Genomic DNA, 72,089 nt, shown 5'->3' on the forward strand with positions numbered 1-72,089 from the left:
CTGTTGTCATTACTGTTGTTCACATTGTTACCGTTCCCGCATTTCCCTGGAGAGTGTTCCAGAGAGACAATGTCAAGACCACCTTTGAATCACCACATGGACTTTGCACTATCACTTCAGTCCCTCAGGGACTCAAGAACTGAATGTATGGGGCATGGGGGTGGGTATATATATATATATATATATATATATATATATATATATATATATATTTTAGCATGATGAGTGTTTAGCTCTCCTTATGGGGATATTGTGAAGCCTAAATGCAATACTGGGGTTTCATCAGGCGCCCGTATGGAAAAGTTTAGTGCCTGTTCTCTAGGAAGTGAGAAGTCTAATGACCTCTTTGTATGATTTGTATAATGATGGGAAAGTAAGTGATCACTGGACGATTGTAGAACATGAGTATATACATTTTAAAAAACATTCCAGAGGGAAATTTAAAGGCCCAAGAACCTCATCATATAGCCCTTTGGGCGGAGCCCATTATTTTGATCAAGTCTAATTCTCCTGTATCAAATTCTGAATATCTGAATCTGATGAAGATACAAAAGTATTAATACTCAAACTTTGATCAGTAGGACTTTATTTCTCTGCAGTTTTTTAAAATGCAGAGAAAAAACCTGGAAGGCAGTAGACCACACATTAAGTGTTTGTCTCCTGAGTGTGAAATTCTAGATAATGCCCAAATAACCATTTAATGTGCTGTATCTTCATTGTTACGTAGCCAGTTTTTCAATTATAATTTTAAAATAGTTTTTCTGAAGACCTGTTCTCTTAGGTCTCTTGACGTTTCAAGATTAAAAAAAAAAAAATGTTTTGGTATCCTCGCCGAGTGAAAACCCAGTCAGCACACTTAAGTGAAGAGTATGATCTTTGGTACAGTTGAGGGGGGGGGTGGGGGGGTGGGGGGAAGCAGAGAGGTCCTGATGGAAGGTTAGCTAAGTCTGCAAGCGTTGTGACAAAGGCCACGGACGATGTAAGCCCAAACCAAACAACAACTCACAGGTCCCTAGGAAGAGACTGGTGTTGTATCCACATAAGTGTCTGTATTAGGACTTCTTAGACCTTTGCTCTTTTGGCTCCCGTGGCGCAGTGGGGCAGCGTGGGGCGCTTATAACGCAGTCCTGCTTTGACCCAGGCTGTGGATGAGAGTCGCAGCCTCCCCTGCGGCACCGCCCCTTCTGTGGGCCAACTGGAGCACTTTTCTTGATGCCTGGGAGCCTCCAGATTCAGAAGGGAAGGGAGACAGAAAATACGTAGCTCAGTAGGTAGATCCGACCCTCCCAGGTAGAGCCATGCACAGCAAGTGAGATGCAGGTGCAGCTTGGTGCAGTAACCCGCTGGGAATTAGCAGAGTTGGATTGGGTGACTCAAGGAGGAAATGTGGACGTGAATGCAAAGGGGAGTAACCACATTAAGAGGGGGTAAACAGCTATAATTCCCATTTCTGTAACAGGGTAGGGTACTCCATTATTGTTGGGAGAAGGCTCCCTGGTCTGAGCTCTGGGAGGGCGTCAGGGCACTTTAGTGATGAGCGTTCTGAGGAACCGCCATCAACCCTAACCAGGGGGCGCTGAGTGTCTGAAGGCAGGAAGTCTCAGTCCTTACCCCTAACAGACACAGACAGCTTCTTAGCCCTGCTGAGAGTGGTGCTATGGCACCTGAGGGAAGCTCAAAGTTGCCCTCTAGCAAAACTACCAGTGCTCCTTATGTCCTAATCCAGGTCAGGGTGGCTGCCCAGACAGCTGTGCACTGATCTGGGTAAGTCTGATGGTATCTCTGTGTGTGTGTGTGTGTGTGTGTGTGTGTGTGTGTGTGTGTGTGTGTGTATGTGTGTGAGTGAGTATGTGTGACAAACAGTGACTTTATTCATTGAATCATTCACCAAGCTCCAACTATGGTCAAGGCACTGTGCTGGATGATGTCTGGGGATACATTAAAAAATTAAAAATTGGTCAGCTGGGTATCTGCTCAGTCCGCTGACTGACAAGGACAAGGAGGAATCCTAGATACTGAATGACAAGCCTGTGCCAGGCCTTAGAAGGAGTGAGAGGCAGGACGTGGGGGAAGAGCAGAGAGGGTCGAGGTGGGGCAAGCAAGGAAGTAGGAGGACCGTGTGAGGGGCAGCTCCGAGTGGGGCTGACGGCCTCACCTGGACTTGACGTGCCCTTCCTAACTGTGCTCATGTCCCTGACTCCATGGACACCTGTGCCCTGGGCACAGCATCACAGACTCCACTAGCAGCCTGCGTTCGTTCAACAGTCCGTCGATTGGACACGTAGTTGCGGGGCCTACGCTGGGCACCAGCCACTTGCTAACTTGGGAAACATTCAGTGAACTGACCGGTGCTCTAAGGATCTTGACCCAAGTTCCACTGTGAGGCCAGAACTGTGGCTGATGGGGCAACAGAGTGACCCACACGTGTGTAATGAACGTTGCAGCCTCTTTGATTGGGAGTTTCCGGAATTAGGGATCGTATGCAAGGTGCAATGCTCCTCCCCCCACCAAAGGGAAGAGAATCTGACTCGAGATACGCCCTGTTTGCTCCATTCTCCTGTGTCATTTTTAACACAGAAATAACTGATCCAAGAAGAGCTACCCTTTACTGACCAAGTGCATTGAGTTGAGGTCCCTCATTCATTGAGGAAACAAGTTCTAAGCACCGACCAGACACTAGGTCTCCGCTACTGGGGCCAGTTAGGGATGATGGGGGCTGCAACCTGCAAGCAGATGACTGCCCCCTGTTGTGTGAGAAAAGCCATGGCAGGATTTAAATCATGGAACCCTAGGAACCCAGAAGAGAGCCTCTGACCCCTGCCATAGTGTGCGGGGTCTGGGGGGGGGAGGGCGGGTGTGTGTGTGGTGTGTGTGGGTGTTTGGTCGGGACACACTTCTCAGGGGTGGGGAGGTTCTTCAGGTGTCACTTCGATCACCCACAGTTTACAGACACAAGCTGAAGAGCAGAGACAGGAACACAGGTGGAGCCAGGTTTCCATTCTCAGTCTTTTGGCTCCAGACCACCATGGCAGCTGGGTCAGCTCCAGAGCGGTCATGCAGCCACTAAAATCACTTCCTCTGCCTCTGCTTGCCTCTCAGTTCCTTACATCTGATAAATAGAGTGAGACTGGTGGAGACGTAACTGGGGGAGGGTTGATTGCAAAGCCTCTCTGGTATGGCAGAGTGCCTCCCCACAGGGGAGGTTGAAGCCCTGCCGGGCCGTTGGCTCTGAGGCGATCCTTCTGCGCCGGTGGACTCCAGTTTCTCGGCTGCAAGGCAGCTCCTGCGAAGGCAAACACAGAGAGGGTCTTAGAACCTTTGAGGGTGGCTTTGCCCTACTGGGTGCCTGCATGTCACAGGTGGACATGGTATTGGGACAATGATGACTTTCCCGTCACGGAACATCTGCATCTCGGCACCTGAATCACAAGCCAAGTGGGTTGTCGTGACCGCAAAGAAGACGGGCTTTGCAGCCGGGCAGAACTAGGGCTTGACGCCCAGGTCCAGCCTTTACTGCATCGGTGACCTAACCTCTTTGAGCTTGTTTCCTTGTCTATGGAAGGCGGGGGTTGATGCTTCTCTGGATCTGTGGGAAATAGAACCGCATAGGCCCGGCTCCCATTAGCTCAGTAACTAGGCTCCGGGTGAACCATTTTACACTGCGCCCTGTGTTAGGGACACATCAGTGTGGAGGCAAGCATGCCGGGGGGCCTCTGGGCATCTACTCCACCCTCTGGCTGGCGTGGGGGTTGGGGTGGTGGGGGTGGTGGAACTGGTGCCATTTCCATCTTTTTAACTGTCTTTACGTATCAGAGGCACACACTTCATTTCATGCTTAGGTGTGCTGTGCTCAGAGGAGTTGTACTGAATGAAGTCAGTCCTCACAGTTGAGTCTGTAGCAGGCAGAAGCAGCAGTGGGGGGGACACCTAAGGAGTTGCAGGAAGGTGCTGTCAGATTCCCTAAGAGGGTCCCCATACTGAGCGCGCAGCTGATCCTTGCCTCCCTGATGGCCACAGGGGACTAGTAAGTCAAACCCTTGCATAGGGAGGACCCGTCAATATACTTTCTCCTGTCCTAACAGAAACTCGGACTATAAACTGTAGTGAACATCTCATCAAAACAAAGTCCATGGGCAGGGCGGTTCAAAGCCTGTTCAATTTACTGGGTCACAGATACCATAAAGTGACAGATTTTTTCCCCCATTGTTCAGCGTATCCCTGCTCACTGTGAAGCAGGTGTTCCCCCTGGATCCCTCTGTGCTTCCAAAACCGTGGCCACATTCCAGAGGTCATATTCAGAGGCAACAGTGGGCCCGTATAACGTGAGGCGAGAGCTTTCCTGTCTGTATCCTGTTCTTAGCAAGGAAGCCTTTCCCAGAAAAACGCAGCCATCAGGTTGCATTTCAAATCAGCTCATTGTGAACCACAGTAAAACGTGTGTCCTTGTGGGGAATTCATAATGAAATCTCCATCACCTTGCATTCGGTAAAAATACCAAATCTGGTAGCTGTGACTTTTCATCCAGGTACTCCCCAGGAAAGATGGAAATTGCTCTGCCCAGCCTGACGGCTGAACCTAAGAAGGAATCAGACAGATGAGGAGGGAGGAAGGGCACGTAAGATGGAGGAGGGAACAGCACGTGTGAGGTTGTGACATCTGTGGGTGGGTGGTGGGGGCCGGGGGGTAGGTGGGGGGCAAGGGAGGACGAGCGTGAGCACACCGGCCATCGGATGAACAGAAAGAGGTCTGGGTGCGCTGGAGTATCAGGTGGGGCTTGGAGCAGAAGGGGGCGGGGTCTGGTGAAGATCAGGCGTTTGGGGGCAGGCAAGGCCTGCTGTGCTTAGTCCAGGAGGCCGGACATTATCCTAAGAGCAGCGGGCAGCCCCTGCAGAGTTTTGAGCAGGGGTGTCATGCCCAGGTTAGGACTTAAGAAAGCTTCCTCAGGCAGTAGGATAGACCATGCGTTGGGAAGCATCAGGACTGCTGGTGGTGGTCAAGGAGAGAGAGGAGGGTGACGTGGACTAGGGAACTCACTGTGCCGATGGAGGGAAGTGTCAGGATCTTACTCAGCAAGAGGCAGAAAGGTGGGGCTTGATGATTGAGAGGGTGGTGAGAGAGAGGCAGCAGGCAAGGGTGGCTTTAAGGATCTCTGGCCTAAGCAGCTGGGGAGAAGGCTGCCCTGCCCTGAGTTAGGCAACAGTAGAGGAGATGCAGCTGGGTGAGGAGGGGATGTGGATGGGTTCAGTTTGGACTTGTTGCGTATTCGTTGCCTTTGGGGCTCAAACACATATTACCTGAGTGACTTGGGGGAGCTGACCTAACCTCTCTGTGCCCAAGATGCCTCAACTGTGATAGGGGAATGAGACTAATACTTAAGAAAAGGACTAATTTCTGTTTCACTTATTTATTTATTAAAGAAAACATTTTTTTAATTCTTACAGCACAGTGCCTTGAAAAGTACAGTAGTACAGTACAACAGCTGGCATACAGGGGCTGGTGTTTCATTTGTGTAGGTTATGAGAACGTCCTCCTTTTACACAGCAGTGCTGTTTTACTGTCAGGTACTCCCTAGGTATAATGGGAATGTATCTACTTTCCCATATATCTGCTTGGTTTTACATACCTGCTTTGTGTATTTTCACCATGTAGCATGTATTGCCAACTGTAAAAGAAAAATAAATACATTCAAAGTAACAACTGTTTGTCACGTGCGTGCAGAATGGCAGTCCGTCAGCCTGTGTCTCAGAGAAATAGCCCCCCTTCAGACTCTCCAATTCCTCCTCCTGTAGCCCCTTCACTCCCTCCAGGGAGTGGGCACAGGGCCTTTGGGACCATGTTTGTCTAACACTTCTCTTCCCTGTGACGTCATCTCCAGTGTCCGAGAGGTTGCCTAGCACCTGTTGAGTGCAGTCTCCCTGTGGACCTGTCAGTTGACTAGGGAAGTCTGTAGTTTAGGAGAGAGGATCGAGCCTGATCTGTGGAACTGGAAACCATCAGTGTGTGGCTGCCTAGCAGGGAGGTGATGAAGCCACAGCCACAGATACCTAGATTTGAATCGAGGCCCCACCACTTATTCCTTCTGTGACTTTGGGCAGGTTACTTGACCTCTCCGTGGCTCAGTTTCCTCAACGCTAAGATGAGGATGATGGTCCTATTCTGGGATGATAACTCCTTTTTGCTTCCTTCATGTAGATCACAAACATAGAACCTTTTGATAACTATACACCGTGCTGTTCGAGCGTCGATTACTTCCAGGGCAAAAAGGGAAGCTCTCTGCTTATAGACTTATCTGCTTGGACAGGCATGAAAGATGCCTGGCTCATGGTTTACCATGTTGACAAGGTTGAACTTCACCTGAGTGAGCCCTGAAAACAGCCACAGTAAAGAAATCTCTGCAGACTTTTGTGTTCCCGAAATGCCTTACTGCAAAGGACCACCCTTCCCCTTATGACTCAAGGTAAGGCTTCTCGTAAGCCTCAGGCGACTCCTGGGTTTACCTGCTACAAGGCCAAATACAGACCTTCCTCCTTGTCCTTAAAGGGCAGCTACAGACCCTCCAGCTCCTTGTTTTTTGTCTCATGACTAGAAACCGAGATTAAGAGTCAGTCCTCCTGAAACTAGCTAGTCACAAAGATAATCATTTCCTGTTCAGTTGACTGAGACTTCCCCTGAACGGTTTTCCCACCTGCAAAAGTCCCTACTGTAACTTGCCCACTACTCTCTATGAAATGAAGTACAGTGCAGAACCACCCTGCTGACAGTCTGATCTTCAGATCTGGGGTGCTCTCCCAATTGTAATGGGTAGAATAAAGTCAGTCTCTGTGTTAGTTTGTGTTTTGTCTTTCCCAGTGTGATGTATCACACGGGGTGTGAGTGGTAAGAACTAGGTAAGAAAATAATCAAGTAACAGGAGCTGCTTCTCACGTAGGCAACGCAACAACACAAATTACCAGGCAGTCAGGGAGAAGCCCGCCCCCACCCCGCTTCCAACCCCAGTAGCCCAAAACGACCATGCGTCGTCTGCGAGGTCATCTCCAGCAGCCGGAAGCTCTTCCTGCGACTCCAGAAGCGATCGTCCCCTTCTGCTCTCCAAGCTCCTGGGAGAGGTGCTCCGGTGCGCGGCCGGGAGGGGTGGGCACTGCCTTCTCTTCTCCGAACCCCCCAGCCCTACCGCCGCCGTCCCCGGGGAGGAACCAACTCTCCTTCAGGCCACTCCCGGCTCCCTCCCGGCCCACTACAACCCAGGGGAGGCCCTGGGTTGTAGACCCTACTTCTATAAGGGGCGGGGGTGGGGTGGGGTGGTGGTGGCTGGGGGTGGGTGGGGAATGTCTCATCCCTATGACTTCAGACGCAGGCCCGCAGACTCCTCCTCCCGTGGAGGGCGGGTAGCCTCTATAGGACGCCGGAGGACTCCTCCCCTTGGTGGTCTTAACCCTTCTATTCCCGGCGCGCCGCCGCCCCACCCCACCCCCACCCCCACCCCCCCGCCTCCCGCCGTCCCGCCAGGCCTGAGGATGGGAGGCGGTGCACTGGGGTCCAGATGGCGGAAACCTGATCCCGGGAAAGAAGGGGCGAGAGCTAGGGATGGAGACAGGGACAGACACGCAGACAGAGGGAGACTTCTCCCTAGGACCGACCAGGTGTGCGTTAGCGTCCCAGGACCAGAATCCTTCTCTTTAGCCGATTGGGAGCGGTGCTCTCTCTGAGAGAACAGTTGCTTTCCGCAGATGCCCTACCTCTTGAGTATCAGAATTGCTGTTGGACAGTCTGTGTGTGGCTTATTTCTCTTTCTCTAGTTGGGGATTGCCATTTTTAAGCCGAAAGAGACGATGTTGAAACTTCCAATGGGCCTTGGTCGACCCCCGGGATAACTGGGCTAGAATCAGTGTTCAACAGGTCCAGAAATAGTTTGTCTGTTTCCTTGGCATCACCTCCCTCCCCACCTCATGTCCCACCTCACAAAACGAGACAAAATAATTGAAGTGTCTTCAAGGCAAATGCGTTTCCTGTGTTGAAAGCATCAGAGGAATTCTTCCTCGAGAGTGTTGTGAGAGAATTGGGTCATGGTGTGACACAACTAGGAATAGGCACATCCTTTTAACAGGCTCTTTGATTCCTGTGTTGGTGTGGAATGCTTTTGAAAACGTTTATCACATGAATCGACAAGCAGCAGTGTATAATAATTAGAAAAGGCCCCTGTGCCTTACAGTCCTCACCTGAAAATGGGTTAATTATTCTTAATAACGATACGAACTGAGGAGGGTTGTATTTGTGAGTATGGAATGAGGCACGTAGAAATGTGCTGGCACGTTCCCTGTCATAACAACTACTGACGCTGCCAACGGGGCAGGTTGTAGGTCAGGCCTTACCTGCAGGAGCTCCAGGAAGAACTTCAAGATCACGTTAGACATCTGTGTGCAGCCCTAGAGGCTCTTTCTTTCTCTGCCACGCTCCTCGAGCTTTTCCCTCACACCTGGATGACCCCTCACCAGAAGCCTGGCTCTTCCGCTGGGCGTCTTCCCACCTGGAAACCACAAACGGGCATCATCTTCTGTTGTGAGCGTCCTTCAGTTCATGCCAGTTCTGTCCTCAGATGGGTTGGGGCTGCTTCCATTGCGGGAGGATGGCCAGGGCTGGTAGCGAAGGGTGTGATGCTTTGCTGCTCCCGCATGGCACTGAAAACTCTGTGGGACCTGTCCCCAAACTCCTCTCCCCAAAGTCATCTCCCCCCACCCCAGCATTCCCAGTTTACACTCAAGCTGGGTTCCAGTGCAGCCCCTGCCAGCCAGCCCAGTCACTCTCCTTCAGCCTCCAATTCCTCATCTGTAAAATGGCAGTAACTCTGCCCGCTGTTGAGGTTTGTTGGGAGACCTAAGGGAGATAAAGGATGTAAAACACCTAGCGCCCATGACCTGACACGTGGAAGGCACTAAGAAAAACAGCAGCATCCTCCATCGCACTTCTTTAATCCACATCACCTGGCGCGGGATAATATGGTGACTCAGGCAATGTCTTTGGGCTGGACTGAGAAAGATGTGACATATTGGGGGCGTATTATTCAGGCGTCTCCAGAGAAACACAACCAATAGAGATTTATTTTAGGGAATTGGATCATGGGGTTGTGGGTGCTGGCAGTTCTGGTATCTATAGGGCAGGTCGGCTGGCTGGACCTCAGGTTGCAGTCTTGAGTCCGAAATCTGCAGGGGCAGGCCAGCAACTTTGAGTCTCACGCAAGGTTGCTCGGCTGCAGTCTTGAGGCTAAATTGTTTCATTCTCGGGAAGCCTCAATCCCTGCCCTTAAAGTTTTCAACTGATTGGATGAAGCCCCCGGCACACACACACACACACACACCGCCCCATTATGGAGGGTGACCTGCTTCACTTAAAATCTACTGATTGCGATGTCGATCACAGCTACAAATACCTTCCTACGGCACCATCTAGTTACTAACGTCTGAACAACGGGGCACCAGAGCCAAGCCAAGCTGACTTTTAAATTATTCATCATAGTGGGGAAGCAGTACATGGAGAGACATCACCTCCCAAACTGAAGCTCTGACCAGTGGACTGTCTCTCTGGCTTCACTCATCTCAACTAGAATCTGTTCCCTGTCCTCAGAAGCCACGTGAGATGACGAAGGAAACTCGAGGCAGCGGTGATTTAAACAGAGTTGGTGCAAGATCCTTATTCATGTGGGGCAAGTGACTGTGGAAGGAATGAAATGGGGGTGAGATGATGAATGTATTGCCCCAGCCACCCCCCTGCCCCCAGGTAGCCGACTTCAATAGGGCTGGTTGGGGTTAATGCCTTGTGTAGAGGCTCACGAGTAGTGTCGCGTGTGTGGTTTGAGAAACTCGTGGGGCACATACAGATAGCATGGCCAAATATTCATTTCACAGAGTGGATGGAGGGTGAAGAAGAGAGAAAAGAAAGATCAAACGTGGGTTAGTTGTGAGTCGGTTTCTAAAGTATCAGTATTTTTTTTACAAGGGGTGTGTGTGTGTGTGTGTGTGTGTGTGTGTGTGTGTCTGTCTGTCTGTCTGTGTGTGTCTGTCTGTGTGTGTGAAATCTTTTCTTTATTTGAGAATTGACTTTCTACGTGAAGAAATATCATCTTGAGAGACTCCTTGTGACACGTGGAAATTGGCTGGGTGTTAATTGGGTTAAGATCATTTTCCAAATGTTTGTATAACAGGATGGCGATGGCCCAGAAGAACTGAACTAACTGGTTGAAATACAGATCTCAGTGACTGAAATGTGAAGAGACTCTTTCTGGGAGGTGTGTTCATCTTAGCCTGTGCACACAGGCAAGTCATGGGATTCTAACCATGTCTCAGTAATGTCCTTTTGTTTCTTGCCCTTGAATGTGCTGGGAGCCGCCGTTTGGTTACTAAAGTTCGTAAGTAACAGTTCTCTGAGAAAACTAGCTCTCGAGAAAAGAGCAGTGCCCGGGCAGCTGATCTAAAGTTCTCATATAGCATTTGATGTAATTTTTGTTAGCTTCACCCAAGGTATATTTATTCAAAGAATATAGAGAGATGCACCTACTTCAAAATCTACCACTGGATTTTTCAAATTAGCATACAGTAAGATCGGCCTGGTTTTCTTTGTGTTGTTGTTTCTTGTAAATGTATTTATTTTATTTATTTAATTTTGCTGCGCTGGGTCTTCGTTGCTGCGCGCGGGCTCTCTCTAGTTGCAGCGAGCGGGGGCTACTCTTCGTTGCGGTGGGCGGGCTTCTCATTGCGGTGGCTTCTCTTGTTGCGGAGCACGGGGTCTAGGCCCGCGGGCTTCAGTAGTTGTGGCACGCGGGCTCAGTAGTTGTGTCTCACGGGCTCTAGAGCGCAGGCTCAGTAGTTGTGGCGCACGGGCTTAGTTGCTCCGCGGCACGTGGGACCTTCCCGGGCCGGGGCTCGAACCCGTGTCCCCTGCATTGACAGGCGGATTCTTAACCACTGTGCCACCAGGGAAGCCCCCAGCCTGGTTTTCTTCTGGTGTACAGTTCTCTGAGCTCTAACACACGGAGAGATTCAGGTGACCACCACCGTGACCAGGGCACAGGCCAAGTCCATCAGCCCCGAAAACGCCCAGGTGCTGCCCCTTGGTTGTTTCCCCTTCCTTTGGGATGTTTCCCAATCCCTGACAGAAAGGATCTGCCCTCCTTCACTGCAGTTTGTCCTTGGCAGGGTGTCCTGTAAAGGGAATGACGCAGTCTGTAGCCTTCGGAGAGGGGCTTCTCGCATGTAGCACGTGTGGTGCACCATCTTGCATGAAGCTGACAGGCACCTATCGACAGTCTGTGCTTTTTCAGTGCAGAGCAGGTGGCCATTGCATGGGATACCATTTGTTTATCCATTCATCCACACAAGGACATTTGCACGGTCTCCGTTTGGGGGCAGTTGTGAATAGAACAGCTCTAAACGTGCATGTTCAGGCTTCTCATTTCTCTAGGGTAAACACCCAGGAGTGGGATTGCTGGGTCATAAGCAAATGTATGTCTAAGTTTCTAAGAAACTACCAAACTGTTTTTCAAAGTGGCTGTGCTGTTTTGCATTCCCACCTGCTAAAAGTGTGAGAGTTGCACCCTCACCAGCGCCGGGTGTTGCCAGGACTTTTGATTTTAGCCTTTCCGATACGTGATTCGGTGTCTCATCTTGGTATTAATTTGAAATTCCCTAAAGGTTTATGATGTTCAACACTGTATTACGTGCTTATGTTTAGTCCCTATCCCACTTTCTAATTGGGTTGTTTGTTTTCTTACTGTTGACTTTTAAAAATTCCTTACATGTCCTGAATATAAGCCCTTTGTCAGATCTGTGATTCGCAAGCATTTTTCTCCTTAATAAATAGCTTCCCTTTTCGTTCGGGAGGCATGAGTGATGCAATCTACTTTTTCTCCCCACCCCCGGAGTCCAATGTTGTATACCACGCGAGTGCCCATGAGATTCTTCTGAACTGAAAATGAATTCTGCTCTCTGTCAGTCTGTGCTTTTAGGCTAGTCCCCTGAGCTGTATTTCTGCAGAAATCTACGAGTCTTCTGCAGACAGAGGCGCTTGAGAGAGCAGGCAAGTTGATTGGATTCGGAACTCGTGATCTCATCGGAGAGCTTGGGAGCTCAACCATCCTGCCAGGCTTGTCTCCCAGCTCCAAGGGAGAAGGTAAGTCAAGCAGGACTTTTCTTCTTGAAACTCAAAGGCCTGAACTCAGACAGTCACTGGGGGTGTGATTAGCACGGGTCACATGGCATTTCACGTTTGTCGATCCTTTCCCAGGTATCAGACAATATTCAGTGTATTTCTATCACCTTATTTAATCTTCTCTCGCAGACCCATCATTTTACAAGATATCAATCCTAACTGATGACGGGACTTCCCCGGTGGTGCAGTGGTTAAGAATCCGCCTGCCAATGCAGGGGACACGAGTTCGAGCCCCGGTCCGGGAAGATCCCACGTGCCGCGGAGCAACTCAGCCCGTGCGCCACAACTACTGAGCCCGCGCTCTAGAGCCCGTGAGCCACAACAGCTGAGCCCGTGTGCCACAACTACTGAAGCCCGCGTGCCTAGAGCCCGTGCTCCGCAGCAAGAGAAGCCACCGCTATGAGAAGCCCGCAATGAAGAGGAGCCCCCGCTCGCCGCAACTAGAGAAAGGCCGCGCGCAGCAACGAAGACCCAGCGCAGCCAAAAATAAGTAAGTTAAATAAATTAATTAAAAAACAAATCCTAGTTGATGAGGTGGGAAAGCAGACTACAGAGAAGTTAGGGGAGCTGCTCAGAGTCACACAGGCCGTCAGAGGAGGAGCGTCCCACAAACCTAGGCATACTCGATTCAGAGCCCACACTCTTTATTTTTTTAATTAAAACCGGCATACCATATTATATTAGTTTCAGGCGCACAACAAAGTGATTCCACATTTTTAAACATTAGGAAATGAATACCGCGGTAAGTTTGGTTACCATCTGTCACCATACAGACGTATTACAGTATTATTGACTATATTCCGTGTATGTACATTTCATCCCCATGACTTATTTACTTTATAACTGGAAGTGTGTATCTCCTAATCCCTTCACCTATTTTACACAACTCCCCACACGCTCCCCCTCTGGCAACCACCAGTTTGTTCTCTGTGTCTCTAACTCTGTTTCTGTTTTGTTCCCTGTGCTCACTTGTTTTGTTTTTGAGGTTCCACATACAGATAAAACCGTGTGGTATTTGTCTTTCTCCGTCTGCCTTATTTCAGTTAGCATAATCCCCTCTAGGTCCATCCATGTTGTCAAAAATGGCAGGATTTCATTCTTTTTTATTGCTGAGTAATATTCCATTTGTGTATATGCATACCACTTCTTCTTTTATTGATCCATCTATTGATGGGCACTTCCATATCTTGGCTAGGGTAAATAATGCTGCAGTGAACAGAGAGGTACATACAGCTTTCGTGATTGGTGTTTTTTGTTTTCTTCAGATAAATACCAAGAAGTGGAATTGCTGGATCATATGGTAGTTCTAGTTTTAGGTTTTTGAGGAAACCCGCACTGTTTCCATAGCGGCTGCACCAATTTACATTCCCACCAACAGTGCACGAGGGTTTCCTTTTCTCCGCATCCTCGCCCACATTTCTTACTTGTTGTTGTCTTTTTGATAATAGCCACTTGACAGGTATGAGGAAGCACCTCATTGTGGTCTTGATTTTGTGATCCCTGATGATTAGTGATGTTGAGCATCTTTTCATATGCCTGTTGGCCATCTGTATTCTCTTCTCTGGAAAAATGTCTATTCAGTGTTTTGCCCCACTTTTTTTTTTTTTTTTTTTTTTTTTTTTTTTTTTGCGGTACGTGGGCCTCTCACTGCTGTGGCCTCTCCCGTTGCGGAGCACAGGCTCCGGACGCGCAGGCTCAGCGGCCATGACTCACGGGCCCAGCTGCTCCGCGGCATGTGGGATCTTCCCGGACCGGGGCACGAACCCGTGTCCCCCGCATCGGCAGGCAGACTCTACCACTGTGCCACCAGGGAAGCCCCGCCCCACTTTTTAATCGGGCTCTTGGTTTGTTTTTTGTTTTGTTTTGTTTTGATAATGAGTTCTATGAGCCCTTTAGATGTTTTGGATATCCACCTCTTTTCAGATTTATCACTTGCTAATATCTCCTCCCATTCAGCAGGTTGCCTTTTTGTTTTGTTGACGGTTTCCCTTGCTGTGGAAAAGCTTTTTAGTTTGATGTACTCCCATTTGTCCCTTTTTGCTTTTGCTGCCCTTGCCTGAGGAGACATATCCAAAAAATTATTGCTAAGACCAGTGTCAAAGGGCATACTTGGCTATGTTTTCTTCTAGGAGTTTTATGGTTTAAGGGCTTACAATTTAGGCTTTAATCCATTTTTTCTTTATTTTTGTATGTTGTGTAAGAAAGTGGTCCAGTTTTCCCAGAACCATTTATTGAAGAGGCAGCCTTTTGTATACCCTAATGTATATTCTTGGCTCGTTTGTCATAGGGGTTTATTTCTGCCAGAGCGCACACTCTTAAGCATCCCCAACTGTACCCTCCGTAAAGGCTGGGGAGAAGTGGGAAGAGCCGGTGACTTCAGTGTCCGTTCACAGCTGGTGGCACCAAGTCTGGGTAAGATACATCATTGATCCTGCCCACAATGCACTGGGGTGGGGATAACCATTCCAACCTGGCATGAGTTCACCAGGGTGGTGATGTCATGGGCTCACTCCAGCAGCCAACCCAGGTCAATCCTGCCAACCACAATCAACCATTTAGCCAATCACGAAGGTTTTCACTGTATCCGTTACATCCCCCCACTCCACGCCAGGCTGGCTGTTGGGACGGGGAGGTGAGGAGGAATTGCAGAGCCAGTGCCTGCCCTCGGGAGTTGAGTCATTAATCAGAGAGAGATCTGACACCCATAGATGTGGTGGCAAAGCGCGTCATTGATCCCCTGTGAGGCTGGCTTGCTAGGAGACGGACGAGAGGAGTGACAAGGATCAGGGTGGGATGAAGTGGACATGGCGGCGGGGGTAGGGGTAGCGGAGCAGGGTATGCTGGGTACTTGCCGAGGCCAGTCCCAACTGCAGAATTACCCACAGCCTGCATGAGGGCGCCGGGAGGATGGATGGGCGGGTGTAAATGAGGGAATCAGCAGCGCCACCCCATCCCCACCTCAAAGTCTGTATCCCCAACCTGTGTATTGGCTGTAGGTGGTCCGGGGATTCCCATATGAGACAGCATACTCTCCCAAGTTACAGAGTAGGAGCCGGAATCCTGTGATGTCCAGAGATGTCCAGCATGTCAAATTCTAGGCCAGAGACCGAGCCACAGGCACCAAGAGGCCAGAAAATATTGGATGGGAGTTGGCTTAAAACGCAATGGCCGGTGCTTTTGCGATGACCTAGAGGGGTGGGATAGGGAGGGTGGGAGGGAGGCTCGAGAGGGAGGGGATATGGGGCACATGTATGCGTATGGCTGATTCACTTTGGTGTACAACAGAAGCTAACACAGTATTGTGAAGCAATTATACTCCAATAAAGATCTATTTTTAAAAAGATAAAACAAACCGCAATGGCCAGATGACAAGTTGGAATGTACCTATAGCAAGTAAAGATATCGAGCCATTAATTTAAAAACCTTCCCACAAAGGGAAGCCCTGGGCCTCCTGGTTTCATCGGTGAATTCTATCAAATGTTTAAAGAAGAAATAATATCCATCCTTCACAGACTCTTCCTGAATAGACAGGAGGGAGGAGGGAGCACTTCCTAACCCATCCTGTGAGAACAGTATTACCCCACTATCAAAGCCAGACTTGACATCACAAGAAAGCTATAGACCAATATCTGCCATGAATAGTGATACATACATCCTCGACAAAATATTAGCAAACCAAATCCAGCGACATTTGCAAAGGGCTATGCAGGATTTATCCCAGGATTGCAATATTGGTTTAACATTCAACTTCAGTTAAGGCAAGCGCCATGTTAATATAATGAAGGACAGCAACCACCTGTCATCTTGGTAGACAAAGAAAAAGCATTTGACACGGTTCAAGACCCATTTGTGATAAAAACGGTCAACCAACTCGGGATACGAGGGATCGTCCTCATGGTGCTGAAGGACATCCCCGAGAAACATCCAGCTCTCGTCCTGTCATATTTACTAGTGTTAGAATGAATGCTTTCCTCTTGAGATCCAGACCAAGGCAAGGATGTCTGCTTCAACCACTTCTACCCCACATTGACTAAAGGTTCTAGCCTGTGCATCGTGCAAAGCATGAACTTCTGCTTTCTGCTACAGCATGGGTGAGCCTCCAAAGCATCATGCTAAGTGAAAGAACTCAGACACAAAAGGCCCCTTCCTGCAGGAGTCAGTTTATATGAAATGCTCAGAAAGGGCAAATGTACAGAGAGAGAAATTAGATTAGAGGATGCCTGGGCCTGGAGGTACTATTGGGGATTGACTGCTGATGGGTACACGGAATCTCTTTGTGGTTCATGGCAACGCGCCACAACTGGATTATGGTGATGGTTGCACAACTGCGTACATTTACGAAAAGTCACTGCATTGGGTGCATTAAATGGGTGTGATTTGTGGTAAGTATATTATACCTCAATAAAGCAGTTTAGGAAATGTCATGCAGATGTCCAAGTAAGTCATGCGGGAAATGATATGCCATTGCTTTTGTCACAATGAGGAATCCCCCCCTTCCATGTTCGGGGTCCGGCCTCCTCCATATGTGCTAGATGCTCCCTCCAGAAACAGTCACTGTGCGCGTCAGGACAGAATTGCTAGTGAGCACACATGTCTAGCGTGTCTGTGTGTTCATGCACAGGCGCCCTTCATGTGAAGCACAAGTCAATGGCTCTGGGCAGGCTCCCGTAATCCATCCTGCGTCTGAAATTCTACTTAGCTGTTTTTCCATTCTTCTCGAACCCCATGGACCCAGCTTGCGTTTCTCCGGTAACGGATCTCAGCCCTTAGCTCCAACTTCTGGTCACAGGAATGGGCACGTAGCCTGGGCATGAGGCCCCCTGCCTGAGCTCAGCAACCCAGGGGGGATGCTCAGCAGAGTGGTAACCAAGACAACGGAGCCCCATCCAGCCTCCTTCTGCCCCCAGGACTGAGGTCCGTTCCCTCCCCTCCACCTGCCTGAGTGTCTGATAAGGAAGGGGATTTGGAGGCATGACACACAACCGAGTCATTGAAATTGTTCTAAATATGGCTGTGAAACAAATATGGCAAAAATAGCTCTCAGGGGACGTCCGTGGTGGTCCGGTGGTTAAGAATCCGCCTTCCGGGCTTCCCTGGTGGCGCAGTGGTTACGAGTCCGCCTGCCGATGCAGGGGACGCGGGTTCGTGCCCCGGTCCGGGAGGATCCCACATGCCGCGGAGCGGCTGGGCCCGTGAGCCATGGCCGCTGAGCCTGCGCGTCCGGAGCCCGTGCTCCGCAATGGGAGAGGCCACGACAGTGAGAGGCCCGCGTACCACAAAGAAAAAAAGAGAAAGAAAAAGAAAAGAATCCGCCTTCCAATGCACGGGACGTGGGTTCGATCCCTGGTCGGGGAACTAAGATCCGAAGCCGGCGCGCCACAACAAAGAGCCCGCACGCCACAACAAAAGATCCCGTGTGCGGCAACGAAGATCCCACGTGCCGCAACTAAGACGCGATGCAGCTAAATAAATAAACATTAAAAAAAAACAGATCTCAGAAGACACAGTTTAAAACTTTTTAAAAATTTCATTAGTAACAAACATGGCTCTGAAGCTCAAGATTCTTTGTAAACCCAGGATAGGTGAAGCACCATGCAATTATGCTTCTCAACCTAAGCTGTGCATCAGATCTCCCGTGGAGAGGCTTTAAAAGCAGGACATCCCCAGAGAGTCTTAAGTAGTAGGTCTGGAATGTGGCCCCAGCACGAGCATTATCTGAAAACTTCTCTTATGAAAGCCGAGATTGCAGCTGTGGAACAGAACCATCCTTACAGGAGGAAATCATTTTAGATTTGAAATTTGAGAGTCCTCTCTACAAGGAAAGCAGGTGTTCACCATGACCCGCTATGCTTCGCAGATATCTTAGGCTGAGGACAGGGACAGCATGTCCAACGCTTGTTTTAACACTGACCTTGTACTTGCTCTGCTCCACGTTCCTGAATCCAAAATTTTACAGTTAAAATCCGGCTTTTGCTAATGAAACTTAGTACTTTTTAGTTCTCGTCAGGATCCCTTGTGCTTAGTTACTTGAAAACATTTCTGAAACATTGTGGAGCTAACTTCATGACGACAGATCAGAATAGTTCTTTGAAAATTAAAGATGGCTGAGAATTGTAACCATTGATGCAGAAGGATCAGCTGTCGGCTTATCTGCTGAGTGTGCTGAGTTGCATTTTTAAACTTTTTAGTGTAATTTAGGTTATCAGATTAACTCCCGTGCTCAGATAAAGGCCAAACAGGACCAGGATGTTTATTGTGAAAAGCACAACTGAGCAATCCCGTGTTCCATGCACACCCATGAACACCCACCTGCACAAACGTTCTCTTTCAGGGATCTCTTCTGGATATTTATCTGCACATTCCCCAATGATGGGCTTACTCTGCTATGTCCTGACTCATCGTCTTGCTAAAGACAAGGCTTTCAATCTAGTAGGCGTGTTACAGTGCCCAGGTTCTCCTTGGAGATCCAAAACAGGGTGTAGGCCTGCGCTCAGGACCCGCTCAGAGTGTGTCTGCCAAGAACGAGGCCTCGCAGGGGAAACCTTCCACATCTGTGGCAACATGAAGATCACGGGTTAGCCTTTTCCAAAGCAGGTCCAGGGGAGTCATGGCACGGTGGAGATCACACCCAACAGCATCCCCGGGATTTCGGTTTAAGGAATTGGGTAGATGGCACTGCCCATCCATGAGATGGGGAACATTGGTTTGGGGCCAGCAGCAGATTTGCAGGGCTTGTGGGAGGTCTGAGTGCAGACGTCCCATAGGTCTCAGCCTGTGGGAACTCTGGGGCCCAGCTGAGATTTCTTAGGTAGACTTGGTGATGGGCAAAGCCATCAGCGCACAGGGGGATACAGATGAAAACAAGTCAGATGGGTAAAAGCTCTGGGGGGTGATGTGGCCACCCAAAGATCATGTATAGAATGGAAGAGCATGGGGCAGAGGTTGGAAACCAGAGGAAAAGAAAACCAAGACTTAGGAGGGGATCAAAGTAAATGGACAGACAGTGAGGCTTAGAAGTAATGGACTGAGAAGTAGGAGGAAAGCCAGGATGAGCTGCTGTCACAGACTCTGACACAGGAAAGCGTTTTTAAGAACGGAATGTCTCTGTGGCCAATACAGCACCGGGGTACTACGGTTTGGCACATAGAGCTCTTGGGAGATGTTAGCAAGGGGATGTCCCGTGGATGGGGCACATGGAGGAGGAATCGAGAGGTAACCAGATAAGGATGCTCCTGGAGCCTACACTTGCAAGAAGCTTGGCTTGAAAGGAATCAAAGACGCAGGGTAGTAGAAGCAGAGGGCTGTGTGCTTGCAAGGTATGTAATTTTCTGTTCCCCAAACCAAAAAGACCAGGATGAAGGTTCCAAAAATTCCTAAGAATCCTCAGGACTGTTGAATAGATGACAGAGTCGAGAGTTGGGATGATCCTCACAGGTGATTCTTCAAGTCGAGGAGTGGGGAGTGGTGGTCTCAAAGCAGCAGTGGAGTTGCCGGAAGACTTCCATCCTCCCACTCCAGGCCCCACTCTTGCCTCTGCGACCCATGGTCACAAGAGGAGCTGGTGGGGAGGGGTTGCTGAGATCACAGACTCATTCATGCTCCTCAGACTCCACGGGCACTTTGGTGTATTTACTCTCCCTGGCTGATCTGATCTTCATCACGAGTGTCCACCCTCCAAACTGGTTAGTAAAGGGGGAAAAAACCCACTGGCTGAATTTACTTCTAATCTGGAAAGTGTGGTTGGATGCAATAAAGTGAATGGTCCACATATACAAATGCTCAGTCTGTTTTGGTGAAAATGCTCAGTCTCACATTTCCACCCCACCTCTCTTCTTTCCAAGATGGGGAAAGGGTATGTTTGTCGTACATCTGGCAGTAATGTGGGAAGGGTATCTACGACAGGACACACCTGTGTTGCTCACGGTGGCCTGGGTGGTCCCTGAGGGAAGGACGGCTCTCCTCTCCTGGGTCCAGCTGGCGATGATGCCCTGCACGGCCCAATCGGAACGGTTCTCTTTCTTTTTTGTGGTCCTTACTGGCATCAGCCTTAGTTTCCTCATCCGGGTTCTCTAGAGGTCGGCGAGGAAAGCTGGCAGAATGGATACATTTTCTTCCGTGCTTGTGGCGTTCGGTTTCTCTGGTCTGCAGGTGGCAGTGTTGCTCGGTGCACCCGCTCGGCCCGTTTCTCCCCCGCCCTTCGCTCTTGAAAAAACTCCGCGGGGCCTTTTACAGCAAGAAGTGGCGGATTTCCCTTGTGCCTGTGCGCGTTGGCTGGTTGAAACTAGATCTGTCTGTTTCTTGGAGCCCTTTGTGAAAAGTTTCTGAGCAAAGACAGTTAAAATTACAATAAAACAGTATAAGCTACAGTCCCATCAGCCACGGATGTCCATTAATAGTATTTTGTGATCAATTTTCCCAGAGGCTTTTCTTCAAAATGTGTATTTTAAACATACTAAACTTCATTTTTGCATCGAACCTTAACCTCCCTTTTAAAGGCAGTTGTAGAATTTTTAAAATTATTTTCATAATTTTAGTCCTTTTACTGAAAACTAATGAAAACACAGTCTAAAATGTTGATTTCTTTTTGCAAATCATTGGTATTAAGTACATTCACATTGTCATGCAATCATCACTACCACCCATCTCCAAAACCCTTTTCATCTGCAAAACTGAAGTTGTGTACCAGTTGAACAATAACTTCACATTCCCCCCAGCCCCTGGCAGGATCATTCTTTTTGTCTCTATGAATTTGACTACTCTTGGTACCTCATATAAGTGGAATCATACAGTATTTGTCCTTTTGTGACTGCCTTATTTCACTTAGCATATGTCTTCAACGTTCATCCATGTTGTAGCATGTGTTAGAATTTCCTTCCTATGTAGGGCTGAATAATATTCCATAGTGTGAATATGCCACATTTTGTTTATCCATTCATCCATCAATGGACTCTTTGGTTGCTTCCACATTTTAGCTATTTTGAATAGTGCTGCTATGAACATGGGGGTACAAATATCTGTTTGAATCCCTGCTTTCAATTCTTTTGGATATATACCCAGAAGTGGAATTGCAGATCATATGGTAATTCAATGTTTAATTTTTTTGAGACATCAATGTACTCCCAACATATTTTTTTACAGAATCTCCTGCTTGTGACTGTGGTTTTCTCCAGGTTTCATAGAAATGATCTGGAGTAATCAGACCATCTTTAATATTAGATACGTGGATGAGAGCAAACTGTTTGGCATACTGGTCAGCCAAAGAATTTTCTTTTGTCTCATGGGTTTGTTCCCTAGTCTGAACTTTGAATATATAGATAAGACTACATAAAAATAAAATCTGTGCATCTGAAAACCTGTAATATAATTAAAAGGCAAAAAACAGAAAAAGTATTTGCAATATGTATGACAGAATGGGGGGTCAATTTCTACACCTCCAAGTATTAAAGTCAATAAGCTAATTATTTTTAAAACATTAATAAATTCTGGTGAGGATATGAAAACTAAAAATTCTCATAGAATGTCAATTGCAAAACAAATGGGTATTATGTTTTGGCAATGTGCACCAAGAGTGTTAAAAGTGTTCATGCCGTGCCACAACTACTGAAGCCCACGCGCCTAGAGCCCGTGCTGCGCAACAAGAGAAGCCACCACAATGAGAAGCCTGCGCACCGCAAGGAAGAGTAGCCCCCGCTCGCGCAACTAGAGAAAGCCCACGGGCAGCAAGGAAGACCCAACGCAGCCAAAAATAAATACATAAAATAATAAAATAAAAATTTAAAAAATTGTGCATGTCTTTCAGTCTACTCCTGGAAATCTATTATAAACAGAGATGGTAAAAATATGTATGTACAAAAATATTATTTTCATTTTTCTGGAGGGATAATCTTTGAAGAAGGTACCAATGTGTTTTCCTTGTATATATTTTCTTGACTAAATTTCCTTACAAATTACTAGTGTGAGTTCTCTATCAAAAAGCAGAAATGGGTAGTTGAAGAACAGATACCTGCTGTAAGTAAGTTTAAAGAGAACATATTTATCACACTGTGTCTTGTGGCTAGAAAATGTTTACCTAATACACATTATAGCAAATACTGACGATAGCACCAACAACAATAACAGGATAGCTACAAGTGCCAAGCTAAGAACCTGATGGGTAATTGATGCTGTACACCACCCATGAGGCAGATGCTATTACTGCCCTCATTTTATGCCTGTGAAAACTGTGGCACACAGAGAGTCAGCTGACAAGGGTCTCAGGGTTTCTCAATGAGGGTCCTTACATTCAGGTCCCAGTTCTGTCAGACTGTAGATTGCACACTGGTTTGCAGGATGCCTTCCTGCCCCCAATACAAGAATGAAATAAAATACTCACTGGGAAAGATGGTAAAACAGCCTGCAAAACTTTTTAAGAAGTGTATTTACTCACAATAAAATGCTAAATGACAGGGGGGAAAAGCCACATAGAAATGGTTCATACACTACAGTATTATGACATGATAACATATTTACAAAGAAAAGCACCTGGAAGAAATCAGCTACTTGTTCGTTAATTCAACAAATATATATTGAGAACACACTGCCAGGCATTGTTTTGTTAATGCTGCAAATACAATGGTGAGCAAAAACAAAGCAAAAATTATAGCACCTGTCCTTAGGACGGTTACATTATATTTCCCTTTGAGGTAGAGGTTCAGTGGTTATTCCTTCTTTCCATCTCAGTCATTAAATATACTTTTTCCCCACTCTTTCATACTATGTATTCTTTTAGGAAGAGAAATGAAAAATTTTTTTCAAGTCTCTTCAAATGATTTTTTTGAACAGGTAACTCATGCTATATCTGAGATTAACAAAAGATGGTGAAGTCACAATGCAATATATGAATCTCATTGTGTTTAAACTGCACCGTTATAGATTTAAAATCTCTAAGGAAATTTATCACAAAGTAGTATTCATGGTCATCAGTGGGTAATAGGACTCTGGCTTAGATATATTTCTTTACTATATTTAATCTGTCCTCAAAAACTTTTTACAGGGAAGTTAAGTGACGCGTAATTTAAGAATATAGTTATGACGTCCATGAAACAACTGGGGAAAGCCAAAGACAGTACCATTCAGAGAAGCACAAATACAAGTTGCTAAGCAAACTAGGCAGCTTCTTAGTAGAAAACCAATTTGAAAGGCAAAAATGTTTGGGTTCTGGGCAGAGAATTTTGTCTCTGGGCCCCCTTGAAAGTGCATACTTCAAGTTTGAACCAGTAGGCCAGCAGGAAAAATCCGCCACTTCTTGCGGTAAAAGGCTCCGCGGAGTTTTTTCAAGCGCGAAGGGCGGGGGAGAAACGCGCCGAGCGAGTGCACAGAGCAACACTGCCACCTGCAGACCAGAGAAACCGAACGCCACAAGCACGGAAGAAAATGCATCCTTTCTACCGGTTTTCCGCACCGATTGCTAGAGAACGTGGACGCGGAAACTAAGGCTGACATCAGTAAGGACCACAGAAAGGAAGGGAACCGTTCTGATTGCCGGCGGAACCATCCTTAGTAGTGCAGCCTCCCCCTAGTCCCACCCCCGCAACCATAGCAACAGCGGCAGGAAGTCAGGGCTCCCGGGAAGATCCGGCGCCCGGGGGGCGGGGCTGGGATCCGATTGGCTAGCTCTGGGCCTGCGCGCGGGAGCCTAGTGAGTTTCGTGACAGTCTCCCCGCCCCGGTCCGCCGGGCGCTTTCTCTAGGGCTTTGTCCGGGTCCCGTCGCCCACTGCCCCAGCCCCCCCACGTGCGGGACTGGTACCAATCCCCTGGTCATTCTCCTCCCTCCCACCCCCGGCATGTAAACGCCCTCGTCCCATGGCACATTCACCGTGCTCCTGTCAGCCCTCACTCTTCTGATCCGTCCTGGCGACCTCAGTGCCCGCGAGGCTCAGCCGGTCGCCCCGGGGCCTCTCCGACCTCAGCGATGTTCTTCTCCTCCCCACCCGAGCATCCCCCTTGCCCACGGTCACGCCCTGGGCATCAGGAAAGACCGCGGCCCTCATGGTGTATAGCATCCCTCCCTCTCATCACCCCCAGCACGACGTCCTGTCCTCCAGCTCCCTCGCTCTAGTGCGCCTGCATTGATAGCCCCAGCCTCCTGGAAACCGCCTGCTCACCGACCACACATCCTTCCACACCATCCGCCAGGCCCCTCCTTACTTCGCGGACCCAGGGCTGGAAACTGTCCCCCACAAGCACACCTCCTGTGCTCCTTGCACCCTCCTCCCTACTCACCCCCTGCCTGTATCTGAGCAACTCAGCACTGAGGACGAAATTTGAAACTTTACGGAATTGTTTTATCTTAAATCCATGACCAGGGGAGAATTGCTTTTCATTTTCACTCTCACCTACAATACTACATTACACACTGGCAACCCTCCTTCATTCTAATGACCACCAGTCTCCCCCCTGCCCCCACCCCCAATAATTCGTGGAGAAGACCGAAGCAATCCCGTGGGATTTCTCAAACTTCCCAAACTGCCAGTTTCTGCCCTGTCACTCTGCTGCCCCTCGGCACACGTGCTCCTTGACTGCACACAGCCCCTCACCTCTGCTCAGGATCTCATGCTTTGCACCTCCCCAGGGACTTTGGGCTTGCAATTACCACCCCTCTCTCCAGAACCAGCACCTGCTCCCTCTACATTGGGGCATTCCACAGCAAAGGGGGAAACCCACCCTCTGCCACCACCCCATTCTGAAGCTACTGGCACATTACTGGTTGCCCTTCAAAGCAATACTGCTTCAAACTCTGCTGAGATATTCTCTCCTCAACCCCCTTCAATGGAGCTTTTGTTCCAATCACTCCACTGTAATTGGCCTTGGCAAGGCCACCATTAATATTCATACTTCCTGATCCGAGACAACATCTCAGGCACCTTTGGCATATTTGACCCTTGTCTTCTTTATCACTCTTTTTAAATTTGCCAGGGGAGGGGGGGAGGGCTTATGTGAGAACATATTCTCCTAATTGTACTCGACAAGGTACACATTCTACAGTATGCCTCTTTTGACCTGGATATTGCATGGGAAGTCTTGGGTCAAATGAAAGACAAGCCAAAGAAAAGTGTCCCAGTCACAGTGGGGAACAGCCCACAGAGGCAGTGGCAGGCAGAGGTAAGACAGCTCAGACAAGGGAGGTGCGTCAAGAAATGAAGAGGAGCACCAAGGACAGGAGGACTTCACCCCATACACACTTGGAACTCACAGGGGCACACGCTGTACAATGGCCCAACAGTGTCTTTGGGCAGAGGGGTAGCTGGAGTTAAGGAATTTAATTTTCTGGAGCTGATCTTGGTTCGTGCTGTGGTGCAGGTGAGATCCAAGGAAGGGATCTGCATCCCCTGAGGGAAGAAGGTAGAAAGTGAGTGAATCCAGAGTGAGCCTAAGCAGGCAATGGGCAAGGTGACCTTGCAGCTGAGGCTGTGGAGGGGACAGCCCTGCCCAGGGGTGGGATGGAGGATGAGACCCAGATTCAGAGGGGTCTGCAGGTGCCAGCAGAGTGAGCTGAGGCTGAGTCAGCCAGGGAGCACCAGGACCCGACCAAGAGAAGAGAGACAAAAATGCAAGTTTCACCAGCCCCACCCATGGGCAGTGCAGGGCATCATCGCCAGCTGGACCCAGGAGAGGAGAGCCGTCCTTCCCTCAGGGACCACCCAGGCCACTGTGAGCAACACAGGTGTGTCCTGTCGTAGATACCCTTCCCACATTACTGCCAGATGTACGACAAACATACCCTTTCCCCATCTTGGAAAGAAGAGAGGTGGGGTGGAAATGTGAGACTGAGCATTTTCACCAAAACAGACTGAGCATTTGTATATGTGGACCATTCACTTTATTGCATCCAACCACACTTTCCAGATTAGAAGTAAATTCAGCCAGTGGGTTTTTTCCCCCTTTACTAACCAGTTTGGAGGGTGGACACTCGTGATGAAGATCAGATCAGCCAGGGAGAGTAAATACACCAAAGTGCCCGTGGAGTCTGGGGAGCATGAATGAGTCTGTGATCTCAGCAACCCCTCCCCACCAGCTCCTCTTGTGACCATGGGTCGCAGAGGCAAGAGTGGGGCCTGGAGTGGGAGGATGGAAGTCTTCCGGCAACTCCACTGCTGCTTTGAGACCACCACTCCCCACTCCTCGACTTGAAGAATCACCTGTGAGGATCATCCCAACTCTCGACTCTGTCATCTATTCAACAGTCCTGAGGATTCTTAGGAATTTTTGGAACCTTCATCCTGGTCTTTTTGGTTTGGGGAACAGAAAATTACATACCTTGCAAGCACACAGCCCTCTGCTTCTACTACCCTGCGTCTTTGATTCCTTTCAAGCCAAGCTTCTTGCAAGTGTAGGCTCCAGGAGCATCCTTATCTGGTTACCTCTCGATTCCTCCTCCATGTGCCCCATCCACGGGACATCCCCTTGCTAACATCTCCCAAGAGCTCTATGTGCCAAACCGTAGTACCCCGGTGCTGTATTGGCCACAGAGACATTCCGTTCTTAAAAACGCTTTCCTGTGTCAGAGTCTGTGACAGCAGCTCATCCTGGCTTTCCTCCTACTTCTCAGTCCATTACTTCTAAGCCTCACTGTCTCTCCATTTACTTTGATCCTCTCCTAAGTCTTGGTTTTCTTTTCCTCTGGTTTCCAACCTCTGCCCCATGCTCTTCCATTCTATACATGATCTTTGGGTGGCCACATCACCCCCCAGAGCTTTTACCCATCTGACTTGTTTTCATCTGTATCCCCCTGTGCGCTGATGGCTTTGCCCATCACCAAGTCTACCTAAGAAATCTCAGCTGGGCCCCAGAGTTCCCACAGGCTGAGACCTATGGGACGTCTGCACTCAGACCTCCCACAAGCCCTGCAAATCTGCTGCTGGCCCCAAACCAATGTTCCCCATCTCATGGATGGGCACTGCCATCTATCCAATTCCTTAAACCGAAATCCCGGGGATGCTGTTGGGTGTGATCTCCACCGTGCCATGACTCCCCTGGACCTGCTTTGGAAAAGGCTAACCCGTGATCTTCATGTTGCCACAGATGTGGAAGGTTTCCCCTGCGAGGCCTCGTTCTTGGCAGACACACTCTGAGCGGGTCCTGAGCGCAGGCCTACACCCTGTTTTGGATCTCCAAGGAGAACCTGGGCACTGTAACACGCCTACTAGATTGAAAGCCTTGTCTTTAGCAAGACGATGAGTCAGGACATAGCAGAGTAAGCCCATCATTGGGGAATGTGCAGATAAATATCCAGAAGAGATCCCTGAAAGAGAACGTTTGTGCAGGTGGGTGTTCATGGGTGTGCATGGAACACGGGATTGCTCAGTTGTGCTTTTCACAATAAACATCCTGGTCCTGTTTGGCCTTTATCTGAGCACGGGAGTTAATCTGATAACCTAAATTACACTAAAAAGTTTAAAAATGCAACTCAGCACACTCAGCAGATAAGCCGACAGCTGATCCTTCTGCATCAATGGTTACAATTCTCAGCCATCTTTAATTTTCAAAGAACTATTCTGATCTGTCGTCATGAAGTTAGCTCCACAATGTTTCAGAAATGTTTTCAAGTAACTAAGCACAAGGGATCCTGACGAGAACTAAAAAGTACTAAGTTTCATTAGCAAAAGCCGGATTTTAACTGTAAAATTTTGGATTCAGGAACGTGGAGCAGAGCAAGTACAAGGTCAGTGTTAAAACAAGCGTTGGACATGCTGTCCCTGTCCTCAGCCTAAGATATCTGCGAAGCATAGCGGGTCATGGTGAACACCTGCTTTCCTTGTAGAGAGGACTCTCAAATTTCAAATCTAAAATGATTTCCTCCTGTAAGGATGGTTCTGTTCCACAGCTGCAATCTCGGCTTTCATAAGAGAAGTTTTCAGATAATGCTCGTGCTGGGGCCACATTCCAGACCTACTACTTAAGACTCTCTGGGGATGTCCTGCTTTTAAAGCCTCTCCACGGGAGATCTGATGCACAGCTTAGGTTGAGAAGCATAATTGCATGGTGCTTCACCTATCCTGGGTTTACAAAGAATCTTGAGCTTCAGAGCCATGTTTGTTACTAATGAAATTTTTAAAAAGTTTTGAACTGTGTCTTCTGAGATCTGTTTTTTTTTAATGTTTATTTATTTAGCTGCATCGCGTCTTAGTTGCGGCACGTGGGATCTTCGTTGCCGCACACGGGATCTTTTGTTGTGGCATGCGGGCTCTTTGTTGTGGTGCGCCGGCTTCGGATCTTAGTTCCCCGACCAGGGATCGAACCCACGTCCCGTGCATTGGAAGGCGGATTCTTTTCTTTTTTTTTTTTTCTCTGCGGTACGCGGGCCTCTCACTGTCGTGGCCTCTCCCGTTGAGGAGCACGGGCTCCGGACGCGCAGGCTCAGCGGCCATGGCTCACGGGCCCAGCCGCTCCGCGGCACGTGGAATCCTCCAGGACCGGGGCACGAACCCGCGTCCCCTGCATCGGCAGTTGGACTCCCAACCACTGCGCCACCAGGGAAGCCCGGAAGGCGGATTCTTAACCACCGGACCACCACGGACGTCCCCTGAGAGCTATTTTTGCCATATTTGTTTCACAGCCATATTTAGAACAATTTCAATGACTCGGTTGTGTGTCATGCCTCCAAATCCCCTTCCTTATCAGACACTCAGGCAGGTGGAGGGGAGGGAATGGACCTCAGTCCTGGGGGCAGAAGGAGGCTGGATGGGGCTCCGTTGTCCTGGTTACCACTCTGCTGAGCATCCCCCCTGGGTTGCTGAGCTCAGGCAGGGGGCCTCATGCCCAGGCTACATGCCCATTCCTGTGACCAGAAGTTGGAGCTAAGGGCTGAGATCCGTTACCGGAGAAACGCAAGCTGGGTCCATGGGGTTCGAGAAGAATGGAAAAACAGCTAAGTAGAATTTCAGACGCACGATGGATTACGGGAGACTGCCCAGAGCCATTGACTTGTGGTCACACGAAGGGCGCCTGTGCATGAACACACAGACACGCTAGACATGTGTGCTCACTAGCAATTCTGTCCTGACGCGCACAGTGACTGTTTCTGGAGGGAGCATCTAGCACATATGGAGGAGGCCGGACCCCGAACATGGAAGGGGGGGATTCCTCATTGTGACAAAAGCAATGGCATATCATTTCCCGCATGACTTACTTGGACATCTGCATGACATTTCCTAAACTGCTTTATTGAGGTATAATATACTTACCACAAATCACACCCATTTAATGCACCCAATGCAGTGACTTTTCATAAATGTACGCAGTTGTGCAACCATCACCATAATCCAGTTGTGGCGCGTTGCCATGAACCACAAAGAGATTCCGTGTACCCATCAGCAGTCAATCCCCAATAGTACCTCCAGGCCCAGGCATCCTCTAATCTAATTTCTCTCTCTGTACATTTGCCCTTTCTGAGCATTTCATATAAACTGACTCCTGCAGGAAGGGACCTTTTGTGTCTGAGTTCTTTCACTTAGCATAATGCTTTGGAGGCTCACCCATGCTGTAGCAGAAAGCAGAAGTTCATGCTTTGCATGATGCACAGGCTAGAACCTTTAGTCAATGTGGGGTAGAAGTGGTTGAAGCAGACATCCTTGCCTTGGTCTGGATCTCAAGAGGAAAGCATTCATTCTAACACTAGTAAATATGACAGGACGAGAGCTGGATGTTTCTCGGAGATGTCCTTCAGCACCATGAGGACGATCCCTCGTATCCCGAGTTGGTTGACCGTTTTTATCACAAATGGGTCTTGAACCGTGTCAAATGCTTTTTCTTTGTCTACCAAGATGACAGGTGGTTGCTGTCCTTCATTATATTAACATGGCGCTTGCCTTAACTGAAGTTGAATGTTAAACCAATATTGCAATCCTGGGATAAATCCTGCATAGCCCTTTGCAAATGTCGCTGGATTTGGTTTGCTAATATTTTGTCGAGGATGTATGTATCACTATTCATGGCAGATATTGGTCTATAGCTTTCTTGTGATGTCAAGTCTGGCTTTGATAGTGGGGTAATACTGTTCTCACAGGATGGGTTAGGAAGTGCTCCCTCCTCCCTCCTGTCTATTCAGGAAGAGTCTGTGAAGGATGGATATTATTTCTTCTTTAAACATTTGATAGAATTCACCGATGAAACCAGGAGGCCCAGGGCTTCCCTTTGTGGGAAGGTTTTTAAATTAATGGCTCGATATCTTTACTTGCTATAGGTACATTCCAACTTGTCATCTGGCCATTGCGGTTTGTTTTATCTTTTTAAAAATAGATCTTTATTGGAGTATAATTGCTTCACAATACTGTGTTAGCTTCTGTTGTACACCAAAGTGAATCAGCCATACGCATACATGTGCCCCATATCCCCTCCCTCTCGAGCCTCCCTCCCACCCTCCCTATCCCACCCCTCTAGGTCATCGCAAAAGCACCGGCCATTGCGTTTTAAGCCAACTCCCATCCAATATTTTCTGGCCTCTTGGTGCCTGTGGCTCGGTCTCTGGCCTAGAATTTGACATGCTGGACATCTCTGGACATCACAGGATTCCGGCTCCTACTCTGTAACTTGGGAGAGTATGCTGTCTCATATGGGAATCCCCGGACCACCTACAGCCAATACACAGGTTGGGGATACAGACTTTGAGGTGGGGATGGGGTGGCGCTGCTGATTCCCTCATTTACACCCGCCCATCCATCCTCCCGGCGCCCTCATGCAGGCTGTGGGTAATTCTGCAGTTGGGACTGGCCTCGGCAAGTACCCAGCATACCCTGCTCCGCTACCCCCACCCCCGCCGCCATGTCCACTTCATCCCACCCTGATCCTTGTCACTCCTCTCGCCCGTCTCCTAGCAAGCCAGCCTCACAGGGGATCAATGACGCGCTTTGCCACCACATCTATGGGTGTCAGATCTCTCTCTGATTAATGACTCAACTCCCGAGGGCAGGCACTGGCTCTGCAATTCCTCCTCACCTCCCCGTCCCAACAGCCAGCCTGGCGTGGAGTGGGGGGATGTAACGGATACAGTGAAAACCTTCGTGATTGGCTAAATGGTTGATTGTGGTTGGCAGGATTGACCTGGGTTGGCTGCTGGAGTGAGCCCATGACATCACCACCCTGGTGAACTCATGCCAGGTTGGAATGGTTATCCCCACCCCAGTGCATTGTGGGCAGGATCAATGATGTATCTTACCCAGACTTGGTGCCACCAGCTGTGAACGGACACTGAAGTCACCGGCTCTTCCCACTTCTCCCCAGCCTTTACGGAGGGTACAGTTGGGGATGCTTAAGAGTGTGCGCTCTGGCAGAAATAAACCCCTATGACAAACGAGCCAAGAATATACATTAGGGTATACAAAAGGCTGCCTCTTCAATAAATGGTTCTGGGAAAACTGGACCACTTTCTTACACAACATACAAAAATAAAGAAAAAATGGATTAAAGCCTAAATTGTAAGCCCTTAAACCATAAAACTCCTAGAAGAAAACATAGCCAAGTATGCCCTTTGACACTGGTCTTAGCAATAATTTTTTGGATATGTCTCCTCAGGCAAGGGCAGCAAAAGCAAAAAGGGACAAATGGGAGTACATCAAACTAAAAAGCTTTTCCACAGCAAGGGAAACCGTCAACAAAACAAAAAGGCAGCCTGCTGAATGGGAGGAGATATTAGCAAGTGATAAATCTGAAAAGAGGTGGATATCCAAAACATCTAAAGGGCTCATAGAACTCATTATCAAAACAAAACAAAACAAAAAACAAACCAAGAGCCCGATTAAAAAGTGGGGCGGGGCTTCCCTGGTGGCACAGTGGTAGAGAGTCCGCCTGCCGATGCGGGGGACATGGGTTCGTGCCCCGGTCCGGGAAGATCCCACATGCCGCGGAGCAGCTGGGCCCGTGAGTCATGGCCGCTGAGCCTGCGCGTCAGGAGCCTGTGCTCCGCAATGGGAGAGGCCACAGCAGTGAGAGGCCCGCGTACCGCAAAAAGAAAAAAAAAAAAGTGGGGCAAAACACTGAATAGACATTTTTCCAGAGAAGAGAATACAGGTGGCCAACAGGCATATATGAAAAGATGCTCAACATCACTAATCATCAGGGATCACAAAATCAAGACCACAATGAGGTGCTTCCTCATACCTGTCAAGTGGCTATTATCAAAAAGACAACAACAAGTAAGAAATGTGGGCGAGGATGCGGAGAAAAGGAAACCCTCGTGCACTGTTGGTGGGAATGTAAATTGGTGCAGCCGCTATGGAAACAGTGCGGGTTTCCTCAAAAACCTAAAACTAGAACTACCATATGATCCAGCAATTCCACTTCTTGGTATTTATCTGAAGAAAACAAAAAACACCAATCACAAAAGCTGTATGTACCTCTCTGTTCACTGCAGCATTATTTACCCTAGCCAAGATATGGAAGTGCCCATTGATAGATGGATCGATAAAAGAAGAAGTGGTATGCATATACACAAATGGAATATTACTCAGCAATAAAAAAGAATGAAATCCTGCCATTTTTGACAACATGGATGGACCTAGAGGGGATTATGCTAACTGAAATAAGGCAGACGGAGAAAGACAAATACCACACGGTTTTATCTGTATGTGGAACCTCAAAAACAAAACAAGTGAGCACAGGGAACAAAACAGAAACAGAGTTAGAGACACAGAGAACAAACTGGTGGTTGCCAGAGGGGGAGCGTGTGGGGAGTTGTGTAAAATAGGTGAAGGGATTAGGAGATACACACGTCCAGTTATAAAGTAAATAAGTCATGGGGATGAAATGTACATACACGGAATATAGTCAATAATACTGTAATACGTCTGTATGGTGACAGATGGTAACCAAACTTACCGCGGTATTCATTTCCTAATGATTAAAAATGTTGAATCACTTTGTTGTGCACCTGAAACTAATGTAATATGGTATGCCGGTTTTAATTAAAAAAATAAAGAGTGTGGGCTCTGAATCGAGTATGCCTAGGTTTGTGGGACGCTCCTCCTCTGACGGCCTGTGTGACTCTGAGCAGCTCCCCTAACTTCTCTGTAGTCTGCTTTCCCACCTCATCAACTAGGATTTGTTTTTTAATTAATTTATTTAACTTACTTATTTTTGGCTGCGCTGGGTCTTCGTTGCTGCGCGCGGCCTTTCTCTAGTTGCGGCGAGCGGGGGCTCCTCTTCATTGTGGGCTTCTCATAGCGGTGGCTTCTCTTGCTGCGGAGCACGGGCTCTAGGCACGCGGGCTTCAGTAGTTGTGGCACGCGGGCTCAGCAGTTGTGGCTCACGGGCTCTAGAGCGCGGGCTCAGTAGTTGTGGCGCACGGGCTGAGTTGCTCCGCGGCACGTGGGATCTTCCCGGACCGGGGCTCGAACCCGTGTCCCCTGCATTGGCAGGCGGATTCTTAACCACTGCGCCACCAGGGAAGTCCCGTCATCAATTAGGATTGATATCTTGCAAAATGATGGGTCTGCGAGAGAAGATTAAATAAGGTGATAGAAATACACTGAATATTGTCTGATACCTGGGAAAGGATCGACAAACGTGAAATGCCATGTTACCCGTGCTAATCACACCCCCAGTGACTGTCTGAGTTCAGGCCTTTGAGTTTCAAGAAGAAAAGTCCTGCTTGACTTACCTTCTCCCTTGGAGCTGGGAGACAAGCCTGGCAGGATGGTTGAGCTCCCAAGCTCTCCGATGAGATCACGAGTTCCGAATCCAATCAACTTACCTGCTCTCTCAAGCGCCTCTGTCTGCAGAAGACTCGTAGATTTCTGCAGAAATACAGCTCAGGGGACTAGCCTAAAAGCACAGACTGACAGAGAGCAGAATTCATTTTCAGTTCAGAAGAATCTCATGGGCACTCGCGTGGTATACAACATTGGACTCCGGGGGTGGGGAGAAAAAGTAGATTGCATCACTCATGCCTCCCGAACGAAAAGGGAAACTATTTATTAAGGAGAAAAATGCTTGTGAATCACAGATCTGACAAAGGGCTTATATTCAGGACATGTAAAGAATTTTTAAAAGTCAACAGTAAGAAAACAAACAACCCAATTAGAAAGTGGGATAGGGACTAAACATAAGCACGTAATACAGTGTTGAACATCATAAACCTTTAGGGAATTTCAAATTAATACCAAGATGAGACACCGAATCACGTATCGGAAAGGCTAAAATCAAAAGTCCTGGCAACACCCGGCGCTGGTGAGGGTGCAACTCTCACACTTTTAGCAGGTGGGAATGCAAAACAGCACAGCCACTTTGAAAAACAGTTTGGTAGTTTCTTAGAAACTTAGACATACATTTGCTTATGACCCAGCAATCCCACTCCTGGGTGTTTACCCTAGAGAAATGAGAAGCCTGAACATGCACGTTTAGAGCTGTTCTATTCACAACTGCCCCCAAACGGAGACCGTGCAAATGTCCTTGTGTGGATGAATGGATAAACAAATGGTATCCCATGCAATGGCCACCTGCTCTGCACTGAAAAAGCACAGACTGTCGATAGGTGCCTGTCAGCCTCATGCAGGATGGTGCACCACATGTGCTACATGCGAGAAGCCCCTCTCCGAAGGCTACAGACTGCGTCATTCCCTTTACAGGACACCCTGCCAAGGACAAACTGCAGTGAAGGAGGGCAGATCCTTTCTGTCAGGGATTGGGAAACATCCCAAAGGAAGGGGAAACAACCAAGGGGCAGCACCTGGGCGTTTTCGGGGCTGATGGACTTGGCCTGTGCTCTGGTCACGGTGGTGGTCACCTGAATCTCTCCGTGTGTTAGAGCTCAGAGAACTGTACACCAGAAGAAAACCAGGCTGGGGGCTTCCCTGGTGGCACAGTGGTTAAGAATCCGCCTGCCAATGCAGGGGACACGGGTTCGAGCCCTGGCCCGGGAAGGTCCCACGTGCGCCACAACTACTGAGCCTGCGCTCTAGAGCCCGTGAGACACAACTACTGAGCCCGCGTGCCACAACTACTGAAGCCCGCGGGCCTAGACCCCGTGCTCCGCAACAAGAGAAGCCACCGCAATGAGAAGCCCGCCCACCGCAACGAAGAGTAGCCCCCGCTCGCTGCAACTAGAGAGAGCCCGCGCGCAGCAACGAAGACCCAGCGCAGCAAAATTAAATAAATAAAATAAATACATTTACAAGAAACAACAACACAAAGAAAACCAGGCCGATCTTACTGTATGCTAATTTGAAAAATCCAGTGGTAGATTTTGAAGTAGGTGCATCTCTCTATATTCTTTGAATAAATATACCTTGGGTGAAGCTAACAAAAATTACATCAAATGCTATATGAGAACTTTAGATCAGCTGCCCGGGCACTGCTCTTTTCTCGAGAGCTAGTTTTCTCAGAGAACTGTTACTTACGAACTTTAGTAACCAAACGGCGGCTCCCAGCACATTCAAGGGCAAGAAACAAAAGGACATTACTGAGACATGGTTAGAATCCCATGACTTGCCTGTGTGCACAGGCTAAGATGAACACACCTCCCAGAAAGAGTCTCTTCACATTTCAGTCACTGAGATCTGTATTTCAACCAGTTAGTTCAGTTCTTCTGGGCCATCGCCATCCTGTTATACAAACATTTGGAAAATGATCTTAACCCAATTAACACCCAGCCAATTTCCACGTGTCACAAGGAGTCTCTCAAGATGATATTTCTTCACGTAGAAAGTCAATTCTCAAATAAAGAAAAGATTTCACACAGACAGACAGACAGACAGACACACACACACACACACAGACACACAGACACACACACATCCCTTGTAAAAAACATACTGATACTTTAGAAACTGACTCACAACTAACCCACGTTTGATCTTTCTTTTCTCTCTTCTTCACCCTCCATCCACTCTGTGAAATGAATATTTGGCCATGCTATCTGTATGTGCCCCACGAGTTTCTCAAACCACACACACGACACTACTTGTGAGCCTCTACACAAGGCATTAACCCCAACCAGCCCTATTGAAGTCGGCTACCTGGGGGCAGGGGGGTGGCTGGGGCAATAAATTCATCATCTCACCCCCATTTCATTCCTTCCACAGTCACTTGCCCCACATGAATAAAGATCTTGCACCAACTCTGTTTAAATCACCGCTGCCTCGAGTTTCCTTCGTCATCTCACGTGGCTTCTGAGGACAGGGAACAGATTCTAGTTGAGATGAGTGAAGCCAGAGAGACAGTCCACTGGTCAGAGCTTCAGTTTGGGAGGTGATGTCTCTCCATGTACTGCTTCCCCACTATGATGAATAATTTAAAAGTCAGCTTGGCTTGGCTCTGGTGCCCCGTTGTTCAGAGGTTAGCAACTAGATGGTGCTGTATGAAGGTATTTGTAGCTGTGATCGACATCGCAATCAGTAGATTTTAAGTGAAGCAGGTCACCCTCCATAATGGAGCGGTGTGTGTGTGTGTGTGTGTGCCGGGGGCTTCATCCAATCAGTTGAAAACCTTAAGGGCAGGGATTGAGGCTTCCCGAGAATGAAACAATTTAGCCTCAAGACTGCAGCCGAGCAACCTTACGTGAGACTCAAAGTTGCTGGCCTGCCCCTGCAGATTTCGGACTCAAGACTGCAACCTGAGGTCCAGCCAGCCGACCTGCCCTATAGATACCAGAACTGCCAGCACCCACAACCCCATGATCCAATTCCCTAAAATAAATCTCTATTGGTTGTGTTTCTCTGGAGACGCCTGAATAATACGCCCCCAATATGTCACATCTTTCTCAGTCCAGCCCAAAGACATTGCCTGAGTCACCATATTATCCCGCGCCAGGTGATGTGGATTAAAGAAGTGCGATGGAGGATGCTGCTGGTTTTCTTAGTGCCTTCCACGTGTCAGGTCATGGGCGCTAGGTGTTTTACATCCTTTATCTCCCTTAGGTCTCCCAACAAACCTCAACAGCGGGCAGAGTTACTGCCATTTTACAGATGAGGAATTGGAGGCTGAAGGAGAGTGACTGGGCTGGCTGGCAGGGGCTGCACTGGAACCCAGCTTGAGTGTAAACTGGGAATGCTGGGGTGGGGGGAGATGACTTTGGGGAGAGGAGTTTGGGGACAGGTCCCAGAGAGTTTCCAGTGCCATGCGGGAGCAGCAAAGCATCACACCCTTCGCTACCAGCCCTGGCCATCCTCCCGCAATGGAAGCAGCCCCAACCCATCTGAGGACAGAACTGGCATGAACTGAAGGACGCTCACAACAGAAGATGATGCCCGTTTGTGGTTTCCAGGTGGGAAGACGCCCAGCGGAAGAGCCAGGCTTCTGGTGAGGGGTCATCCAGGTGTGAGGGAAAAGCTCGAGGAGCGTGGCAGAGAAAGAAAGAGCCTCTAGGGCTGCACACAGATGTCTAACGTGATCTTGAAGTTCTTCCTGGAGCTCCTGCAGGGTAAGGCCTGACCTACAACCTGCCCCGTTGGCAGCGTCAGTAGTTGTTATGACAGGGAACGTGCCAGCACATTTCTACGTGCCTCATTCCATACTCACAAATACAACCCTCCTCAGTTCGTATCGTTATTAAGAATAATTAACCCATTTTCAGGTGAGGACTGTAAGGCACAGGGGCCTTTTCTAATTATTATACACTGCTGCTTGTCGATTCATGTGATAAACGTTTTCAAAAGCATTCCACACCAACACAGGAATCAAAGAGCCTGTTAAAAGGATGTGCCTATTCCTAGTTGTGTCACACCATGACCCAATTCTCTCACACACTCTCGAGGAAGAATTCCTCTGATGCTTTCAACACAGGAAACGCATTTGCCTTGAAGACACTTCAATTATTTTGTCTCGTTTTGTGAGGTGGGACATGAGGTGGGGAGGGAGGTGATGCCAAGGAAACAGACAAACTATTTCTGGACCTGTTGAACACTGATTCTAGCCCAGTTATCCCGGGGGTCGACCAAGGCCCATTGGAAGTTTCAACATCGTCTCTTTCGGCTTAAAAATGGCAATCCCCAACTAGAGAAAGAGAAATAAGCCACACACAGACTGTCCAACAGCAATTCTGATACTCAAGAGGTAGGGCATCTGCGGAAAGCAACTGTTCTCTCAGAGAGAGCACCGCTCCCAATCGGCTAAAGAGAAGGATTCTGGTCCTGGGACGCTAACGCACACCTGGTCGGTCCTAGGGAGAAGTCTCCCTCTGTCTGCGTGTCTGTCCCTGTCTCCATCCCTAGCTCTTGCCCCTTCTTTCCCGGGATCAGGTTTCCGCCATCTGGACCCCAGTGCACCGCCTCCCATCCTCAGGCCTGGCGGGACGGCGGGAGGCGGGGGGTGGGGGTGGGGGTGGGGCGGCGGCGCGCCGGGAATAGAAGGGTTAAGACCACCAAGGGGAGGAGTCCTCCGGCGTCCTATAGAGGCTACCCGCCCTCCACGGGAGGAGGAGTCTGCGGGCCTGCGTCTGAAGTCATAGGGATGGGACATTCCCCACCCACCCCCAGCCACCACCACCCCACCCCACCCCCGCCCCTTATAGAAGTAGGGTCTACAACCCAGGGCCTCCCCTGGGTTGTGGTGGGCCGGGAGGGAGCCGGGAGTGGCCTGAAGGAGAGTTGGTTCCTCCCCGGGGACGGCGGCAGTAGGGCTGGGGGGTTCGGAGAAGAGAAGGCAGTGCCCGCCCCTCCCGGCCGCGCACCGGAGCACCTCTCCCAGGAGCTTGGAGAGCAGAAGGGGACGATCGCTTCTGGAGTCGCAGGAAGAGCTTCCGGCCGCTGGAGATGACCTCGCAGACGACGCATGGTCGTGGTGGGCTACTGGGGTTGGAAGCGGGGTGGGGGCGGGCTTCTCCCTGACTGCCTGGTAATTTGTGTTGTTGCGTTGCCTACGTGAGAAGCAGCTCCTGTTACTTGATTATTTTCTTACCTAGTTCTTACCACTCACACCCCGTGTGATACATCACACTGGGAAAGACAAAACACAAACTAACACAGAGACTGACTTTATTCTACCCATTGCAATTGGGAGAGCACCCCAGATCTGAAGATCAGACTGTCAGCAGGGTGGTTCTGCACTGTACTTCATTTCATAGAGAGTAGTGGGCAAGTTGCAGTAGGGACTTTTGCAGGTGGGAAAACCGTTCAGGGGAAGTCTCAGTCAACTGAACAGGAAATGATTATCTTTGTGACTAGCTAGTTTCAGGAGGACTGACTCTTAATCTCGGTTTCTAGTCATGAGACAAAAAACAAGGAGCTGGAGGGTCTGTAGCTGCCCTTTAAGGACAAGGAGGAAGGTCTGTATTTGGCCTTGTAGCAGGTAAACCCAGGAGTCGCCTGAGGCTTACGAGAAGCCTTACCTTGAGTCATAAGGGGAAGGGTGGTCCTTTGCAGTAAGGCATTTCGGGAACACAAAAGTCTGCAGAGATTTCTTTACTGTGGCTGTTTTCAGGGCTCACTCAGGTGAAGTTCAACCTTGTCAACATGGTAAACCATGAGCCAGGCATCTTTCATGCCTGTCCAAGCAGATAAGTCTATAAGCAGAGAGCTTCCCTTTTTGCCCTGGAAGTAATCGACGCTCGAACAGCACGGTGTATAGTTATCAAAAGGTTCTATGTTTGTGATCTACATGAAGGAAGCAAAAAGGAGTTATCATCCCAGAATAGGACCATCATCCTCATCTTAGCGTTGAGGAAACTGAGCCACGGAGAGGTCAAGTAACCTGCCCAAAGTCACAGAAGGAATAAGTGGTGGGGCCTCGATTCAAATCTAGGTATCTGTGGCTGTGGCTTCATCACCTCCCTGCTAGGCAGCCACACACTGATGGTTTCCAGTTCCACAGATCAGGCTCGATCCTCTCTCCTAAACTACAGACTTCCCTAGTCAACTGACAGGTCCACAGGGAGACTGCACTCAACAGGTGCTAGGCAACCTCTCGGACACTGGAGAAGACGTCACAGGGAAGAGAAGTGTTAGACAAACATGGTCCCAAAGGCCCTGTGCCCTCTCCCTGGAGGGAGTGAAGGGGCTACAGGAGGAGGAATTGGAGAGTCTGAAGGGGGGCTATTTCTCTGAGACACAGGCTGACGGACTGCCATTCTGCACGCACGTGACAAACACTTGTTACTTTGAATGTATTTATTTTTCTTTTACAGTTGGCAATACATGCTACATGGTGAAAATACACAAAGCAGATATGTAAAACCAAGCAGATATATGGGAAAGTAGATACATTCCCATTATACCTAGGGAGTACCTGACAGTAAAACAGCACTGCTGTGTAAAAGGAGGACGTTCTCATAACCTACACAAATGAAACACCAGCCCCTGTATGCCAGCTGTTGTACTGTACTTTTCAAGGCACTGTGCTGTAAGATTAAAAAAAGTTTTCTTTAATAAATAAATAAGTGAAACAGAAATTAGTCCTTTTCTTAATTATTAGTCTCATTCCCCTATCACAGTTGAGGCATCTTGGGCACAGAGAGGTTAGGTCAGCTCCCCCAAGTCATTCAAGTAATATGTGTTTGAGCCCCAAAGGCAAGGAATACGCAACAAGTCCAAACTGAACCCATCCACAACCCCTCCCCACCCAGCTGCACCTCCTCTACTGCTGCCTAACTCAGGGCAGGGCAGCCTTCTCCGCAGCTGCTTAGGCCAGAGATCCTTAAAGCCACCCTTGCCTGCTGCCTCTCTCTCACCACCCTCTCAATCATCAAGCCCCACCTTTCTGCCTCTTGCTGAGTAAGATCCTGACACTTCCCTCCATCGGCACAGTGAGTTCCCTAGTCCACGTCACCCTCCTCTCTCTCCTTGACCACCACCAGCAGTCCTGATGCTTCCCAACGCATGGTCTATCCTACTGCCTGAGGAAGCTTTCTTAAGTCCTAACCTGGGCATGACACCCCTGCTCAAAACTCTGCAGGGGCTGCCCGCTGCTCTTAGGATAATGTCCAGCCTCCTGGACTAAGCACAGCAGGCCTTGCCTGCCCCCAAACGCCTGATCTTCACCAGACCCCGCCCCCTTCTGCTCCAAGCCCCACCTGATACTCCAGCGCACCCAGACCTCTTTCTGTTCATCCGATGGCCGGTGTGCTCACGCTCGTCCTCCCTTGCCCCCCACCCACCCCCCCGGCCCCCACCACCCACCCACAGATGTCACAACCTCACACGTGCTGTTCCCTCCTCCATCTTACGTGCCCTTCCTCCCTCCTCATCTGTCTGATTCCTTCTTAGGTTCAGCCGTCAGGCTGGGCAGAGCAATTTCCATCTTTCCTGGGGAGTACCTGGATGAAAAGTCACAGCTACCAGATTTGGTATTTTTACCGAATGCAAGGTGATGGAGATTTCATTATGAATTCCCCACAAGGACACACGTTTTACTGTGGTTCACAATGAGCTGATTTGAAATGCAACCTGATGGCTGCGTTTTTCTGGGAAAGGCTTCCTTGCTAAGAACAGGATACAGACAGGAAAGCTCTCGCCTCACGTTATACGGGCCCACTGTTGCCTCTGAATATGACCTCTGGAATGTGGCCACGGTTTTGGAAGCACAGAGGGATCCAGGGGGAACACCTGCTTCACAGTGAGCAGGGATACGCTGAACAATGGGGGAAAAAATCTGTCACTTTATGGTATCTGTGACCCAGTAAATTGAACAGGCTTTGAACCGCCCTGCCCATGGACTTTGTTTTTTTTTTTTTTTTTTTTTTTTTTTTTTTTTTTTTTGTGGTACACGGGCCTCTCACTGTTGTGGCCTCTCCCGTTGCGGAGCGCAGGCTCCGGACGCTCAGGCTCAGCGGCCATGGCTCACGGACCTAGCCGCTCCGCGGCATGTGGGATCTTCCCGGACCGGGACACGAACCCGCGTCCCCTGCATCGGCAGGCGGGCTCTCAACCACTGCGCCACCAGGGAAGCCCTGGACTTTGTTTTGATGAGATGTTCACTACAGTTTATAGTCCGAGTTTCTGTTAGGACAGGAGAAAGTATATTGACGGGTCCTCCCTATGCAAGGGTTTGATTTACTAGTCCCCTGTGGCCATCAGGGAGGCAAGGATCAGCTGCGCGCTCAGTATGGGGACCCTCTTAGGGAATCTGACAGCACCTTCCTGCAACTCCTTAGGTGTCCCCCCACTGCTGCTTCTGCCTGCTACAGACTCAACTGTGAGGACTGACTTCATTCAGTACAACTCCTCTGAGCACAGCACACCTAAGCATGAAATGAAGTGTGTGCCTCTGATATGTAAAGACAGTTAAAAAGATGGAAATGGCACCAGTTCCACCACCCCCACCACCCCAACCCCCACGCCAGCCAGAGGGTGGAGTAGATGCCCAGAGGCCCCCCGGCATGCTTGCCTCCACACTGATGTGTCCCTAACACAGGGCGCAGTGTAAAATGGTTCACCCGGAGCCTAGTTACTGAGCTAATGGGAGCCGGGCATATGCGGTTCTATTTCCCACAGATCCAGAGAAGCATCAACCCCCGCCTTCCATAGACAAGGAAACAAGCTCAAAGAGGTTAGGTCACTGATGCAGTAAAGGCTGGATCTGGGCGTCAAGCCCTAGTTCTGCCCGGCTGCAAAGCCCGTCTTCTTTGCGGTCACGACAACCCACTTGGCTTGTGATTCAGGTGCCGAGATGCAGATGTTCCGTGACGGGAAAGTCATCATTGTCCCAATACCATGTCCACCTGTGACATGCAGGCACCCAGTAGGGCAAAGCCACCCTCAAAGGTTCTAAGACCCTCTCTGTGTTTGCCTTCGCAGGAGCTGCCTTGCAGCCGAGAAACTGGAGTCCACCGGCGCAGAAGGATCGCCTCAGAGCCAACGGCCCGGCAGGGCTTCAACCTCCCCTGTGGGGAGGCACTCTGCCATACCAGAGAGGCTTTGCAATCAACCCTCCCCCAGTTACGTCTCCACCAGTCTCACTCTATTTATCAGATGTAAGGAACTGAGAGGCAAGCAGAGGCAGAGGAAGTGATTTTAGTGGCTGCATGACCGCTCTGGAGCTGACCCAGCTGCCATGGTGGTCTGGAGCCAAAAGACTGAGAATGGAAACCTGGCTCCACCTGTGTTCCTGTCTCTGCTCTTCAGCTTGTGTCTGTAAACTGTGGGTGATCGAAGTGCCACCTGAAGAACCTCCCCACCCCTGAGAAATGTGTCCCGACCAAACACCCACACACACCACACACACCCGCCCTCCCCCCCGCCCCGACCCCGCACACTATGGCAGGGGTCAGAGGCTCTCTTCTGGGTTCCTAGGGTTCCATGATTTAAATCCTGCCATGGCTTTTCTCACACAACAGGGGGCAGTCATCTGCTTGCAGGTTGCAGCCCCCATCATCCCTAACTGGCCCCAGTAGCGGAGACCTAGTGTCTGGTCGGTGCTTAGAACTTGTTTCCTCAATGAATGAGGGACCTCAACTCAATGCACTTGGTCAGTAAAGGGTAGCTCTTCTTGGATCAGTTATTTCTGTGTTAAAAATGACACAGGAGAATGGAGCAAACAGGGCGTATCTCGAGTCAGATTCTCTTCCCTTTGGTGGGGGGAGGAGCATTGCACCTTGCATACGATCCCTAATTCCGGAAACTCCCAATCAAAGAGGCTGCAACGTTCATTACACACGTGTGGGTCACTCTGTTGCCCCATCAGCCACAGTTCTGGCCTCACAGTGGAACTTGGGTCAAGATCCTTAGAGCACCGGTCAGTTCACTGAATGTTTCCCAAGTTAGCAAGTGGCTGGTGCCCAGCGTAGGCCCCGCAACTACGTGTCCAATCGACGGACTGTTGAACGAACGCAGGCTGCTAGTGGAGTCTGTGATGCTGTGCCCAGGGCACAGGTGTCCATGGAGTCAGGGACATGAGCACAGTTAGGAAGGGCACGTCAAGTCCAGGTGAGGCCGTCAGCCCCACTCGGAGCTGCCCCTCACACGGTCCTCCTACTTCCTTGCTTGCCCCACCTCGACCCTCTCTGCTCTTCCCCCACGTCCTGCCTCTCACTCCTTCTAAGGCCTGGCACAGGCTTGTCATTCAGTATCTAGGATCCCTCCTTGTCCTTGTCAGTCAGCGGACTGAGCAGATACCCAGCTGACCAATTTTTAATTTTTTAATGTATCCCCAGACATCCAGCACAGTGCCTTGACCATAGTTGGAGCTTGGTGAATGATTCAATGAATAAAGTCACTGTTTGTCACACATACTCACTCACACAACCCCCCCCCCAACACACACAGAGATACCATCAGACTTACCCAGATCAGTGCACAGTTGTCTGGGCAGCCACCCTGACCTGGATTAGGACATAAGGAGCACTGGTAGTTTTGCTAGAGGGCAACTTTGAGCTTCCCTCAGGTGCCATAGCACCACTCTCAGCAGGGCTAAGAAGCTGTCTGTGTCTGTTAGGGGTAAGGACTGAGACTTCCTGCCTTCAGACACTCAGCGCCCCCTGGTTAGGGTTGATGGCGGTTCCTCAGAACGCTCATCACTAAAGTGCCCTGACGCCCTCCCAGAGCTCAGACCAGGGAGCCTTCTCCCAACAATAATGGAATACCCTACCCTGTTACAGAAATGGGAATTATAGCTGTTTACCCCCTCTTAATGTGGTTTCTCCCCTTTGCATTCACGTCCACATTTCCTCCTTGAGTCACCCAATCCAACTCTGCTAATTCCCAGCGGGTTACTGCACCAAGCTGCACCTGCATCTCACTTGCTGTGCATGGCTCTACCTGGGAGGGTCGGATCTACCTACTGAGCTACGTATTTTCTGTCTCCCTTCCCTTCTGAATCTGGAGGCTCCCAGGCATCAAGAAAAGTGCTCCAGTTGGCCCACAGAAGGGGCGGTGCCGCAGGGGAGGCTGCGACTCTCATCCACAGCCTGGGTCAAAGCAGGACTGCGTTATAAGCGCCCCACGCTGCCCCACTGCGCCACGGGAGCCAAAAGAGCAAAGGTCTAAGAAGTCCTAATACAGACACTTATGTGGATACAACACCAGTCTCTTCCTAGGGACCTGTGAGTTGTTGTTTGGTTTGGGCTTACATCGTCCGTGGCCTTTGTCACAACGCTTGCAGACTTAGCTAACCTTCCATCAGGACCTCTCTGCTTCCCCCCACCACCCCACACCCCCCCTCAACTGTACCGAAGATCATACTCTTCACTTAAGTGTGCTGACTGGGTTTTCACTCGGCGAGGATACCAAAACATTTTTTTTTTTTAATCTTGAAACGTCAAGAGACCTAAGAGAACAGGTCTTCAGAAAAACTATTTTTAAATTATAATTGAAAAACTGGCTACGTAACAATGAAGATACAGCACATTAAATGGTTATTTGGGCATTATCTAGAATTTCACACTCAGGAGACAAACACTTAATGTGTGGTCTACTGCCTTCCAGGTTTTTTCTCTGCATTTTAAAAAACTGCAGAGAAATAAAGTCCTACTGATCAAAGTTTGAGTATTAATACTTTTGTATCTTCATCAGATTCAGATATTCAGAATTTGATACAGGAGAATTAGACTTGATCAAAATAATGGGCTCCGCCCAAAGGGCTATATGATGAGGTTCTTGGGCCTTTAAATTTCCCTCTGGAATGTTTTTTAAAATGTATATACTCATGTTCTACAATCGTCCAGTGATCACTTACTTTCCCATCATTATACAAATCATACGAAGAGGTCATTAGACTTCTCACTTCCTAGAGAACAGGCACTAAACTTTTCCATACGGGCGCCTGATGAAACCCCAGTATTGCATTTAGGCTTCAGAATATCCCCAGAAGGAGAGTTAAACACTCATCATGCTAATATATATATATATATATATATATATATATATATATATATATATACCCACCCCCATGCCCCATACATTCAGTTCTTGAGTCCCTGAGGGACTGAAGTGATAGTGCAAAGTCCATGTGGTGAGTCAAAGGTGGTCTTGACATTGTCTCTCTGGAACACTCTCCAGGGAAATGCGGGAACGGTAACAATGTGAACAACAGTAATGACAACAGCTAGAATTCACCGGGAACTTGTCAGGTACCGAGCACTGTCCTGACAACTTCCCATGCCTTAACATGGTCAGTGCTCTAAACTGCCCCCAAGAAGTAGTTACATTTACTCCTAACTAGTGTTTCCATGTTACTAATGGAGGAATTGAGGCACAGAGATGCTAAGTAGCCCGCTCAGTGTCACCCAGCAGTAAGGGGTGGAGCCACAGGTCTCTGGAGGCATTGTGGAAAGCTCAGGTGTGTTCTGTATTTATTCAGTCAAGGGCAAGATCCAATGGCTACTGCAAAATATGTAGAAAAACAGCTAACACATAACACAAATGGACCCTACAGCACGGAACTGCACACTAAACGGAAATCTGGTTTCTTCAGAAATGTTTTAGATGGAGGCTTGACAGCACTGGAATCAGGATGTTTTGTGGAAACAATGATCTGAGAGCCTCCTTAGAACAGCAGACAGCATAGCATGTCAGTCTCCTAGCCTGAAGGTCCTGGGTTTGTGCATCAGAGAAGGCAGCAAACCTCTGTCACCTGCACACGCTCCCGATGGAGAGAGGAAACCTGCCAGTAGGGAAAATAAGACCGTTCCTCTGCTCTGGTGGTGCCCAGACAAGTTGCCCACGTCAATCAGAACTGAGGAATTATAAAAAAACAAACAAACAAAAACAAAAACAAAAATGCAGATTCCATGATCTGCACTCAGTGAATCTCATTTAGTGTGGCTACAAGGGTGCCCTAGAATCTTTGATTGTTCACTCTGCCTGGGAAACTCTCAGGAACTTTATTAAACTCCTTTGGTAGCGAGACTGTCTCCAATGTACGGACTCTTCCCAGGAGAAACACAGAGTTGGGAAGACCAACCTGAGAGCACAGCAGAGAGAACGTAAAGGACACACCGTGAGAGTCAAACCACGGGCAGGGCAGTGGATCTTCTGAGAAGACATCACCACCCCACTGGCCTGTCTCTGTGAGGCTTCAGTTTATCTCACAACCATTCTCTTCATGGCCAGCGGATGGAGGTGGTGAGAGATGTCCTTTGAGATCCCACATAGCCTGGGCTTTTCTCGGGGGCCGTGGGACACAGACAATATGAGGTTATATGGTCTGTTCTCCCCACCTCCTGGCAGCCTCTGCTTCTCTCTTGCACCCTCACTCCCTCCATGCCACACAAGCCCAGAGCAACCAGAATTTAGGAAAAATGTCTTCCCTTCACCGATCAGACACCTGCCCCTGACCTGAGGAGACCTTCTCCCCTCTCCTCCCCTCAGCTGTCCTCCTCTGACCTCATCTGCCGTGCCAAAGCAGGCAGCCTTCCCTAGTAGCTTAAAGCCCTGGCCTGGCCCGTGACTCTGGTGACCCAGCCTGGACAGGGCTCGTCCTCTCTGAGAAGGACCCCAGACCCGGGAGCCAAGAGCCATGCCGACCACAGAACCATCCTAAACGTTGACGCCCACGGCAGTGATTGACCTTGGAAACGAAGCCTTACCTCACACCCCATCTGTCCCTGAACCATTATCTTGTCACAGAGAGCAAGACAGACGAGGAAGGTGCCTGGGAATCCTTGCTGGGGAGTCCTGTGTCCTACTCCATGCTGCCATGCTCTTTCCCCAGACCCAACCCTGACATGGACCATATCATTCCTATCCTTTTGATGTGAATAAGAGGTCTGGGGACACCTTCATGAAATCCCATTCTTGTGGCTGATGACCAGTATGTTATGTGGTTTATTACCACAATGATGCATCTGGTAAGTGGAAGCCGACACGAAGTTTCAGAGGGTAGCTTTGGGTGCTGAAATGATTGGGAGGAGCTACCGGCATCTGTGGGCTGAGGGTTACAGGGAGGCAAACACTTTTTAGCAGAGAGTTAAATAAAGTGGATTTTCCATAATTCTAACTTCCCCGTGAATTAAGGGAAGCCGGAATGTTTGTTTCCTCTGGAGACTTACCAAGAATCCTCGAGTGTTTTAGAGAACACATACTGAAGGCAGTTCTGTTACTGGCTTTGAGCTTCGTGCAACACACCAGTGTCGCTTGATAGCTGAGGTTGTACACGCCTAAAGGAACGAGGGGAATCCAACTGTACTGACTAGACGGATCTTCAGGATATGCTGTTAATGGACGGGAAAAATTTCGTGGGAAACGTTCATAGTGTGATCTGCCATGGGCTGCTGAACAAAGCCAGATAAGCCCATTGTCTCTGAGGCACTGAGGTTTTGTTTCCATGTCTGTCTCCCTCACCGGACTTTTAACTCCTTCTCAGAAGGCTGGAAACACACCCCGTTCATCCTGGTGTCCTCAGGACAGAGAACGTGACACACGGTAGCAAGTCAGTCCGCACCTGTGGAGCTGACGTAACGGGTGAAGGACTGGACCCAGCGTCTTAATGACGAGGGAGAAGGATGTCAGTCTGCAGAGGGAGGGAGGGGAATGCCACAGGTCTTCGGACCCAGGCAGCACAGTGACAGCAGCCTACGCTGCAGTACTGATGTCAGTTACATCCCTTCGGGTTCCAGGACGCAGCCATTTAAATACAGATGTCATTAACCATGAAGGTCTAACTTAGAAAGCCAGGAACCTTATTGCATAGGTTTTTGTATGAACCTTTTGTAGCTGACGCATCTGAGGCACCAATTCAGGCACTGCATACTCTGGTCACTACTCGTCCAGGCTGAGAGGCTGCGTAGGGATATTCAGGGCTCACACACAAGAAGGGTAATTCTTTATCCCTAGAAACAAAGGGTTCACAACTGCTAGGTTGCCCCAAGCAGGACGTACATCCGGCAGGCAGGACAGCTCCCTGGGGCCCCAGTGTGGCCTCCCACCCAGGGACCTGCCCCCCCTAGGACTCCCTGTCTAGTTTGAATAATCCACCTGAGGCCTTTGTTTCAGAGGCACTGCCTGGAGGCAGCCCGTTCCAAGCAGCTCTGTCTGTCCAGGACCCCAACGCATCCTCTTTCCGAGGGTGGGTGACACGTGGAGGTGCTCTGCATGCAACGTCCAGGGGCTGGGGCCACTCCTGCGGTCCCACAGTCAGAGCTCCCTCAGGTGCGACTGGAGCCTCAGCAGACAGTTTGCATTCAAAGTGCTCACTGGATTGGGATTGACATATATACACTAATATCTATAAAACAGATAACTAATAAGAACATGCTGTATAAAAAAATAAATTAAATAAAATTCAAAAAGAAAAAAACAAACTGCTCACAGCAGCTTGGAAGGCTGCACGGGGAGTATTCCTTTAGGAAACATAGACAATTCCCAGGAACAGTTTGGACAGACAAGATCATTAATGTCCTCGCTCCCTCTCTACGCTTCCCCACCAGGTGCCAGGGGTGGTGTGTTCTCCATTGTTATACAATCACTGTGGACAATCCTGAAATCAAAACTTTACATTTCTTTAGTTATCCCCTAATGTCCCCCCAATTCTTTTGTATGGAAGGGCTGCAGGCAAGAAACGCAAAAGTACTTTCAGAGCAAAACATGTTTTATAATCTGACTGTAAAGACATTATGTTTAGCGATTGGCCAGGACAAAATCCTGCATTTTAAAAAATTTTCAAAATGGGTTGACACAACCTCCTGTCCTTCTGTCTCTCTCACTGATCCCGTGAGGAGGCTGGAAAAGCTCATTCTCTTGCGCTGAAGAGTCATATGCCTAACGTCTCGTGTCAGTTGTCTCAAACATCCAGATGCAACAGCCACAACGCACAAAGCCATTTTTAAAATCCCCCCCTTTTCCCTCTCTCAGGGACGCTTTACTCAAACCCCTAGCAGTAAACTGACACTCACCAGCGTACCCCACAGCGGCCGGCCGGGGAGCATGGGCGCGAGGCGAGTGCCGGGAGGGGCTGCAGCAGCAGCAGCAGCAGCAGCAGCAGCAGCCAGCAGCAGCAGCAGCAGCCGCCAAGTTGAAGAAAAGCCTGCAGAGCTTTTTTCCCCTTCTTGCCTCTAGTTTATCTGAAGCTTTCTCCAGCCCAGAACCCGATTTTATTTGCTTTCTTCCGCTTGTAGGAGAGAGCAAGTCAAACTTTTAACATATTTTGCCCGACCCAGAGTTCACCTTGTGTAAGGTTTGCATCCTTTCTCCCCAGGCCTGGAGGAAATAACACGCACCAAAGTCAGCAGCTGGCTGCACTCTGCCCCCACCCCTCACATCGGGCAGCACAGCAGAAGCAGCGGAGGATGCAGCGCGCTAACTCTCCTGCATCTGGATCTTTTGGTGTCAAATTCTGTAAGTAACACCTATCACAGCAGTCAGTGGCTCAGCTGCTCTTTCATAGCAAGGGTACATCCACAGTCACCGAGCACAAAAGGATCGTCATCGCTACCGCTTCATCCTCCCTTTACTCAAACAAGGTTTTCACCGTATTTCAGCGAGTCACAGTCTCGCTAGTGAACCCACAGCTGCCACCACTCTTTCAGATACCTCAAGACCACCCTTGCTTTTGATGAATTCCTAGGAAGACTCCAAGGACCTAGCACATAGTCATGCTCATGGGTAAGATTTACTGCAGCAGAAGGATACAAAGCCAAATCATCCAGGGGGAGAGGTGCACTGGGCAACATCCAGAGGAAACCAGCGCAAGCTTCCAAGAGTCCTTTCCTACTAGAATCACGCCATTTGTCCCTCCGGCAACGGATCATGACAACGCGTGTGAAATGCTGTCCACCAGGGAAGCTCCTGAGCAACCCGGGGCCTAGCACATATCAAGATTTCAGGTTCTCAGGAGGACAGCAGGGGTTTAGCATAAAACATACTGTTTGGACAGATGGAGGAGTAAACTACACTTCTGAAGGAGGCAACGGTGGGAAACCTCTTGAAATCCAAGTTCTCAGACGCGACGTCAGGGCCAACGAGCCAGCCCTTCTAAGGATTATAGTCTCAGGCCTGCTAGGTTAACTCTATTCTGCACAGTACTCAACAGCAAAGCTTCAAAATACATGACCAAGTCAGAATTGGGAGAACTGAAGCAAACAAATCTACAAGAACAGCTGGAGACTGCAACAACCTCAGTAATACACAGAATGGAGAGAAAGCAAATTAGAATGCATGGGAGAACCGAACGGTCTCACAGGTATAGAACCCTCCACATAACAACAGCCGAATATACCACCTTCTTTTCAAGTGCATACGGAAGTTTCACCAAGGTAGGCTATATCCTGGGTCATAAAGCAAATATGACCAATTGCAAGATAGCTGCAATCATACAAAGAATGTTGTCTGACCAAAAGAGGAAAACCACCAATAAGTAAGCCAAAGTTAGGAGGAAAATCTCCAAACACAAGGCAATTAAATCACATACTTCTAAATAATCCATGGACCAAACAGCAAGGATCAAGGACAGTTACAAATGAATTGAAACAAAATGAAAATGAAAAAAACAACCTACCAAAATCTGCAGGATGCAGGTACAGCAGTGCTTAGCCGTACATGTACAGCATCAAATGCTTGTATTAGAAAGAATAAAGAACCCAAATCAATAATGAAAACTTCCACCTTAAGAAACTAGAAAAAGAAAATCCAAATAAATTCAAAGCAAGCAAATAAGGGAAATAGAGATTGGAACAGTTATCAGAAAAAGAATACAGTTAATCAACGAAACCCAAAGCTGGTTCTTTCAAAAGGTCAATACAAATTCATAAACTTCCACCCAGATAGACCAAAGAAAAAAAAGCAAGATACCTAAAGACACAACTTACCAACATCAGGAATGAAATACGTTACAGACCCCACAGAAATTAAAAGGATGCTATGAATAATTCTACATAACTACTTTTGGCAATTTAGGCGAAATGGAACAAACTACCAAAGCTCAGCCAAGGGCCAACCTGGTGGCGCAGTGGTCGAGAGTCCGACTGCCGACGCAGGGGACACGGGTTCGTGCCCCGGTCCAGGAGGATCCCACATGCCACGGAGCGGCTGGGCCCGTGAGCCATGGCCGCTGAGCCTGTGCTCTCAGAGCCTGTGCTCTGCAACGGGAGAGGCCACAACAGTGAGAGGCCCGTGTACCGCAAAAAAAAAAAAAAAAAAAAAAAAAAAAAAGCTCAGCCAAAAAGAAACAGATCATCTATTTTTAAAATCGAGTCTGTAGTTGAAAAACTTACAGAAAAGGAATCTCCAGGGCCAGATGGCATCCCTGGAAAATCCTGCCAAACACTTAAGAAGCAATAACAGCAATTCTACGCAATCTCTTCAAGGAACCAGAAGAGAGGGAACACTTGTTGAATGAGTTTTTCAGATTAGCATTACCCTCATACCAAAAGTCAAACAAAGACAGTAGTAGCAAATCAAATTCAACATATAAAAAGAATAATACACCATGACCAAGTGTAGGTTTATCCCCGAAATGCAAAGCTGGTGCAGCATTAGAAAATCAATCAAGCCACCACAGTAGCACACCAAAGATAAAGAACCACATGATCGTTACCTGTTGATGCAGAAAAAGTAACTGACAAAATTCAACAGTCAGTTCATGATGAAAACATTCAGCTAACCAGGAGTAGAAGGGAGCTTTCTTAACCTGATACAGAGCATCTACAAAAGGACCTGCCCCTCCATCCTACTTGATGGAGCAAGAAGAAATGCTTTCTCCCTAAGATCAGGAACCAGGCCAGGAGGACAGCCAGTCTTACTCCTGCTATAAGTCAACACTGTACTGGAAGTCCTAGCCACTCCAGTAAGAAAAGAAAAAGAAATAAATGGTTTAGAGATTGGGAAGGAGGAAATCAAACTGCTCTCATCCACCGATGACATGATTATCTACCTAGAAAATCCCATGAAATCTATTAATAAAAACTCCTATAACTAAGAAGTGAGTTTGACAAGGTCGCAGGATACAAGCTCAACACCAAAACATCAGGCATATTTGCCTGTACTAGCAATGAACAATTAGGAAATTTAAAAAAAAAAACAAACACTTGTACATACCATTTATAATAGCTTCCCCCGAAACCTAGCGAAACATAAGCAGGATCTGTATGCTCAAAACTACAAAATGCTGAGGAAAGAAATATAAGAAGACCTAACAAAATGGAGACACATACTGCATTCATCTGTTGAGAAATTCAATATAATTAGGATGTCAATAGTCCCCAAATAGATCCATCAATTTCATACAATTCCAATCACAAATCCAGGCAAGGATTGTTTTGTACATATAGACTAACGGACGATAAAATTTCTGGGGTAAGGCAAAGGAACTAAAATAGCCAAATCACTTTGAAAAACAAAGTTGGAGGACTAACACCAACGTCACAATTTACAATGCAGCTTCAACCAAGCTATGTAAGCAACTAAGTGGCCATGGAGGGGATGAATGGATATAGAAAATGTGGTGACATACACAACAGAATATTATTCAGCCACAAAAACGAAGAAAATCCTGCCTTTTGCAACAACATGGACGGACCTGGAAGGTCCATTTATGCTGAGTGAAGTAAGTGCAAGAGAGAAAGACATACTATACTGTATGTCCTACCTATATGTAGACTCTAAAAAAGACAAACTCACAGAAATAGAGTTTAGAATGGTGTTTGCCGGGGCTGGGGGAAATGTTGGTCACACGGTACAAACTACCAGCTATGAGTATGGGGATCTAACGTACAGCATGCTGGGTATAAGGAACAAAACTGTATCATATATTGAAAGCTAAGAGGGTAGATCTGAAATGTTATCACCACAATTTTAAAAAAGGTAATTCTGTGAGGGGAGAGTGCTAACTAACCTTACTGTGGTAATCGTTTCGCCCTATCTACGTGTATCAAATCTTCACACTGTGCACCTTAAACTTACATGCTATATATGTCAATAATACCTCAAAGAAGCTGGAAGAGATAAAAGAGTCCACAGTCTCTCCAGTGGGAGAGCGCTCCAGCTTTATTCTGTGTTCCCCTGACATCTCCCCATCATTCCTTAACTTTCCCTTTTTACTGAGAAGACAAGTTGAGCCAGGCTCATTAATCCTTTCTCTCCTCAGCCGGGGAACCCATCGTTTAGTGGAGAATGGTATCCAGAAGCTGGCATACAGCGGTAGGTGTACTTATTGTCATTGGGATGTTGCTGTTTTCAGGAAGTTTGGAATATATGTGTGAACACAATCACACACACATATATTTCTATATTTCTATATCAATCTATCCACATATGCATACCTATCTATTGAAAACCAGGAGATCTCACGGAGACCTCTAATTCCAATAGAACTCCTCAGAAATTGTTCCAGTTTACCTCCTTTCGATATTGGAAATTCCCTCTTCCAAAAGTGACAAGACGTGGCTCCCACCATCCTTACATATTCACTGAGTTGACAAATCACAATGCATATAAGCCATCCCTCCTCCACAAAGAAATCCTCCCCACATGCTATGCTGAACCATCCCCTGCCTTGACTTTTACACCTCACTCAAGCCTGAATCCCTGAGCCAGTTAGCCTCCTCCCCCACAGAACCGCCAGGGATATCCTCCTTACCGCCTTGGGCTCTGACCTCCCAAATTGGGATGCCCCTACGCGCATATACTCGCCTTGCCCCGGCAACACCTAAGGGCTTTAGGACTGAACTGCTCAGGCACAAAAGAGAAGAGAAGGGAAGGGAAAGAAAGGGTAGGGACAGGGGAAAAGTGAATATATCTTAGTACAATCAGTTAATCAAGGTGAACTGGGCCAAATCCAAGCACTATGATGAAGCCAGTGGGTTTTTTTCTCACTGGCCCCCAGCTTCCCCTTCCTGCCTCTCTCCCTTGCCCCAGTTCCTTTCTCATTCTTAGGTCCTGCCCTCCATCAAGAGTAGCAATGTTATGAGGGGCATGACTCCCATATTATAACTGATCTCCGCTGGCTGGCTGACATTCAGTGTGGATGGTGTCCTCCCTGCAGCTCTTATACTCAAGCCCTCTGTCCCTCATGATGGACTAGAAGGTTTCACCCCTCTTCAGTAATTTCAGGTGTGAGCAGGAGAGAAGGTGCAGGGCACATCTTGGAGCCTCGGGTCCTTCATCTGTGAAATGGGGATGACCACAGACTGTGGGACAAACACAGAGAGCAGCGCCAGACACCTTTCAATGAGTGCTACGTGCCGAACCCACTGCCTCACGGGACTCCTTGATATCCAGGAGCACGCCAAGTAGACTGCCCCGCCAGGACTGTGGCACCTGCTGTTCCTTCTGCCTGGAATGCTCTTCCTTCAGGTAATCCCATGGCGTGCTCCCTCACTTCCTCCAGGTCTCTGCTCATTCGTCATCCCTCAGGGAGACTTTCCCTGATTACCTTGAATAAAAATAATAACATCATCTACACATACCCTTTCCCCTGATCCAGCCCCATCTTTCTTCATACATAGCACCTGCCACCCCACCCTTGACTTACTTATTGACCAACTCTATGAAATGAGAGACTTTGTCAGTTTTGTCCTGTCACAAACTCCTCGAATAGTACTCAGGTACATGGCAGGTGCTCAGAAAACATCTGCTGACCCACAGCTGGGGGCCAGGCCCTTTACACACACTGCTAACATGCACAGGTACCCTCCAAGGAGGGCACTGGCCCCATTTTATTAATTACGATACGTACTGAGACTCCAGGAGACAAGTGACACCCTCAACAACGCACCATCAGCACGTCGGGTTCCAGGCTTCGGAATCATATCTGCCGGGTTTCCAACTCCCTCAGTTCCTGGACAGAGACCTCGCGGCCAAAATGGTAAGAGATTTTACTCCTGTACTGACACACAGACCCCAAACAGCTCAGATACTTTACACCTTCAGACAAACCCCTTCCTAAAGCAGCTGAGAAACATCACACCTTGGGACCCAGAATCACAACAGTTCAGAGGCCTCACACTCTGGGGTTCAGACGTCTACATAAGGGTCTAACACCCAGTGTAACCCGAATGCCCAAAAGCTCAGAAAATGCACACCCAGGTCTACAAGGACATAAAGCCCTACAGACTTTGTACCATGGCTCACAAAATCCACTCAGATAAAATATCCCATTCACCAAATACTCCCCAAAATGCTGAGATGTCACTCAAACAGCATCTGGGATGTCAGACGTAGCGGTACACATCTCTAAACCGCACGACACACGTTACTTCCCAGGGAGAGACACCAAAAAAGTTTAGTGACCTCTCCTTGGCCTTAATTATATGCATCTGAGCGACTGACCCTGCGGTGCCGCACGCTCCAGACTGAGTGAAGGCTACACAAGACCGTAAGAGCTCGCGGAAAGACACCACCACCGTCACCCTGCACAGCCAGCGACTGTGCCGAACCTCGCCACCGACCCGGGCAGCTAATCAGCCCCTTACGGATAGTCAGTCTTGGAGTAGTCAAACTCGGAGAAAGAGGTACACCTCTGAAAATGCCCGCGCGCGCACACGCACGCGCACACGCACACGCACGCGCACACGCACACTTTTCACCCTGAGCGCCAACTCGGCGACCACTGTGGCTGTCTCAGACAGTCAGCCAATGGGAACTGGGCAGGCGAGGAGGGAGGGGCAGGAATAGCGGTATTTCCGGCGCCGCTTGAGTCCCCAGAAGAGTTTATTCCGGTAATCGCGCGGCGACCAATCACCGCCCAGAACGCTTTCTCGATTTCGACCACGCCCCCCCACGCATCCCGGAGCCAATCTCTTGCTCCGTTGCTGTCCCCACCTGGATGTGACCATGCAGAAACGAAGGGGTGACCCTGGAGTAGCTAGACAAGAAGGCTGCAGGCTGAGAACTGGTGTCCAATCGGCCTCGAATGTGCCGGGAAGATGGAGCGGTTACAATGGGGATGGACCCAGCGGCGCCCTGAGTGCCTCCGCTGGGACCCATGGTTGATGCCCGACGCGGTGTACGGGGACCCTATCCCGGAGCCAATCTGTCGCCCCGTTGCCATCCCCACCTGAATGCGACCAGGTAGAAACGAAGGGGTGAACCGAACACCCCCAGGAGGGGTGTTCGGTTCAACATCACCCAGGAGGTGATACCCCGGGGCCGTGGGTGGGTGCTGTTTCTCACTTCAGTCCTGTGGTTATTCTGGTGGGTCTAATGTGAATGTGAAACATTAGCATGCATCGCAGTCACCTGGAGGGCTTGTTAAAACACTGATTGCTGCCCCCCATCCCCGAGTTTCTGATTCAGTGGGTCCTTGGTGGGGCCCGATAATTTGCATTTCTAACCAGGCTCAGCGTCCCTCCTACACAACTAAGTGGTGGACTCTAGCATTCCTACCTCCCTCCACCACGTTATTTGTGAACTGTTCCTTCCCTTCTCTCCCTCCCTCCTTACCCTCCAACACATCCAAACGAACAGTCTCATCGCCAGACCCTGAAGATCTTGAAGGGACAAAGGTCTAAGCATCCTGTTCACTGCAGCAGAGCGTCTGCCCCGAGAATGATGTGAGGAGCCGGTAAACAAGCTTTACTTCTCCTGCACCACTGATGGACAGCATCGTGGCAGCATGTATCAAAGTGAAAAATCCTTACAATGCTAGGTCGGTGAGGGCAGAGACTGTTTTTGTGTCTAGTACGGCCAGTCTCCCCAGTGCCCAGCACATAGTAGGCGCTCAGTGGATGATTGGTGAATGAGTGAGTTTTGACCCAGCAGCTGCACTTTAAAAATGTATAATCAACACACACATTCACAGAGTTGTGTGTAGAAGGAAGGTAGTAGCAAACAATTGTGTAAAACCTCTTTATGTCCATTAAGAGTCGATGATGGTTGTATTGTAAACAAACGGTGAGGGTCTCATGTTATACCATGGAGCACACACTGGCCATGGAACAGCATGAGAGGACCAGTGTGTACGGATTAGAGGGATCTTCTTCAGGACATGCTGTTAATATTAGGTGGGAGGGGCAGCACATGGGAGATGCTCATAGTGGGGCCTGCTGTTTGTGTGTGTGTGTGTGTGTGTGTGTGTGTGTGTGTGTGTGTGGTTTAAATACAGAGAAATATTTTTGAAAGGAACAAGGAAGCACCTATAACTAGCCCCACTGGTAGGCCCAGGAAGCAGAGAATGTGGAGGAATGTGATGACCTGTGTAGTCCATGTACTGATGTACTAATGGAATCTTTCACAACATCCACTTATTCACGTATTATTTGAATAACTGTCTAAAGCAAAGTCATGTGGTGAAAACAATACCTGTACCACAGAGCATTTGTGTGTGAAGGCATCTGGAGGGTCTCCAGCAACAGGGTGCTCAAACTTACATGCCCCAGTGCCAGGCAGTTATTGTGCATGAGGGAACGCAGCTCATGTGAGGGTAGGGAAGGGCAGCACATGGGTATGGTAAATGTTCCCTGCCAATCTGCTTCTGGTGTGGGTACGATAGGGAAGATGGGGCTGGCACAGACCCCAGACCCTCACAACAACCTCCTCAGCGTCATAAATAGTGGTAATTGTCAGGATAGCAACAGTTGTGACATCTTTACACTGATGTAAATAAACTCCATGGGAGTATCGCTCAACCTCTTCATCACAGGACACACACACATGTCAGATGAGTAAGATAACCGATCCTCTGAACACAGCATTCAAGGGCTAATTAAGACTGACTTAGGAATTTGTTCTGCCCGTGATGAGTGAACAGGTTTGGATTTATCCTCCCCCTTTAAGTAACTAAAAATTTGGAAGTGACGGCCTTCAGATGCACTACAACAGGCGTGCAGGATGCTGACACCTGAGAGAAGGGGGAAAATGAGGTGAGCACTACAGTTTCCCCCAGCTTACTTCCTGGAGAGGATTCCAGGCATCAGGGCAGGGAGTGGGAACCCAGACAGAGGCCAGTGTGTGGGTACAATAGAGAAGATGGGGCTGGCGCAGACCCCAGACCCTCACCCTGTCTGAGGGGGCATCCACAATGCTGCTATCACCTACTGTCTTTGTGCAGGAATGAGACCCTTGCATGGGTAGGGGTTGTGATTTTCCCAGAGAAGCCAGAAGTCTCGGTTTCTGTCATATTCTGCTTTTTTTTTATATGATAGAAATTAAATCGACAAAAATTGTGGTTCAGTCTATCTCTGTGTAAGTCATGTAGAACAATATGTCTGGGAGTGGAATTGAGTCTGAGCGCTCCTTTTTGGAGCCCTTTTAGAAGACAGCAGGAGCTCAGGAAATGGTTTGTGAAGTAATGAATGAGGGAATGTATGAACGAACAAATTCAGGAGTTAACATTAACATCCAGAAGGGTCCTTGTTCTCAGACTGTTATGTTCCCTCTGATTCCCATACAGTCCTTTTTCTCCTCTGTTCCTAGGGTCCTCAGTTGACACTCCAATCCCCCACATCGGTAGGCATCATCACTGCCCTTCAGCCCCTTCGTCCACTCGGTGTATCTTCCCAGTACTCACTGCCCACAGCAGCCCACTCTGATTCCTTCTTCCACTTTCCAGCCCCAGCAGAGCACCATCTGGGATAGATCTCTCCACGGCCTAGCCCGAACACTGGCACTGGTTCTGGCATTTCCCTGAGTGTTGATCTCAGCTTGTCTTCTTCATATCAGCTGTGTGACTGGTTCATTCCGTTTCTCTCTCTGTTCCTCCGTCTTCTCCACTGGGAAATAGTATCAATCCTCACAAGCTTTCACAAGGTGTAAATGAGATGATCCCAAGAAGAGTTTTCTCAGGGCCTGGCACAGAATAAATGTGAGATAAATATTAGCCAGTATTATTAATGTTTTTGTCATTATTATTGTTTCCAGAGATGCTCTATTTTAACCATCAGTTAACTCCTTCTAACATCCTTGGGAGGTGATTATTATTATTAATGACTATTTTACAGATGAGTAAACTGATGTACTGTGCATCAGCTCACTAACTTACTCAAGCTCACCAGAGGGGGAAACACCATACTCATACCCAGGTCTGTCTGGTCACAGAGCTCCTGCCCATTACCCCTGTCTGTGCCTTATTCCACATCCATGCCTGTGACAGCAGTAGCCACTATCATCAGAAAGACAGTCAAAGCCAATCAAGACCGCATCTGCATAATCCCGGAACGAAATGTGGTCCCCACCACATGAATTGGAAAGACCAGATATTTGGAGTACTCTCAGTCTCAGTGACCACTCCTCTCTGTGCATGTCCTGTGGGCTGGAGAATCCATCCTGTGGGTCTTGTCCTCCAGAGACCTCTTAGTTACCTGCAGGATCATGTCCAAGGCTGAACCCACCTCTCTCTGCTGCTGGGCAAGGCATTCTGAGGCCCCAAGTTCTAGGAACCCTCTGCCCCTTGCCCCAGCTGACCCTTCACAACCTCCTTCCTGGCACTCCCTCCTTTGCGTGGCTGCAACAGGCCACATTCACCCCTGATTCTGCTAAGAGTCCAATGGGCAAGGAGACTGAGGTATCATAGAGTTAGCTTGCTCAGGGTCTCTCCACTAGTTCATGGCAAAACCTGGATTCACACACTGCACTCTCTGACTCTGTGTCCTGACATAAAACAACATTCTCTTCCGCCTCTAGTATAGCAGGTGCTCTTTAAATCATGCTCCGCTGCCACATGCTTTACACATGATGCCTTCTCATCTCATCATCATCAACAGCGGTATTTGTCAGGATAGCAACAGCAGTCATATCTTTACACTGACAGAACCTCAGGAGTTTCCCTCAACCCCTTCATCACAGCATGCACACACGTCATATGAGAAAGATAACTGATCCTCTGAACAGAGCATTCAAGGAGTAATTAAGACTGAACTAGGAATTGGTTTTGGCCATGATGGCGTAACAGAGTCTGGATTTATCCTCCCAGTTTAAATAACTAAAAAATTGGAAGTGACAATTTTCGGATGTGGTGCAACAGGTATGCAGGATGTTGATACCTGAGAGATGGGGAAAAATGTGGTGTGCACTGCAATTTCCCCAAGTTTACTTCCTGTAGAGTCTTTCCAGGCTTCAGTTCAGTTGGAGGGAACCCAGGCAGAGGCCCGCGTTCTCCCAGAGCTGAGGAAACAGAGTTCAGCACTCAGGGAGGCCAAGGCAGCTAGAATTCCTAGAGCAGAGGACCAGATTAAAGGGAGTTGCATGGAGGGGGAGGACTGCAGAGAGAGAGAGAGAGAGAGAGAGAGAGAGAGAGAGAGAGAGCGCTCTGGAGATCTGCACAGGGTTCCCTGGGAGTCTTCTGCTGAATTCTGATCAGCACGTGTGTGTGAAGAAACTACTTAAGGCTGGGAAAAGAACCACCAAAACAGGAGTGGGCGGAAGACCCCAGAGCTCACAGAGGGATGGAAATAGCTCATCTCGCCTACCAGAGGGAAGAAAACTCTCATATTATGCAGGTATCTTGTAGATTACTTTGCAAGATATTACCTCAGTAGTGGGGCAAATTAACCCTAGATTAGTGACTGCTCTTGACCCATCTAACAGTGCTTGAAAGCAACTCTCAAAAGGGTAAAGTTGTTTCTATTAAAATAGAAAGTAGCTGCAGAAAGATTGCTGGAAAATCACAAGCTATTTGTAAACTAAACAACACTTCAAATTAATACAAGGATCAAAGGAGAAATAGAAAATACAACATATCAAAATTTATGAGGTGATGCCAAAGCTTCATAGAGGGAAATTTATAGCATTAAATGTTTGTATTAGAAAAGGTAAAAGGCCAATGATCATTCAAAGATCAATAATCTTCCTTACGAAACTAGAAAAATAAAATCGAATTTAACCCAAAACCAGCAGAAGAAAAGGATAGCAAACATATAAGCAGGAATCAATTAAATAGAATCCAGAAAATCAGAACCAAAGAAATAAACGAAAGCAATGGTTGATACTGTGAATAGATTAATAAAATAAGAGACCTTTAGCCAGATTGATTAAAAAAAGAGAGAGGGCTTCCCTGGTGGCGCAGTGGTTGAGAATCCGCCTGCCGATGCAGGGGACGCGGGTTCGTGCCCCGGTCCGGGAAGATCCCACATGCCGCGGAGCAGCTGGGCCCGTGAGCCATGGCTGCTGAGCCTGCGCGTCCGGAGCCTGTGCTCCGCAAAGGGAGAGGCCACAACAGTGAGAGGCCCGCATACCACCAAAAAAAAAAAAAAAAAAACCAACCCCGCCCCCCCCAAAAAAAAGAGAGAAAAAGGAGTGACACAAATTACCAATTTCAGCAATGCCATAGGGCAGGGGTCCCCAACCTCTGGGCCATGGAACTGTACCGTACAGCAGGAGGTGAGCAGGCGGGCGAGCGAACGAAGCTTCATCTGCCTCTCCCCATCGCTCCCCATCCCTCACGTTACCGCCTTAACCATCACTGGCATTACTGCCTGATCTATCACTTGCATTACTGCCTAAACCATCCTTCTCCTCTCCCCTCCCCCCGTGGAAAAATTGTCTTCCACAAAACCAGTCCCTGGTGCCAAAAAGTTTGGCGACCACTGCCATAGGGAACATCAATACAGAGCTTTCAGATATTAAACGCACAAAAGGGAAGATTTTAAAAATATTATTCAAAATTTGTTGAGATTATATCTAACGTTAAGTGGTCTCACTACACATACACAACCTAACAAAAAACAAAAATAAAGGGACACAAGGAAATTTTAGGAGGTGTTGAATATGTCTATTACCTTGATAGTGGTGATGGTATTATCAGTGTTTGCATATGTCCAAACTCATCAAATTGTGCACATTAAATATAAACAATTTGTTGTATATCAATTATACCTTGATAAAGCTGTTTTAAAAAGGACAGCAGAAAAAACATTATCTAAAAAATTTAGAAACTTAAATAAAATGAGAACATTCATTGAAAAATGCTGAGTAGCAAAGGCCACTCAAAAAGAAATAAAGATGAATAACACTATATCTATTAAGGAATTTAACTCCTTTGCCTAATTTTATGAGGCCATTGTTACCCTGATACCAAACCAGACAAAGACAACACAAGAAAAGAAAACCATAGACGAACATTTTTATGAATATAGACACAAAAATCTTTAATAAAATACTAGCAAACCAAATTATACAGCATGAGCAAGTGGGTTTTATTCCAGAAATGCAACATTGATTTAATATTAAGACTCAAGTAAGTTAAATATACCACATCAATAGAATAAAGGACAAAAACCACATTATCATCTCAGTAGCTGCATAAAAAGCATTGGGCAAAATTCAGCATCCCTTCATGATAAAAAAACTCAAACTAGAAATAGAAAGAAATATCTTCAACCTGATATGAGACATCTATGAAAAACCCACAGCTAACACCATACTTAATGGTGAAAGACAGAAATGCTTCCCCCTAAAATCAGGAACAATGCAAGGATGTCATCTCTCACCACTTCTATTCTACATTGTTCTGGAGGTTTTGGACAGGACTATTAGGCAAGGGAAAGAAATAAAATGAATCTACATTGGAAAAGAAGTAAAACTTTTCTATTTACAGATGACATAATCCTGTGTGTAGAAAATCCTAAAGAACCCCACGCCCCCGCACAAAACTATTAGAGCTAATACAGGGGCTCAACAAGGTTACAACACAAGATCATATACAAAAATCAATTGTATTTCTATACACTTACAATGAATAATTCAAAATGAAATTAAGAAAACAGTTCCATTTACAATAGCATCAAAAGGATAATATACTTAGGAATAAACTTTACAAATGACATACAAGACTTGTACACTGAAAACTACACAAAAGATTGTTGAGTGAAATTAAAGAAGATCTAAATAAGTGGAAAGGCACCTCACATTCACGGATTGGAAGACTTAGTGTTAAGATGGCAATACTCCCCTAGTAGACCTACTGATTCAATAAAATCCCTATCAAAATTTGAACTGCTCTTTCCCCCCAGAAATTAACAATCTGATCCTGGAATTCTAACAATAACAAATAAAAGGGTCCTGGAATGGACGAAACAGTCTTGAAAAAGAAGAACAAAGTTCAAGTACTTACACTTCCCAATTTCAAAACCCACTACAAAGCTACTATAATCAAGACAGTATTGTACTGACATAAGGATAGTATATAGACAGATAGTGGAATAGAATGGAGAGTCCAGAAACAAACCCATATCTCTGTGGTCAGTTGATTATTGTCAGGGGTGCCAAGGCCATTCAATGGCAAAGAATAGTGTTTCAACAAATGGTCTTGGGATAACTGGATGTTCACATGCAAAAGAATGAATTTAGACCTATACCTCACACTGTATAAAACAATTAACTAAAAATTGATCAAAGACCTAAATGTAAGAGCTAAAACTATAAAACACTCAGAAGAAAAATAGATGTCAATGTTAATAATCTTGGATAGGCAATGATTTCCTAGGTATGATACAAAAAGCACGAGCAAGAGAAGAAACAAAAATAGGTAATCTGGAATCATCAAAATTAAAACTTTTATCCTTTAAAGGACACTATCAAGAAAGTGAAAAGACAACCCATAGTATGGGAGAAAATGTTTGCAAATCATATACGTTATAAGGGACTTGTATCCAGAATATACAAAGAAATCTTACAACTCAATACAAAAGACAAACCACACAATTAAAAAATGGGCAAAGGATTTGAATAGAAATTTCTCCACAGAAGATATACAGATAGCCCATGAGCACATGAGAAGGTGCTCAACATCATTAGCTTCAGGAAAACAAAAATCAAAGTCACAATGAGATACTACTTCACACGCACTGGGATAGCTACAATAAAACAGACAGATAATAACAAGTGTGGAGAAATTGGAAGCCTCATACAGTGCTGGTTGGAGTGTAAAATGGTATAGCTGCTTTGGAAAACAATATGGCAGGTCCTCAAAAGTTAAATATACAGTTACCATATGACCCAGCAATTCTTCTCCTAAGTATATATCACAAAGAAATAAAAACTTATGTATGTATACTCAAAAAAACTTGTATATGATGTTCATAGTAGCATTATTCATAATTGCCAAAAAGTACAAATAATAGAAATATCCACGAACTGACAACTGGATAAATAAATATGGTACATTTTTACAATGGAGTGTTATTCAAAAATAATAAGAAATGAAGTACATCATGGATGAGCCTTAAAAACATTTTGTTAAATCACAAGAAGCCAGTCATAATGAACAATATATTGTATGATTCCATTTATGTGAAATGCTCAGAACAGGCAGATAGACAGAAAGTACATTGGTAGATACCTAGTGTTAGGGTTTCTCCTTGGGGTGATTAAAATGTTCTTAAATGTTCTTAAGTTGTGGTGATGGTTGCACAATTTTGTGAACATACTAGATATCACTGACTTGTTCACATTAAAGGAGTGCTTTGTGTGATATGTGAACTATATTCCAATAAAGCTGTTAAAATTGATATAAGTAAATAAATTAATTAAATAACACTTCAGTCCATGTCAGATAGTCCAGCAATCCCAAAGCTTCTCTGGAAATCACTGAGTTCTGCAAATGCTGGCATGTCATGTGGTGGATGATAACTGTGTTACTTGTGTGATAACAAAGGAAAGCAAGTCAAAGTTCTACTCCTGCAACAACTTGCAGCTCAGTATAGGACGTTGTCCAACACTTGGTACACACAAGTTATAAATTAGTGACTTCACAGATATTTCCTCCATACTGACTCAAGTATTGAGGGAGTGTTCTTCCAGTCAGGCGCATAAAGACTATTCAACTCAATAAATATTCAGTAAGCTCACAAAGTTTCAGGCAGTATCTTGAATCAGCATCCCAGATTGTATGTTCCAGCCAATCTGAACCTCTTTCTGTTCATCACATTCCCCATGCTGTCTCTGATTTCTACAACCTCATATATGTTGTTGTAAACAACCTCATACATCCTCTGTCAGGGATGGTTCCCTCCATCTTCATCTGGCCAATTCCTGCTTACGTTCAGCTCTCAGGTTACACTTATCTTTCTCTAGGGAGCTTTATCTGTCCCTCTGAAATTAGGTTATTTCCTGCTATGTGCAGACAAATCCATATAATTACCTTCTTTCTGATAGAAAGCACTTATCCCAGTTTCTTGTCAGTGCATGTTTTTTGTTTTGTTTTGTTTTGTTTTTTTCAGTACACGGGCCTCTCTCTTTTGTGGCCTCTCCCGTTGCGGAGCACAGGCTCCGGACGCACAGGCTCAGTGGCCATGGCTCATGGGCCCAGCCGCTCCACGGCATGTGGGATCTTCCCGGATCGGGGCACAAACCCGTGCCCCCTGCATCGGCGGGCGACTCTCAACCACTGTGCCACCAGGGAAGCCACAGTGCTTGTTTTATCGAATTTCTCCCAACAGACTAGGAGTCCTTGAGGGTAGAGACTGTACATGTCTTTTCCTCCCTTGAACCCCGGAACCTAACATAATCTGGGAGACATGGTGTTCCATATTCATTGCTTACACAGCATCCAGGCTTCAGAAGACACTGATATACCTCATCTTACAAAACAGATCGGAAGGAAATATACCAAAATATTGAATAATCTCTAGATCGTGGGGTTATAAGTGATTTTAATTTTCTTATTTATCCTTTTGTTTTCAAATTATCCATAAAAACCAAGTCTAGTTTTTTTCAATCAATTAATTAATTAATTAATTTTTGGCTGTGTTGGGTCTTCGTTTCTGTGAGAGGGATTTCTCTACTTACGGCAAGTGGGGGCCACTCTCCATCGCAGTGCATGGCCCTCTCACTATCGCGGCCTCTCTTGTTGCGGAGCACAGGCTCCAGACGCGCAGGCTCAGCAGTTGTGGCTCACGGGGCCAGTTGCTCCACGGCGTGTGGGATCTTCCCAGACCGGGGCTTGAACCCCTGTCCCCTGCATTGGCAGGCAGATTCTCAACCACTGTACCACCAAGGAAGCCCCAAGTTTAGTTTTTATAATGAGAAATTAAGAAAAAATCAAATTTATTAACTCAACTCTTCCATTCAGATTTAACCTTTGTTGGATGGACAGGAATTTGATGTATGATTTCATATTTGATTATTTCCCCGTTCTAACATCTGATGTTGAACTACAACAATGAATATGTAACACCGTGTCTCCCAGATTATGTTAGGTTCTGGGGTTCAAGGAAGGAAAAGACATGTATAGTTGTTGCATTTAATGTTGTCCCAGAGGTCTCTTAGGTTGTCTTCATTTCTTTTCTTTTTTTTTTTTTACTCTGTTCCACAGCAGTGAATTCCACCATTCCATCTTCCAGGTCACTTATCCGTTCTTCTGCCTCAGTTATTCTGCTATTGATTCCTTCTAGTGTAGTTTTCATTTCAGTTATTGTACATCTCTGTTTGTTTGTTCTTTAATTCTTCTAGATCTTTGTTAAACTTTTCTTTCATCTTCTTGACCTTTTCCTCCGTTCTTTTTATGAGGTCCTGGATCATCTTCACTATCATTATTCTGAATTCTTTTTCTGGAAGGTTGCCTATCTCCATTTCATTTAGTTGTTTTTCTGGGGTTTTATCTTGTTCCTTCATCTGGTACATAGCCCTCTGCCTTTTCATCTTGTCTATCTTTCTGTGAATGTGGTTTTTGTTCCCCAGGCTGCAGGATTGTAATTCTTCTTGCTTCTGCTGTCTGCCCTCTGGTGGATGAGGCTATCTAAGAGGCTTGTGTAAGTTTTCTGATGGGAGGAACTGGTGGTGGGTAGGGCTGACTGTTGCTCTGGTGGGCAGAGCTCAGGAAAACTTTATTCTGCTTGCCTGTTGATGGGTGGGGCTGGGTTCCCTCCCTGTTGGTTGTTTGGCCTGAGGCAACCCAACACTGGAGCTTACCTGGGCTCTTTAGTGGGGCTAATGACAGTCTCTGGGAGGGCTGACGCCAAGGAGTACTTCCCAGAACTTCTGCTGCCAGTGTCCTTGTCCTCATGGTGAGCCACAGCCACACCCCCGCCTCTGCAGGAGACCCTCCAACACTAGCAGGTAGGTCTGGTTCAGTGTCCCCTGGGGTCACTGCTCCTTACCCTGGGTCCCGATGAGCACACTACTTTGTGTGTGCCCTCCAAGAGTGGAATCTCTGTTTCCCCCAGTCCCGTCAAAGGCCTGCAATCAATTCCCACTAGGTTTCAAAGTCTGTTTCTCTAGGAATTCCTCCTCCAGTTGCCAGTTGGGCAGCCTGACGTGTGGCTCAGAACCTTCACTCCAGTGGGTGGACTTCTGTGGTTAAGTGTTCTCCAGTCTGTGAGTCACCCACCCAGCAGTTATGGGATTTGATTTTACTGTGATTGCGCCCCTCCTACCATCTCATTGTGGTTTCCCCTTTGTCTTTGGATGTGGTATATCTTTTTTGTTGAGTTCCAGTGTCTTCCTGTTGATGATTGTCCAGCAGCTAGTTGTGATTCTGGTGTTCTCACAAGAGGGAGTGAAAGCACATCCTTCTACTTCGCCATCTTGGTTCCAATTTTGATATTTTTTTTTTTTTTTTTTTTTTTTTTTTTTTTTTTTTCGGTATGCGGGCCTCTCACTGTTGTGGCCTCTCCCTTTGCGGAGTTCGGGCTCTGGACGCGCAGGCTCAGCGGCCATGGCTCACGGGCCCAGCCGCTCCGCGGCACGTGGGATCTTCCCAGACCGGGGCACGAACCCGCGTCCCCTGCATCGGCAGGCGGACTCTCAACCACTGCGCCACCAGGGAAGCCCAATTTTGATATTTTTAATAGGTGGAACATGTTAGACTTTCATTATAAAATTGACATTTATTCAATATTTTGATACATTCAAAATATCAACATTTATTGAGGTCCAGAATGAGCTAAGTGGAAATGCAGTCCTAGATGCAGTCTGGTCAGAATAGGATACACACATCAAGGATCAAACTCTTGTTTTCCATTGATGGTTGTGTCTGGATATGGTGCCTGGAACTGTGGCTACAATTTTGGTACCAAAAGGGAATCGGTGCCTAGGAGAAGCCCATCCAGAGACGATAGACGCCCAGAAAAATGAAGCTTGTTACTTTATGGCGTCACTGAGATACTAAATTGACCATACCTGAAACCACTCTGCCCATGGATTTTTGTTATAAGAGATAATTTTCATCATAAATTAAACCAATTTAGTCATGTTTTCTGCCATCTCAAGACTGTATCTTAACTAAGTTGTCTTAGCTCTATCTAGTGGTTCATTCCTGGTCCCTCTTTGTCACCAGAGAGACAAGGATGAGTCCTCTGCTGGCTCCTGGGTACACTCTCAGGGACTTTGACAAATTTCATCCACCCCCTTGGACTCCCCTTAAACCTACCCAGACTGTGCCAATTCCTACAATGTCCACGTAGAGCCTGGGACCCCACCTTTGGTACACTTGGCCACAGAAAAAACTATAACAAACTATAACTCCATATCTTTACAACATATAATTTTATCTCCCCTTACACGACTCACCTGAGGATAAAATGAAGTGTGTGCCCTGGGCATGTAAACAAAAAGAACAACATAGAGATGGCACTCATTCTCTCCACCCCAGCACTCTGGTCCTGCATTGATAAAGTGGCTCTGGTGGGGGTGTGGGAGGGTTGCACTGGTCTGTAGCACTTGCTGGCTAATTTCTGTGGTGTAAATACTCCCGCCATTGCTGATGTCAAGAAGCTGACAATCTAACAACTGGTTTCCAAATCCCTGGATGTTTAAGGATCAGCATGTATGATTCTTGTGTGATCTGGCTCCAGCACACTGCTGAGTGCAGTGAAAATAAATGAGATTTTCGAGAGTCCTGGCACCCTTCCCCTCCTCACTGATGTGTGTTTCACGGGCCCAGGGTTAATGGCACCTCTTAGACCATAACCAGGCTGTTTGCACCTCATATTTCCCATGCTGAGGGGGAGGAGGAGGAATAGGGTTGGGCCTCAGGGCCCCATCCTCATGGAATGTATGGAAAACTAGGTGGTATGATCAAGTTTCTGACCTGAGCTCAAAACGTGTCTATGCCTCTGACCTCCTACCTCTCAAGTATACACCATGAAACCCAGGCACCCAGAGCCACAGCAGCTTGCCTAAGGTCACACATGCAGTAAGTGATGAAGGTGGGATTCTACTTCAGACATGCCTTTCCCCAAAGCCAGAGTCAGTGCAGCCATGCCTGTGCTAGGAGGCCTTTCCTAGGAAACAGGTACAATAAGTGAGAACATTGTACCAACCGGCTCTGGGGACCGGGACAAAGGCACGTTTGATCAATGACATACTCACTCTCTAAAGTCTGAAGTGCAGGAAACCTTCAGCTCTGGTTCCTTTCTTTAACAAGGGGGAAATATCCACAGAGCAAGATTGTTGTATAAAGGCTGAGACCCACTTTACTTCTCTTCTGATGCCATCCATTGGAACGTAATACTAAACATTAGTAAGTAGATGAATAAATAATGTTGGAGAGGTTGAGGGGTAACAGTTACCTTCATACACTCCTGGTGGCACTGGGAGGCAGCTAGGAGCATGCATCAAGATTTAAATGTAAACCCTGTAGGATAGGCACATTTTATTTTTAAAATGTCTTCTGATCAAATGATTGGACAGATGTACAATGATTTCTGAAGATATTTACTGTAGCTATATGTGAAAAGGTGGAAAACTGGAAATAAATATACATCCATAAATATTTGATTGAATAAAATTGTCTAATTCCATGTATGGGGTAATATGCATTTAAAACTCTAAGTATGCCTTGAAATCTTCAGGCTACACTTACTAAGAAAAATTTGGCCTATGTAGAGAAAGTGTTAACATCACGAAAAGCATAATCCACTGCCCCTGGTGTTTTTTCTGGGTTAGGTATTGTACATATGCTTTTTGTGTCAATCCAGACCCACCAAGGAGCTGATGCTAAAGCAGAATTCAAAGTGCAAGAAATTTACTAGGGGATGCAACTGTGAGAGAAAGTGAGACTTCAGGGCAAGTTGGGAGAGCCATCGGATTCTGATTCTGGTGTGAACCCCAGTGAAGGAGAGAGAAGGAAGAAAAGCTGGGTGGAAGCATCTTAGACTGTGCAGCACTTTTAAGGAGGGTTTGCAAGGTCATTGGGGAGTCCTTGAGTCAATGTTGGCTGTCAACTTCTGCTTCTAGTTGAAATGGCATAACTAGTGGTAATTTCCCATTTGTAACAGCAAAAAACAGACCACATATATGAAACAATGGTTGACAAATCATTGTACATCAGGTAATGTGAAGGACAGTGATACCTGAGAGAGAAGAAACAAAAGAGGCATGAACAATTACTTCCCCAGATTACTGCCTAGAGTTTTCAGTCTGCTGCAGCACATGGAGGGGAACCCAGCTGGAGCCAATGGATTCCCTGCGTTAGAAGACAGAGCTGACGTCTGAGGAGATCAAGGCAACTAGAGTTCAACAAGTGCCAGAGAGGAGAAACCTACAAAGTGAGTGAAGCCCAGGGATCAGGCAAGTGAGGCCAGGGAAAGTACCATCTGAAAGGAGAGAACACTGCTTAGTGCTTGGACTTGGGTGGTCATAGTGCTGGTGTAGTCAGCCAGACTGGAAAACCTCAGGCTTCATGGGACATTGGGTTAGGACTAAGAAGGGTCTTTACTCAGTAGTGGGAGTAATTAGCCCTATTGTGAGCACTGTCCCAGTTCCACCTAAAAATAATATTAAAAATAAGGAAATGGATAATTGAACCAACCAACAAACAAACAGACAAGCATATAACTAAGTGAATAAGTAAATAATACTGGAGAAGATGAGAGATAATGCTTACTTTCACACACTGCTGATGTAAGCTGGAAGCCAGGCTAGGAATATGTCTCAAGATTTAAATGTAAAATCTATAGGATCTGTAGGACCTTAGAAGGGTCTCCATCAACACCTGGATGTGAGGTAACTTCCTGAGGCCAGAGAAAATCATAGCAAAGATTAGAGAAGACAATACCTAGTGCTTGCACAGGTATGAGAATAGTTCCCCAAAAGCCAGGTTGGAAAACCTCAGAATTCACAGGCTGTTGGGTAGAGAACTCAGAAGGATCTTTTCTTGGTCATGGAGAATAATTAGCCATCGACTGACCACTGCTCCAGTCTTACCAAAGAAATCATAAAAGGAAGACCCAAAAGGATCAAAGTGT

General features: G+C 47.6%; 3 long non-coding RNA genes across 3 annotated transcripts; 2 read left to right on the forward strand and 1 right to left on the reverse strand.

Annotated features, from left to right (window-relative positions):
* Window positions 1-12,327: 12,327 nt before the first annotated feature.
* On the forward strand, window positions 12,328-15,534 carry LOC131748942 (uncharacterized). The gene is made up of 3 exons (XR_010838664.1): window positions 12,328-12,688; window positions 14,486-14,610; window positions 15,195-15,534. It is a non-coding gene; the product is annotated as an uncharacterized lncRNA (long non-coding RNA).
* A 15,093-nt stretch (window positions 15,535-30,627) lies between these two features.
* LOC131748943 (uncharacterized) lies at window positions 30,628-33,653 on the reverse strand. Its single transcript, XR_010838578.1, has 3 exons — window positions 33,302-33,653; window positions 31,392-31,516; window positions 30,628-30,807 (listed from the first exon to the last, which is right to left on the reverse strand). It is a non-coding gene; the product is annotated as an uncharacterized lncRNA (long non-coding RNA).
* A 5,046-nt stretch (window positions 33,654-38,699) lies between these two features.
* On the forward strand, window positions 38,700-43,593 carry LOC136793366 (uncharacterized). The gene is made up of 2 exons (XR_010838566.1): window positions 38,700-38,947; window positions 42,898-43,593. It is a non-coding gene; the product is annotated as an uncharacterized lncRNA (long non-coding RNA).
* The last annotated feature ends 28,496 nt before the right edge of the window (window positions 43,594-72,089 follow it).

This window comes from Kogia breviceps, chromosome X (assembly GCF_026419965.1).
Source record: "Kogia breviceps isolate mKogBre1 chromosome X, mKogBre1 haplotype 1, whole genome shotgun sequence".
NCBI classification, from domain to species: domain Eukaryota; kingdom Metazoa; phylum Chordata; class Mammalia; order Artiodactyla; family Physeteridae; genus Kogia; species Kogia breviceps.